Raw genomic sequence first — 72,089 nt, 5'->3', positions numbered from 1 at the left:
TATGCACATCGCAATATATGATAAGCATTAACTTCCACAAACATAAATACACGCACACACCACTTTCTCCCCCTCTCCTTTTTGACACTCCTTCAATGTGGCAATGTTAACTACTTTAGTGTAACGGAGGAAGTCATCATCATGGGCTTGTGTTTCCTTCTCCTGCTGCATCTCAACTCATCATAGAAGACGAAAAAGAGAGACAACGAAAGGAAGGAAGAAATAGAGAAGAGGGGATCGAAATGAAAAGAAGGGAAGGAAGAGAGAGAAGACTGAGGAGACAGATGGGGAAAATAAACAGAAAGGAAGGAAGGAATGAATGAGAGAGAGAGAGAGAGAGAGAGAGTAAAAAATGAGAGGTGTGTAGTGTAGAAGTCCCAGCTGACATTATAAAGCTGGTGAGTTTATGAGTCGTGGTGATTAGCCAGATCTTACCAATCAATGACACATTCACATGGCTGCCTGCTCTGTTGCTAACCCCAATACACACTAATTGGTCTATTCCTGGCTTAACATGGAGACGCTGCCTTCCACTTCAGAGCAAGCTCTCTTTCTCTCTCTCTCACACACACACACACACACACACACACACACACACACACACACACACACACACACACACACACACACACACACACACACACACACACACACACACACACACACACACACACACACACACACACACACACACACACACACACACACACACACACTCTCTCTCTCTGCATGCATACACTCATACATATCTGGTGAAGAGCATGCTGCGTATATTTTCTTAAAAGGTCAAATTGATTCTGATTCAATTTGTGAGTGGCTGAGGACCAATGGATACCGCCACATCTGCACTAACAATAAGGAGAGAATGGGATCCCACTATGGACCAATCACACGACAGAATCTGGACGGGGGAAAAACTCACAAATTTAATTTAAGTTTGTTGAATGTTTAGATAATGCAGCCTAATGTAATGCTGTGCTGTCTGGGTCCAACAGGCTCCACCACATAGCAACAGCGCCACCAACATCTCAGACCAGAAACTGCATGTTTTAACACACTTGTGGTTCAAATCTGCATGACATTAGACCTACAGTATTATTATTAGATTATAAATATTATACATTTGAAATATGATTTAAACATACAGATGTGTCAATATTTGCAGAATTAAAAATATATTTAGGCATTTTGGGGATATAAATAAAAACAAATCAAATGGTCACACTTTATTTGGATTTTCCATCTGTAGAGGCTTTACAGACGGTCGTACTATCAACAAACTATCTGTTGATAAGCAACTTCTTGTTAAAGGTTACGGTTAGGGTTAAGTTTAGAATAAGGTTTAGGATAAGAGTTAGGGTAAGTAGTTAGTTGAAATGTTACTGGTAGTCTGTAGCATCTCCAGATGAACTATCCAAATAGTGTTACCACTACTACTACTACAATACAACAGTTGGAACAAGGATGTGAAATATTACATGAGTATGAGAGTTGCTCATTGGAGAGGACATTTTAGTCATCACACACATACACTTGGCTAGGGTCACCCATAGGGTACATTTCTCTCTCAGTGAGCGCTGGGAGCGAGCAGCACTTCTAGCTGAGAGGAGGACAAGAGGAGAGCTCACTTATACACATGACCAGTACTACCCAAATATTGTGTGTGTAGGGGTGTGTGTGTGTATGCACACGTGTTGTTTACTGTGAAGCCATTTGTAGTAAACAACAATATAATTACTCTTTTAACCAGAGAGAGTGAGTGAGCGAGCGAGGCTAGCCTTCGTTCCTGCTGTGACTGTTAGTGAGTCGTCCTCACCAGCTGGAGCTTCCAACACTTTTGACATTAGCAGGCAGATTGCCTTAGTACCTTTGTTCAGAGAGTGAGAGGGTTGACTCCTATTTTTTGAGTTTTTGAATGTATAGCCGTAGCATTGAAATGGCCTGAAGAGATATGGTGCCTATTACTTCAGTGTAAATTAACTGGTAAAGCCCAAGAGGTTTTGTCAGCGCTACCTCTGGAGGACAGTTTGAATTATGAAGTGGTCAAAGCTACTGTTCTTTGCGCCTATGAGCTTGTGCCTGAGGCATACCGACAGAGATGTAGGTCTCATAGAATGTCTTCTAGTAAGACTTATGTGGAATTTGCTAGAGACAAGGGAAATCTGTTTGATAAATGGCATGCTGCTAGTAAGGTAACTGATTTCAACTCTCTCCGGGAGTTAATCTTGTTGGAAGAGTTAAAAAATTGCTTACCTGAACGCATTGTAATTTACCAAACGAACAGAAAGTATCCTCCCTGTCAGAAGTGTCTGTGTTGGCAGACGAGTTTGTGTTGACGCACAAGAGTGTGTTTTCGGCTCATACTGAGGGTAGAGCCACTGAGTTGTCAACTTTTAGTCCTAGTCGGCCAGCAATGTATCAAGCACAGCAGAAAAATGAGCCACTGCTCATGTTTCTATTGTCATAAGGTGGGACATATGATTGGGCTAATTCGTACGGTTGTGAGGTCTGAAACGAAACAGGTACCTCAGGGTAACTGCAGTTTGAAAGTCTCAGTCCCCGACCTCAGTTATGAACCGTTCATTTTCGAGGGGTTAGTGTCCCTAACGAATGACGGTTAAAATCCTTAGAGATACTGGTGCGGTGCAGTCGTTTATATTATCTGATGTGTTGCCCTTATCCGACGATACAAGCTGTGGTTCCAGTGTGTTAGTTCAGGGTATTGACATGGGTTTTGTCTCAGTGTCATTGCACTTTGTGAGTGTACTCTCTGAGTTAATCAGTGGAATATTCAGAGTGGGGGTACGTCCTATGTTGCCAGTAAAAGGTGTGACCTTTATAATGGGTAACGATATTGCCGGAGGAAAGGTTGTACTCATATTGGAAGTATTGGATACAAGTGACAACTCTCTCTCCAAAGAGCTGGCACAGAGTTAACCACATGTGTTCGCTTGTGCTGTCAGTGCTGTCAGTCGTGCTCGGGCACGACAAGTGGGTGACGTGATAGATTTGTCAAACACTGTTCTGTTCAAAGAGGTTGATCAAGAGGATGGTTTGTGTCCTACCTCTGGGAAGCTGATCACCTCTGACAAACAGCCCAGGGAAGAATCGAAGAATGTTGAATTTACTGCTGATGCAATACAGTTACCAGTCACTCGTGAGCAGCTGATTGCTAACCAAAAGGTTGACAACAAGCTTGCTAAATGTTTTTCTAATGTTGTCTCATTGGAAGATGTAAAGAAGAACATGGCTTACTTCATTGATGGTAATCTCCTCCTGCATAAATGGACATCCCATGTAGACGTGGACGAAGATTGGAATGCGAAAGGCTGTGATTCCTACAACCTTTCGACAATGTGTTATCCCTTGCTCATGATCACCAGTGGTCCGGTCATTTAGGAATCACCAAGACTTATGATCGGATCCTTTAACATTTATTTTGGCCAGGTTTAAAACAAGATGTGGCTCAGTTCTGTCGGACATGCCACACATGTCAGATAACAGGAAAACCAAATCAGGTTATTCCTCCCGCTCCTCCTTGTCCAATACCTGTCATAGGTGAACCGTTCGAACATGTGGTGGTTGATTGCGTTGGACCGTTACCGAAGACAAAAGCGGGTAACCAGTTTCTGTTAACGGTTATGTGTATGGCAACAAGATACTCAGAGGCCATTCCTCTGAAGAATTACAGCCCCGGTAGTGAGTAAGGCCTTATTAAATTCTTCACGACATCTGGGTTACCTAAGGTGGTACAAAGTGATCAAGGTACTAATTTCCTATCAAATCTCTTCAAGCAGGTGTTAAAATCCTTATCAATTACGCACCGTGTGGCAAGCGCCTATCACCATAGTCTCAGGGTGCACTTGAAAGATGGTATCAGCCACTGAAGTCTATGCTACGTAAATATTGTTTGGAATCTGAGAAATATTGGGATGACGGAGTTCCTCTAGTTTTGTTTGCTGCTCGTGAAACTGTACAGGGGTCCCTTGGGTTCAGCCCGGCCTGGTCACACAGTGAGAGGACCAATGAATCAAGTTTGCGGACGACACAACAGTGGTAGGCTTGATTTACCAACAACGACGAGACGGCCTACAGGGAGGAGGTGAGGGCCCTCGGAGTGTGGTGTCAGGAAAATAACCTCACACTCAACGTCAACAAAACTAAGGAGATGATTGTGGACTTCAGGAAACAGCAGAGGGAACACCCCCCTATCCACATCGATGGAACAGTAGTGGAGAGGGTAGCTAGTTTTAAGTTCCTTGGCATACACATCACAGACAAACTGAATTGGTCCACTCACACTAACAGCGTCGTGAAGAAGGCGCAGCAGCGCCTATTCAACCTCAGGAGGCTGAAGAAGTTCGGCTTGTCACCAAAAGCACTCACAAACTTCTACAGATGCACAATCGAGAGCATCCTGGCGGGCTGTATCACCGCCTGGTACGGCAACTGCTCCGCCCTCAACCGTAAGGCTCTCCAGAGGGTAGTGAGGACTGCACAACGCATCACCGGGGGCAAACTACCTGCCCTCCAGGACACCTACACCACCCGTTGTTACAGGAAGGCCATAAAGATCATCAAGGACATCAACCACCCGAACCACTGCCTGTTCACCCCGCTATCATCCAGAAGGCGAGGTCAGTACAGGTGGATCAAAGCTGGGACCGAGAGACTGAAAAACAGCTTCTATCTCAAGGCCATCAGACTGTTAAACAGCCACCACTAACACTGAGTGGCTGCTGCCAACACACTGTCATTGACACTGACCCAACTCCAGCCATTTTAATAATGGGAAATGATGTAAATATATCACTAGCCACTTTAAACAATGCTACCTTATATAATGTTACTCACCCTACATTATTCATCTCATATGCATATGTATATACTGTACTCTACATCATCGACTGCATCCTTATGTAACACATGTATCACTAGCCACTTTAACTATGCCACTTTGTTTACTTTGTCTACACACTCATCTCATATGTATATACTGTACTCGATACCATCTACTGTATGCTGCTCTGTACCATCACTCATTCATATATCCTTATGTACATGTTCCTTATCCCCTTACACTGTGTATAAGACAGTAGTTTTGGAATTGTTAGTTAGATTACTTGTCGGTTATCACTGCATTGTCGGAACTAGAAGCACAAGCATTTCGCTACACTCGCATTAACATCTGCTAACCATGTGTATGTGACAAATAAAATTTGATTTGATTTGATTTGAATGAAAGTCCTTAAAACTAGTTAGTGATAGGTGGGACGCAAATGTCTCAACTGGTCAATTGCCATAAAATGCAGAGCCCCAGATTCAAATAAAATTCAAACTTTCATTAAATTACACATGTAAGATTTAAAAAATGCTTTTCGGCAAAAGCATAAGAAGCTATTATCTGATAGCCTGCACCATCTGCACCAGCAGTAAACAAAGGAGTTAGCATATTTCAACCCTGCAGGCGCTACACAAAACGCTGAAATAAAATATAAAACATGCATTACCTTTGACGAGCTTCTTTTGTTGGCACTCCAATATGTCCCATAAACATCACAATTGGTCCTTTTTGTTCGATTAATTCCGTCCATATATATCTAAAATGTCCATTTATAAAGCGCGTTTGATCCAGAAAAAAACAGCTTACAAAAAACGCAGCGTCACTACAAAATATTTCAAAAGTTGCCTATAAACTTTGCCAAAATATTTCAAACTACTTTTGTAATACAATTTTAGATATTTTTAAACATTAATAATCAATCAAATTGTAGACGGGGCAATCTGTGTTCAATACAGGAATGAAAACAAACCAGCGCCACTTTTCACGTCTTGCGCAACTCACAAAAGTGTACCCAGTTCCTAGTTGGCCTACTTCTTCATTGCACAAAGGAATAACCTCAACCAAATTCCAAAGACTGGTGACGTCCAGTGGAAGCGGTAGGAACTGCAAACAAGTTCCTAAGAAATATCCCTTGGCAATAACAAGTCAGGGAACAGAGAGAGGCACAAAAAAGAAAAATCTGAACAGTTAGTCCTATGGGTTTTGCCTGCTACATAAGTTCTGTTATATTCACAGACATGATTCAAACAGTTTTAGAAACTTCAGTGTTTTCTATCCAAATCTATGAATAATATGCATATCTTATATTCTTGGCTTGAGTAGCAGGAAGTTGAAATTGGCCACGCTATTTATCCAAAAGTATCAATTCTGCCCCCTAGCCCCAAGAGGTTTTAACATGTTGAAAGCATACCACACCCGACTCATCACACAGGTAGATATTTCAAAAACAGCGGATGGCACTGCTGTCTCCTCTGCTTCTGCTGCTATGATAGTGGGCTGTCCTATTGATGATGTTGATGGAGATGGATTAGAGTTGCGCAATACTCAGCAGCAGTGTGTTAGATCGCCCAACTCAGAAATGCTGCTGTCTCTCCTCTGGTTAATTTAACGGACGGACAGGCCGACGATATTGTGAGGCTACTACACCGTTTTCCACGCCTCTTTAATGACGTTGCTACTCGCACAAACGTGTTGGAACATGACATTCATGTTGGAAATGATGCCCCTATCAAGCAACACCCGTATCGTGTCAATGCTTCTAAGAGGAAGATAATGAGGGAGGAGTTGAGATATTTATTGGAGAATGCCCTGGCTACGCCAAGTTCAGGCCCTTGGATCTCTCCTTGCATTCTGGTTCCTAAACCTGATGGTACGAATTATCGAAAGGTACATTCTGTCACAATGCCAGATTCGTTCCCGTTACCCAGACTGGACGACTGTATCGACACTATTGGTGCTGCCAAGTATGTAACTAAGTTGGACCTCCTAAAAGGTTCCTGGCAGGTTCCCTCAACCTCACGTGCTTCTGAGATTTCTGCCTTTGTGCACCAGCCACTTTCCTGTTTCCTGTTGTAGTGCAGACCTTGATGATCTAGTGATTTATTGGTCTGAGTGGTCAGATCATGTTGACTCTCTAAGGGTAGTATGTGAACGGTTGGCAGCTGCTTCTCTAACCCTGAACTTGGCAAAGTGCGAGTTTGGGGAGGCTACTGTTACCTATCTCGGTAAAGAGGTTGGTCATGGACAGGTGCACCCTGTTGATGCCAAGGTCATGGCTATAACTACAATCCCCGCACCTACCACCAGACGAGAGCTACGCTGCTTTTTAAGGATGAGCAATTTGCTCAGTCCGGCTAGATCGTTTGAGTGGTCCCCTGATTGCAAAGTGGCTTTTGATACTGCTAAAGCACTCTTATGTAACACCCCTGTACTTGCTGCTCCGGATTTTGAACAACTGTTTAAACTTGAGGTAGATGCTAGTGCCAGAGGTGCTGGTGCTGTTCTACTGCAGCAGGACAAGAGTGGAGTGGATCATCCTGTTTCTTATTTTTATGGGAAGTTTAACAAATGTCAGACAAACTATGCGACCATCGAACAAGAAGCTCTAGCTTTGTTGTTGGCTCTGCAATACTTTGAGGTGTATATTGGTTCCAGTGCCCTACCAGTGGCCGTATATACTGACCATAAACCCTTAGTGTTTCTCCACCGGATGTACAACCAGAACCAGTGCCTTATGCGTTGGGCGCTGATTGTACAAAATTATAATTTGGATTTCAGCCAAAAAGAGTTGTGAAAATGTGTTAGCAGATGCTTTGACTCGTGTGTAAATATGATGATTTTTGGTATGTTTTGTAAATACTGTGGTCGCAACCCCCCCCCCCCTAGGGTTGCTCTTTTAAGGGTGGGAGTGTTACGGATACAGGTATCCTGTGTCTGTGTATCCTGTGTGTTTCTTTTCTCTCCTTCTCCCCTCACAGGTGGCAATCATCAGTCACCAATCAGTCATCAATCAGAAGACACCTGCTCCTTTTCCCTTACCCTATCACATTCCCTTTCCCTTGGTTTAAAAACCCAGTCAGTTGTTTTCTGTGTAGCTCGATCGCTCTGTGTCTCTCTCTCTGTGTCTCTCTCTCTGTGTCTCTCTCTCTGTGTCTCTCTCTCTGTGTCTTTCTCTCTCTGTGTCTCTCTCTCTCTGTGTCTCTCTCTCTGTGTCTCTCTCTCTGTGTCTCTCTCTCTGTGTCTCTCTCTCTCTGTGTCTCTCTCTCTGTGTCTCTCTCTCTCTGTGTCTCTCTCTCTCTGTGTGTCTCTCTCTCTCTGTGTCTCTCTCTCTGTCTCTCTCTCTGTGTCTCTCTCTCTGTGTCTCTCTCTCTCTGTGTCTCTCTCTCTGTGTCTCTCTCTCTGTGTCTCTCTCTGTGTCTCTCTCTCTGTGTCTCTCTCTCTCTGTGTCTCTCTCTCTATAGCTATCTTTGGATTGAGCTCTCTTTTGGTTGTTGTTCATTCATGTCACATTTGTCTGGAATTCTGTGAGTATTGTTTTGTTACGGTGATTGACTGTTTGTTTGATGGTGGGAAAAGGGGGTAGGAAGACAAGTTGCCCATGGGCCTACATTACCCGTAGGAATAATTTGTCTAAATACCCTTAGTTAGAAGTGGGCGGACCACCCGCTGTATTTTTGATTAGTTAGTTAGTTAGCTGTATTGAAGTAAGCTAGTCTAGTTTAGGGGTGTTTTTGGATATGTTTCTTTCCTTGGGTCCAGCTCAGCCCCTTTACCTGCCCCCCTTTACCGTGTGTTTACCAAATAAACCCTGAGTGTTTGACAGTAATTTAGTTGTCTGTGGTTTTTTGTTCTCTCTGTTACTTTTTCACTATTATACTTTGCATGAGTTATGTTACGGGTCTCGTCCCCCCCCCCCCCCCCCCGTAGACTGCCGGGCCAAAGGGATTCATAACAGTATGCACATGTGTTGTTTACTGTGAAGCCGTTTGTAGTAAACAACAATGCAATTACTCTTTTGCGAGAGAAATAAGAGGTGTGTAGTGTAGAAGGGCCAGCTGACATTATAAAGCTGGTGAGTTTGTGTCGTGGTGATTAGCCAGATCTTACTAATCAATGACACATTCACAGTACTTGACATGTTGGAAATAACTAACCAAAAAATGGAATACTATTTGGTCCTAAACAGAGTACACAGTGGAAGAATACCTACCACTGTGACTGACCCTAAATGAAGGAACACTTCGACTATGTACAGACTGTGAGAATAGCTTTGCTATTGAGAGAGGCCGCCGTAGGCAGAACTGTCTCTCATGAGAAGACGGGCTATGATGCACACTTCCCACAAAATGAGATGGAAACTGAGCTGCACTTCCTAACCTCCTGCCAAATTCACGACACATTTCAGATTATACAGACCCAAAGAATTTGATAAACTATCTATTAGGTGAAATACCACAGTGTGCCATCACAGCAGCAAGATTTGTGACCTGTCGCCACGAGAAAAGGTCAACCAGTGAAGCACAAACACCATTGTGAATACAAACTCTTATCTGCATTTATTTCCCCTTTCGTGTTGCAATACTGCACATAGCCATAATATAACATTTGAAATGTCTCTATTTTGAATCCTTTGTGAGCGTAATGTTTCCTATTCACTGTTGATTTATTTAGTTTATCTACTTCACGTGCTTTGGCAATGCAAACATGTTTCCCATGCCAATAAGGCCCTTTGAGTTGAATTGAGAGGCAGAGAGTGAGATCCACACCCACCGTCTCTCCAGTCACTCCTAACACATATTTGCTACATCCACAGAGAATACAAACAACCCTGACAAACAACAACCTGACTATCATTCAAATGTCAACGCAAATTGCAGGGTCCGTTTCTTCTGAATGGCTGGCGTTAGCTGGCCGTAATGATGGCAAGGAGAGGGTGTTCAAGAGGAGCCATTTATGTACAGTAAATGTCAATGTCATACTTATTGTAAATAACGTTCTCTTACGAAAAATATCTACATACAAAATCTTGGGGGGAAAAAAAGAGGAGTTAGCACTTTAGTAAACCGTGCACGCACACAGGCTAACAATATTATCACCCCGGATCACTAACTCAGCAGATCTCACTCACGTCACCCCTGATAACACACACACCTCTGTGTGTCCTGTCAATAGGACATGGAGGGGTTTGGCACTAATGGAGATAAGAGAGAAGGGTGAGGATGGTAAAAGAGAATGGGGGTGTGGGGGGGGGACACAAAGGAACACAAACAAAAAGGCTGGTCTTTTGTGCCACTGCCAATACCTCGCAAGATTAATACTGTCCATCCAGGTACAGTAAGGTACTGGGTCAACTCTAGTTGGAATTGGAACGTAGGGCTAAATTAAATTCTATTCTGCTGCCCTTCCCTACTCTATTGGTCTAATTCATACAAAATGGAATGTTCCTGTGTGTAGGTGCAAGGGTCTCCACTATGTTGAATTACTATAATTATAGTACTGTAATGTAACGTCACTGCCTCACTCCATGCAGCAAAATGGTTCACAATAAGGTAGGAGCCTTTTAAACATGCACACACACACACCTAGTAAGTGTATGTGTAGAATATATTGGCTGAACCCCGGTCTGTCTGTGTGTCTGACATTTGGACACCTGTCAATCAAGTCTTTCAATGAGCCAGCGGCGGGAAACGAGGTGCTGGGGGTCAGCGACTCACGGCATCTCCATGGCAACGGCTTCAGGGAAGTTCATAGCCCGCTGGGACGTTGCCATAACCCTGCCGCAGTGTGTGTGTATCTGTGTGTGTGTGTGGTGTCTTGCCTCCATTGTGCTCAGTAAGCCAGGGGTTTTAGGTGAACTATCCTCGTCTCCTCTCTCACTTTGACCCAGGCAGTTTAGCCTCTCCTTCCCTACATCCCTCTCTCCAGCCGTCCCTCCCTCCCAACCTCACTCCCCTTACGAAGAGCAGGCCAGGAAAGAGGAAGGACCTGCAGGAAGTCACAGCACCCAGAAAGGTCCACTTAACCCTCTGCACCCTCCCTCCCTCTGTCTCCATCCATCACTACCCCACTCTCTCTAGACAATCTTTTTCTGTCTCTAATTATAATACACTTCTCACAGGTTTGTCATTCTTCCCCTCCACTGTTTTCTCCTATCTCCCTCTACTACACCCCCCCCCCCCCCCACTCTAATTGTGCCTCAAACATAGTTGTTAGGAGGATTTTGCAGGCATGAAAATGGGACCTTGTGTACTAAAAGGTGGGGTGTGTGTGAAAGGGGGTGGGGGTGGTAGAACCATAGGGGTACAAGTGCCCAAATTATCCCACACTGGGGTTCACATGGACAGCATGCACTCAACTGCACACAGAAGAGATGAATACACACATACACACACCGTAACCCGGTAACTACAGCTTACACTGTTGGAGATACGTTTATGACATGAATAGAGAACACATTTAGTATTCTCAGCTAGGGGGTGTGTGTGTGTGGATGTGTCACAGGAGGTTGGTGGCACCTTAATTGGGGAGGACAGGCTTGTGGTAATGGCTGGAGCGGAATAGGTGGAATGGTATCAAAATGACCAAATAGATGCTTTCCAGGTGTTTGATGCCATTCTATTTGTGCCGTTCCAGATATTATTATGAGCCGTCCTCCCCTCACCAGCCTCCTGTGGTGTGTGTGTTGGAGGCCTTCTTGGAGGGATAAGTGGAATATAACAACTCCATGATAAGTGTTCTGTAAGTGTTCAGTAAACAGGTCAGTGTTTGTGGCACATATTATATTCAACACACACAAAACAGGCACAACCAAACACACACACACAGGTAGCTTCGGTGCTCTGTCCCTTTATGAGAGTCTAACTGTATCTCCAGTGTTAGTCAAATCTGCTGCTAATTGCTGTTTGGTTTGGATTAACATGGTTCATTACTCCAATGTACCAACACTGCCAGACTCATTACACACACACACACACACACAAACGCACCCCTCCATCTGACTTTCCCTCTCCCCCCTCTTCCCTCCATCCCCATCCATGGACAAGGCCTCTCTCTCCGGCTGTTATTCTGGGGATAATTCTAGGGATCATTTTGGGATAATCTCCCACAAACGTCTCGGACTGCTGCCACCCTGTTTGCCCAGTACCTGATTACCAGCCTCCCTGTGCCAACCACTTCTACTGACCGCTGTCACGCACACATGCTTCTAGGCACAAACACACATTTTCAAACCTGCCAACCATTCCTACTGACTGCTACTAAGCAGTCAGCTGCGTTCAAATAAACACACACGCTATGTAGCAAGGAGTCACCAACAGGACGTTTGTGTGGTTTGATTGCCACCTAGTGGTTGAATTTACAACACTCAATCTACACTCGGGGAATGGTTTATATTGAATCCTATGGATTTAATTTCTTGACCAACACTGCCATCTAGTGCCAAGATCAGTGTTACTACATGAATGGCTTCAGATACAAATCGAGGATCAGTGCACCCTCCTCAAGTCCTAATCATAACCATCATGACGTGACATGTACAAATGCAGATAAGAGAGTTTGATCTAACTTCATCACACACACACTAGCTGTTTAAATACATACTCCGATGTCACATGTCACTTACAGGTAGAACCCTTAGAGACTCTTTATTCTGGACCGCAATATGTTCCTCTCCTCTCCTCCAGTAATGAAAGGTAAAGTCACAGGTGGCGCTCCATTTCTTTCAGCTGCACAACACTTTCAAAAAGCCTTCTCCTCTCTGCATCCAGGGAGAAAAGGTAGAGTGATCATTCTCTGTAACTAAAGTACGCAGATCTAATAAACTGAAAGCACATCCACAGGTGCAGGGAGCACTAAATACCATGGGGGAAATAGAGACATACCTGGAGAATTTGGATGCTCCCATTGCTTCACTCCCATTTCAATCAAAGAGTCTTTGTCAGATTTAATTCCACCTGATGTTCTTAGTAAGTATCCCATCAGTGATTGAGTCATTGAAGCTTCTTGAATTGAGAGAGTCACATTCCAAAGCAAGGAGAAACAGGTCCAGTTACAAGCACCTCACCAGCTCTACTGCCTCTCCCTTTTGCCCTCTCAGTTTGCTCTGACAGACTACACTCAGTCACAGAGCTTACTCTGCCCTAAAGTTGAGCTGGAGAGAGAGAAATGGCATAGAGAAGCAGACAGAGAATGTAACTGCCAGCAAGTAGTGACAAACCACCAGCTCACAAATCTGTAATCCATTGAGCTTTCTGAGTCAAATCTGTCCTTCTGTTATGCCGACTCCTCCACCCTCCTCCTCTAATCCAGCCGCACACCGTCTTCCCTATTTCCCCTCTCTGCTCCACACTTTATATCATCTAGTACTGCACCATTATCCTACTGCATTCCCCACAAATCTTTCAGTCCTCTCTCCTCTCAACTCCTGACTGAGCCAATGTCTGCCCAGAAGCACTCACTCACTGCCCATCCCTCTCTCTGTCCCCATCTTCACCTGTCACTCCTTTCCCCATATTTCATGTCACTCTTAGAATTTCTCTGCCATCTCTTTCCCATTGCTCTTCTTCTCTTCCTATCCTTATATACTCTCCACCAGCGTTCTGCTGCCTTCGCTGCGTCTCCAGCAGACTGCATGTATTATTATCCCCACAATGGCCTCCCAGCTTATTGTTTATGAATTACCAGCGCTGCAGGCCAAACAAAGGCTATTTTCATAAAGAAACCTCCATTTCATTTCAGCTCCAATTAGATAGGAGGCTAAAGAATAGAAGTGGACTGGCCGCGGCCTCTAAGGATGGCAGGCCCCATTCAGAGCCATTCAATGGGGCCTTATTGCTTTCCTTGACAAAGGGAGCTCGTGGATGGGCTTTCAGACTAAAAAACAGAGTAGAAATGACTGGGAAGAGAAGACAGTCTCCTGTACAATAACAAACCTTTAAAGGGAAGGATAGTGTCTTTCGCTTATCCTTCCATCCATCAATTTATCCTTCCGTTTCTTTGCTTTCTTCTTTTTGGTGTGTGTATATTGGCCTGGACATGAATGACAGACAGTTGAAAGAGAAAGGAGGAGAGAATAAGAAAGAGCAGCTCAGTTCTTCACAATACATGTCAACTCTAAATGATCGCTGGCCGTTGAATAGACAGAGAGGAGAGGAAAGTGTGTGTGTTCCCACAGCTGATTGATTTACAGCTTTGAAAATAGAGAAAAAGAAAGAAAGAAGACGAAAGCGAGAGACATCTTGATGCTTTAACAGAACTCTACAATAGTCAAGGGCACATTGTGGCCCTGTCAGTGACAAGATGTCACTTTCTCGCTAAGAAAGCAGAGGGAGACAGAGAGAAAGAAAGAACGGAGAAAAAGAAAGAAAGTGAGAAAGAAAGGAGAGAGAGAGAGAGAGGACTGTGCCAGGTCAAAGATGAACAATGGGACTAAGACAATTACTTCTTCACAGTTTCTTCCAATGTGTAAACTGTAAATACACTTAACAAAAATAGAAATTGAACATGTAAAGTGAGCTAAAATAAAAGATCCCCGAAATTCTTCATATGCACACAAAGCTTATTTCTCTCAAATTGTGTACACAAATTTGTTTACATCCCTGCTTGTGAGCATTTCTCCTTTGCCAAAATAATCCATCCACCTGACAGGTGTGGCATCTCAAGAAGCTGATTAAACAGCATCATCATTACACAGGTGCACCTTGTGCTGGAACAATAAAAGGCCACTTTAAAATGTGCAAATTTTGTCACAGAATACAATGCCACAGATGTATCAAGTTTTGAGGGAGCGTGCTATTGGCAGGCTGACTGCAGGAACGTCCACCAGAGTTGTTGCCAGATAATTTAATGTTAATTTCTCTACCATAAACTGCCTCCAATGTCGTTTTAGAGAATTTGGCAGTACATCCAACCAGTCTCACAAACAAAGACCACCAGCCCAGGACCTCCACATCCGGGTTCTTCACCTGTGGGATTGTCTGAGACCAGCCACCCGAACAGCTGATAGAACTATGGGTTTGCACAACCAAAGAATTTCTGCACAAACTGTCAGAAATCGTCTCAGGGAAGCTTATCTGCGTGCTGGTCGTCCTCACCAGAGTCTTGACCTGACTGCAGTTAGACATCGTAATCGACGTCAGTGGGCAAATGCTCACCATCGATGGAACACTAGAGAAGCGTGCTCTTCACGGATGAATCCCGGTTACAACGGTACCGGGCAGATGGCAGACAGTGTGTATGGCGGCGTGTGGGCGAGCGGGTTGTTTATGTCAATGTTGTGAACAGAGTGCCCCATGGTGGCAGGTGGGTTATGGTATGGGCAGGCAGGCAGGCAGGTATAAGCTACGTACAACGAACACAATTGCATTTTATTGACAACAATCTGAATGCACAGAGATACCTTGACGAGATCCTGAGGCCCATTTTCGTGCCATTCATCCACCGCCATCACCTCATGTTTCAGAATGATAATCCACGGCCCCATGTCGCAAGGATCTTTACAGAATTCCTGGAAGCTGAAAATGTCTTAGTTCTTCCATGACCTGCATACTTATCAGACATGTCACCTATTGAGCATGTTTGGGATGCTATGGATCGACGTGTACAACAGCTTGTTCCAGTTCCCGCCAATATCCAGCAACTTCACACAGCCATTGAAGAGGAGACGGAGAGTATTCCGAAGGCCACAATCAACAGCCCGATCAACTCTATGCGAAGGAGATGTGTTGTGCTGCTGTAGGCAAATGGTGGTCACACCAGATACCGATCGGTTTTCTGATCTACGCCCTTACCTTTTTTTATGGTATCTGTCATCAACAGATGCATATCTGTATTCCTAATCATGTGAAATCCATAGATTAGGGCCTAATTCATTTATTTCAATTGACTGATTTCCTTATATGAACTGTAACTCTTTTAAATGTTTTCCGTTTGCGTTTATATTTTTGCTCAGTGTAAAATAGAAAGTAAACCTGTCCTGGCAAGCATCAATCTGAGTGTTAGATCTGGGTGTTACAGAGGAAAAATCTAGGTTTTATGTTCCCTTGTATTTATGCAGGTATAGTTCAACAGAAGACAAAGTGTGACTTTAGCCAATACCAATCAGGGAACAAGGTGATGGCGGTACGTTGATAAAGGATGACATTTGAGCCTTTGAGGAGACACCAGCAGAATTAGAGCCTTTTCCTTTAGAAACCAAAGCAGGAGAGTCAGAAAGGTCAAAGGTCTTTGATAGGCTTGTCACATCGATAAGGTGGGATATAATCACACGCACACAACTTACTTGCCAAAGGAGTGAGAGAAAGAAGAAGATATCTTCATCACCCCATGCTTCCCTGCTTAAATTGTTGCTTGTGTGTGTGTGTGTGTGTGTGTGTGTGTGTGTGTGTGTGTGTGTGTGTGTGTGTGTGTGTGTGTGTGTGTGTGTGTGTGTGTGTGTGTGTGTGTGTGTGTGTGTGTGTGTGTGTGTGTGTGTGTGTGTGTGTGTGTGTGTGTGTGTGTGTGTGTGTGTGTGTGTGAACCAACCTCCCTTCCTTTGGATCACCATCATGGTTGTTGTTATCATGCTCCCAAGCCTTCATATCACGTTGCCTCATAAATACCTGTAGAATGTCATGTCCTGATCTCCCCTTTCAAATGTCATTCTTACCTTTCAACCAGGCAGACTACAGCCCCCCTACACAACATGATCAGATCTCCTAGAGGCCCCTAGCACCCAGCCTGTACTCAGACATGTTAGTTTGTGTTTATCAGAGAAGATTACATCTCTAATGGCACCCTATTCCTTTTATAGTGCACTACTTTTGACTAGAGCCCAGAGTGCCACTTGGGATGCATGTATACTACATGTGGTCCTGAAGCATCACCCTGGTTCATTACCTGCTTGGGGACTCCTGATAAGCTGGGTGACAGAGAGGCTATGAGACACTGACACTAGTTAGAGATACAGTACACAGACGGATAGCAGCGGATGTACGGTGAGCTTTCTGCCGCAGAGCGGCTAGCGTGGCGTCACCTAGGTGGGTGTTGCAAAATGGTGGTAGATGTGGTGTGAATGTAAAGTGCTTTGAGCACCTGGAAAAGCGCTACGTAAATTCAATTCATCATTATCGTCATCTTCAGTCTTTCTGCAGTACAAGGATGAGGTTTGGAGTCGCTGAAAACACATTTTATTTCATACCTTAGCAATGTTCATATTTACATCAAAGCGTACCAGTACCAGGCAGTACCAATACCAGCCAGTATTAATACCAATATCAATACCAGTCAGTACCAATATCAATACCAGTCAGTACCAATATCAATACCAGACCGTACCAATATCAATACCAGTCAGTACCAATATCAATACCAGACAGTATAAATACCAATATCAATACCAGTCAGTACCAATATCAATACCAGACAGTATAAATACCAATATCAATACCAGACAGTATAAATACCAATATCAATACCAGACAGTATAAATACCAATATCAATACCAGTCAGTACCAATATCAATACCAGTCAGTATAAATACCAATATCAATACCAGTCAGTACCAATATCAATACCAGACAGTACCAATATCAATACCAGACAGTATAAATACCAATATCAATACCAGTCAGTACCAATATCAATACCAGACAGTATAAATATCAATATCAATAACGGACAGTATAAATACCAATATCAATATCAGTCAGTATAAATACCAATATCAATACCAGCCAGTATAAATATCAATATCAATACCAGACAGTATAAATACCAATATCAATACCAGACAAGTATAAATACCAATATCAATACCAGACAGTATAAATACCAATATCAATATCAATACCAGTCAGTACCAATATCAATACCAGTCAGTACCATTACCAGTCAGTACCAATATCAATACCAGCCGGTATAAATATCAATATCAGCCAGTATAAATACCAATATCAATATCAGCCAGTATAAATACCAATATCAATACCAGCCAGTATAAATATCAATATCAATACCAGTCAGTACCAATATCAATATGAGTCAGTACCAATATCAATACCAGACATTTTAAATACCAATATCAATACCAATACCAGTCAGTACCAATATCGATACCAGACAGTATAAATACCAATATCAATATCAGTCAGTATAAATACCAATATCAATACCAGCCAGTATCAATATCAATACCAGTCAGTACCAATATCAATACCAGTCAGTACCAATACCAGTCGGTACCAATATCAATACCAGCCAGTATCAATATCAATACCAGTCAGTACCAATATCAATACCAGTCTGTACCAATATCAATAACTGCCAGTACCAATATCAATACCAGTCAGTACCAATACAAATACAAATATCAATATCAATACAAGTCAGTACCAATACCAATATCAATACAAGTCAGTACCAATACCAATATCAATACCAGTCAGTACAAATATCAATATCAATACCAGTCAGTACCAATACCAATATCAATACCAGCCAGTACCAATATCAATACCAGTCAGTACCAATATCAATACCAGTCAGTACCAATATCAATACCAGTCAGTACCAATATCAATACCAGTCAGTACCAATATCAATACCAGTCAGTACCAATATCAATACGAGACAGTACAAATATCAATACCAATACCAGTCAGTACCAATATCAATACCAGTCAGTACCAATATCAATACCAATACCAGTCAGTAACAATATCAATACCAGTCAGTAACAATATCAATACCAGTCAGTACCAATATCAATACCAGTCAGTACAAATATCAATATCAATACCAGTCAGTACCAATACCAATATCAATACCAGCCAGTACCAATATCAATACCAGTCAGTACCAATATCAATACCAGTCAGTACCAATATCAATACCAGTCAGTACCAATATCAATACCAGTCAGTACCAATATCAATACCAGTCAGTACCAATATCAATACTAGTCAGTACCAATATCAATACCAGTCAGTACCAATATCAATACCAGTCAGTACCAATACCAGTCAGTACAAATATCAATATCAATACCAGTCAGTACCAATATCAATACCAGTCAGTACCAATATCAATACCAGTCAGTACCAATATCAATATCAGTCAGTACCAATATCAATACCAGTCAGTACCAATACCAATACCATTCAGTACCAATGCTTGAAGGTACCAATACCAGTCAATACCAATACCAGTCAGTACCAACACCAGCCAGTCCATTTCTTTACAAATCCCCACTGACCCACCGATCAATGACAACACAAGGCCCAACCACAAGGCAGGCCGCTACAAGTCCTTACACAGAATACCACAAGACAATGGAAATATAAGACATTAAAACGGATAGATTTCATAGTAATTAAATAACAGTAGAGAAGAGGTGAATGAGGAGTTGTTTTGTACAGTACCATTGGAGCTGTAATGCTTTGCTGAGTATCATTTGTAAACAGAGACGGAGGGAGGGAGAGAGGGAAGACTCCAGGTCCATGTTGGTTTAGGGAGAGATCCACAGACGTTCCTCATTGTAATTGGTGGAGCCACAACTTTTTCCTAGCCATGTGACCTGACCAGGGAAAACTCAGGGTCCTAGTTACACACACACACACACACACACACACACACACACACACACACACACACACACACACACACACACACACACACACACACACACACACACACACACACACACACACACACACACAACCACGTTTCCGCAAGCAAACACTCATTCACACTCACACATGTTTCTCCATCACACACTAGCACACCACACACACACACACACACACACAATTCACTCTCACACCCTCTCAAAAGCACACACACACCTCATAAGTTAGTCTCGTCCCAGGTGGGGTCGTTCATAGTCTTTAAGACCCTCCTGACCACTTTCTCCAGATCTTTCCGTGCCCTCTGCTCCTCCTCCAGTGACCTCTTCATCTTCTTATTGTCCTGTTGAGGGGTCAAAGGTCAGTTTGAATATGCCACAAGCATTCAGTTGTAGTTTTACTACTTCAGCCGTCATAAAAGTGTAATGCCAGGTGTCGTAAGCGGTCATGAGCTGTCATAGAGCCGTTATAAGCCAGTGGGGTGGTGACACAGAGCGGACATTCACCTGTTTGAGCTCCTGTACCTCGTCCCTCAGGGCGTACACTACATCGTCAAGGCTCCTTCAACACAACACACAGGGTTAATACCATCCTAGAGGCAAATACATTACTATATACAGGGTCTTCAGAAAGTATTTAGACCCCTTGACTTTTACACATTTTGTTACATTTTAGAATAAGGCTGTAACGTATCAAATATGTACTTTTTTTATAGCAATTTACACACAATACCCCATAATGGCAAAGCGAAAACAGTCAAATGAATTAAAAATTCAAAGAGAAATACCGTATTTCAATAAGTATTCAGAACTTTTGCTATGAGACTCGAAACTGAGCTCAGGTGCATCCTGTTTCCGTTGATCATCCTTGAGATGTTTCTACAACATGATTGGAGTCCACCTGTGGTAAATTCAATTGATTGGACATGTCTATATAAGGTCCCACAGTTCACAGTGCATGTCAGAGCAAAAACCAAGCCATGAGGTCAAAGGAATTGTTCATAGAGCTCCGAGACAAGATTGTGCCAAGGCACAGATCTGGGGAAGACTCCCACAAAATGTCTGCAGCATTGAAGGTTCAAGAACACAGTGGCCTCCATCATTCTTAAATGGAAGAAGTTTGGAACCACCAAGACTCTTCCTAGAGCTGGCCGCCCGGCCAAACTGAGCAATCGAGGGAGAACGGCCTTGGTCAGGGAGGTGACCAAGAACCTGATGGTCACGCTGACAGAGCTCTAGAGTTCCTCTGTGAAATGGGAGAACCTTCCAGAAGGACAACCATCTCTGCAGCTCTCCACCAATCAGGCCTTTATGGTAGAGTGGCCAGACAGAAGCCACTCCTCACTAAAAGGCACCTAAAGACTCTCAGACCATGAGAAACAAGATTCACTGGCCTGATGTAACCAAGATTAACTCTTTGGCCTGAAAGCCAAGCATCACGTCTGGAGGAAACCTGGCACCATCCCTAAGGTGAAGCATGGTGGTGGCAGCATCATGCTGTAGGGATGTTTTTCAGCAGCAGGGACTGGGATACAAGGATCAAGGCAAAGATGAACGGAGCAAAGTACAGAGAAATCCTTGATGAAAACCTGCTCCAGAGCACTCAGGACCTCAGACTGTGGCGAAGGTTCACCTTCCAACAGGACAATGACCCTAAGCACACAGCCAAGACAACGCAGGAGTTGTCATGTTTTGTCTTAGATTGTCTTGTCATTTTGCTTTTCCCTCTGTTCATTTTCCCCCTGCTGGTCTTTTTAGGTTCGTTCCCCTTTTTCTCTCTCCCTTCCTCTCTCTCTTCTCTCTATCGTTCCGTTCCTGCTCCCAGCTGTTCCTATTCCCCTAATCAATCATTTAGTCTTCCCACACCTGTTCCTTATCTTTTCCCCTGATTAGAGTCCCTATTTCTTCCCTTGTTTTCCGTTCCTGTCCTGTCGGATCCTTGTCTATTGTTCACCGTGCTGTGTCTATGTATCGCCCTGTCGTGTCGTGTTTCCCTCAGATGCTGCGTGGTGAGCAGGTGTCTGAGTCTGCTACGTTCAAGTGCCTTCCCGAGGCAACCTGCAGTTCTTGATCAAGTCTCCAGTCTGTTCTCGTCATTACGAGTAGAATTATGCCTTTTGATTGTAAAGTTACTTTACTGGATTAAAGACTCTGTTTTCGCCAAGTCGCTTTTGGGTCCTCATTCACCTGCATAACAGAAGGATCCGACCAAAGAATGGACCCAGCGACTACAGATGCTCGTAACACTGCCGTCGAGATCCAAGGAGCCATGCTCGGCAGACATGAGCAGGAATTGTCTGCTGCTCGCCATGCCGTGGAGAACCTGGCCGCTCAGGTTTCCGACCTCTCTGGACAGTTCCAGAGTCTTCGTCTCGTGCCACCTGTTACTTCCTGGCCTGCCGAGCCTCCGGAACCTAGGGTTAATAACCCACCTTGCTACTCCGGGCAGCCCACGGAGTGCCGCTCCTTTCTCACCCAGTGTGATATTGTGTTCTCTCTCCAACCCAACACATACTCTAGCGAGAGAGCTCGGGTTGCTTACGTCATTTCACTCCTTACTGGCCAGGCTCGAGAGTGGGGCACAGCTGTCTGGGAGGCAAGGGCTGATTGTTCAAACAATTACCAGAACTTTAAAGAGGAGATGATTCGGGTTTTTGACCGTTCAGTTTTTGGTAGGGAGGCTTCTAGGGCCCTGGCTTCCCTATGCCAAGGTGATCGATCCATAACGGATTACTCTATAGAGTTTCGCACTCTTGCTGCCTCTAGTGACTGGAACGAGCCGGCGCTGCTCGCTCGTTTTCTGGAGGGACTCCACGCAGTGGTCAAAGATGAGATTCTCTCTCGGGAGGTTCCTTCCAGTGTGGACTCTTTGATTGCTCTCGCCATCCGCATAGAACGACGGGTAGATCTTCGTCACCAAGCTCGTGGAAGAGAGCTCGCGTCAACGGTGTTTCCCTGCTCCGCATCGCAACCATCTCCCTCCTCTGGCTCAGAGACTGAGCCCATGCAGCTGGGAGGTATTCGCATCTCGACCAAGGAGAGGGAACGGAGGATCACCAACCGCCTGTGCCTCTATTGCGGATTTGATGGACATTTTGTCAATTCATGTCCAGTAAAGGCCAGAGCTCATCAGTAAGCGGAGGGCTACTGGTGAGCGCTACTACTCAGGTCTCTTCATCTAGATCCTGTACTACTATGTCGGTCCATCTACGCTGGACCGGTTCGGGTGCTACATGCAGTGCCTTGATTGACTCTGGGGCTGAGGGTTGTTTCATGGACGAAGCATGGGCTCGGAAACATGACATTCCTTTCAGACAGTTAGACAAGCCTACGCCCATGTTTGCCTTAGATGGTAGTCATCTTCCCAGTATCAGATTTGAGACACTACCTTTAACTCTCACAGTATCTGGTAACCACAGTGAGACTATTTCTTTTTGATTTTTCGTTCACCTTTTACACCTGTTGTTTTGGGTCATCCCTGGCTAGTATGTCATAATCCTTCTATTAATTGGTCTAGTAATTCTATCCTATCCTGGAACGTTTCTTGTCATGTGAAGTGTTTAATGTCTGCCATCCCTCCCATTTCTTCTGTCCCCACTTCTCAGGAGGAACCTGGGCGATTTGACAGGAGTGCCGGAGGAATATCATGATCTGCGCACGGTCTTCAGTCGGTCCCGAGCCAACTCCCTTCCTCCTCACCGGTCGTATGATTGTAGTATTGATCTCCTTCCGGGGACCACTCCTCCTCGGGGTAGACTATACTCTCTGTCGGCTCCCGAACGTAAGACTCTCGAGGATTATTTATCTGTGTCTCTTGACGCCGGTACCATAGTGCCTTCTTCCTCTCCGGCCGGGGCGGGGTTCTTTTTTGTTAAGAAGAAGGACGGTACTCTGCGCCCCTGCGTGGATTATCGAGGGCTGAATGACATAACGGTTAAGAATCGTTATCCGCTTCCCCTTATGTCATCAGCCTTCGAGATTCTGCAGGGAGCCAGGTGCTTTACTAAGTTGGACCTTCGTAACGCTTACCATCTCGTGCGCATCAGAGAGGGGGACGAGTGGAAAACGGCGTTTAACACTCCGTTAGGGCATTTTGAGTACCGGGTTCTGCCGTTTGGTCTCGCCAATGCGCCAGCTGTTTTTCAGGCATTAGTTAATGATGTTCTGAGAGACATGCTGAACATCTTTGTTTTTGTCTATCTTGACGATATCCTGATTTTTTCACCGTCACTCGAGATTCATGTTCAGCACGTTCGACGTGTTCTACAGCGCCTTTTAGAGAATTGTCTCTACGTGAAGGCTGAGAAGTGCTCTTTTCATGTCTCCTCCGTTACTTTTCTCGGTTCCGTTATTTCCGCTGAAGGCATTCAGATGGATTCCGCTAAGGTCCAAGCTGTCAGTGATTGGCCCGTTCCAAGGTCACGTGTCGAGTTGCAGCGCTTTTTAGGTTTCGCTAATTTCTATCGGCGTTTCATTCGTAATTTCGGTCAAGTTGCTGCCCCTCTCACAGCTCTTACTTCTGTCAAGACGTGTTTTAAGTGGTCCGGTTCCGCCCAGGGAGCTTTTGATCTTCTAAAAGAACGTTTTACGTCCGCTCCTATCCTCGTTACTCCTGACGTCACTAGACAATTCATTGTCGAGGTTGACGCTTCAGAGGTAGGCGTGGGAGCCATTCTATCCCAGCGCTTCCAGTCTGACGATAAGGTTCATCCTTGCGCTTATTTTTCTCATCGCCTGTCGCCATCTGAACGCAACTATGATGTGGGTAACCGCGAACTGCTCGCCATCCGCTTAGCCCTAGGCGAATGGCGACAGTGGTTGGAGGGGGCGACCGTTCCTTTTGTCGTTTGGACAGACCATAAGAACCTTGAGTACATCCGTTCTGCCAAACGACTTAATGCCCGTCAAGCTCGTTGGGCGTTGTTTTTCGCTCGTTTCGAGTTTGTGATTTCTTACCGTCCGGGTAGCAAAAACACCAAGCCTGATGCCTTATCCCGTCTGTTTAGTTCTTCTGTGGCTTCTACTGATCCCGAGGGGATTCTTCCTTATGGGCGTGTTGTCGGGTTGACAGTCTGGGGAATTGAAAGACGGGTTAAGCAAGCACTCACGCACACTGCGTCGCCGCGCGCTTGTCCTAGTAACCTCCTTTTCGTTCCTGTTTCCACTCGTCTGGCTGTTCTTCAGTGGGCTCACTCTGCCAAGTTAGCTGGTCATCCCGGTGTTCGAGGCACTCTTGCGTCTATTCGCCAGCGCTTTTGGTGGCCGACTCAGGAGCGTGACACGCGCCGTTTCGTGGCTGCCTGTTAGGACTAACAGGTAACGGGTAACTCTCCTCCTGCCGGTCGTCTCAGACCGCTCCCCATTCCTTCTCGACCATGGTCTCACATCGCCCTAGACTTCATTACCGGTCTGCCTTTGTCTGCGGGGAAGACTGTGATTCTTACGGTTGTCGATAGGTTCTCTAAGGCGGCACATTTCATTCCCCTCGCTAAACTTCCTTCCGCTAAGGAGACGGCACAAATCATCATCGAGAATGTGTTCAGAATTCATGGCCTCCCGTTAGACGCCGTTTCAGACAGAGGCCCGCAATTCACGTCACAGTTTTGGAGGGAGTTCTGTCGTTTGATTGGTGCGTCCGTCAGTCTCTCTTCCGGGTTTCATCCCCAGTCTAACGGTCAAGCAGAGAGGGCCAATCAGACGATTGGTCGCATACTACGCAGCCTTTCTTTCAGAAACCCTGCGTCTTGGGCAGAACAGCTCCCCTGGGCAGAATACGCTCACAACTCGCTTCCTTCGTCTGCTACCGGGTTATCTCCGTTTCAGAGTAGTCTGGGTTACCAGCCTCCTCTGTTCTCATCCCAGCTTGCCGAGTCCAGCGTTCCCTCCGCTCAAGCGTTTGTCCAACGTTGTGAGCGCACCTGGAGGAGGGTGAGGTCTGCACTTTGCCGTTACAGGGCATAGACTGTGAGAGCCGCCAATAAACGCAGGATTAAGAGTCCAAGGTATTGTTGCGGCCAGAGAGTGTGGCTTTCCACTCGCAACCTTCCTCTTACGACAGCTTCTCGTAAGTTGACTCCGCGGTTCATTGGTCCGTTCCGTGTCTCCCAGGTCGTCAATCCTGTCGCTGTGCGACTGCTTCTTCCGCGACATCTTCGTCGCGTCCATCCTGTCTTCCATGTCTCCTGTGTCAAGCCCTTTCTTCGCACCCCGTTCGTCTTCCCTCCCCCCTCCCGTCCTTGTCGAGAGCGCACCTATTTACAAGGTACGTAGGATCATGGACATGCGTTCTCGGGGACGGGGTCACCAATACTTAGTGGATTGGGAGGGTTACGGACCTGAGGAGAGGAGTTGGGTTCCGTCTCGGGACGTGCTGGACCGTTCACTTATTGATGATTTCCTCCGTTGCCGCCAGGATTCCTCCTCGAGTGCGCCAGGAGGCGCTCGGTGAGTGGGGGGTACTGTCATGTTTTGTCTTAGATTGTCTTGTCGTTTTGCTTTTCCCTCTGTTCATTTTCCCCTGCTGGTCTTTTTAGGTTCGTTCCCTTTTTCTCTCTCCCTTCCTCTCTCTCTTCTCTCTATCGTTCCGTTCCTGCTCCCAGCTGTTCCTATTCCCCTAATCAATCATTTAGTCTTCCCACACCTGTTCCTTATCTTTTCCCCTGATTAGAGTCCCTATTTCTTCCCTTGTTTTCCGTTCCTGTCCTGTCGGATCCTTGTCTATTGTTCACCGTGCTGTGTCTATGTATCGCCCTGTCGTGTCGTGTTTCCCTCAGATGCTGCGTGGTGAGCAGGTGTCTGAGTCTGCTACGTTCAAGTGCCTTCCCGAGGCAACCTGCAGTTCTTGATCAAGTCTCCAGTCTGTTCTCGTCATTACGAGTAGAATTATGCCTTTTGATTGTAAAGTTACTTTACTGGATTAAAGACTCTGTTTTCGCCAAGTCGCTTTTGGGTCCTCATTCACCTGCATAACAGGAGTGGCTTCGGGAAAGTCTCTGAATGTCCTTGAATGGCCCAGCCAGAGCCCGGACTTGAACCTGATCGAACATCTCTGGAGAGACCTGAAAATAGCTGTGCAGAGAAGCTACGTATCCAACCTAGCAGAGCTTGATAGGATCTACAGAGAAGAATGGGTGAAACTCCCCAAATACAGGTGTGCCAAGCTTGTAGGGTCATACCCAAGAAGACTCAAGGTTGTAATTGCTGCCAAAGGTGCTTCTAGGGTCTGAATACTTATGTAAGTGAGATTTCAGTTTTTTGATATTTAATACATTAGCAAAAATGTCTAAAAACCTGTTTTTGCTTTGTCGTTATGGGTAAAGAATAAAAAAATAAGAATTTAGAATAAGGCTGTAACGTAACAAAATTTGGAAAAAGTCAAGGGGTCTGAATATTTTCTGAAGACACTATGTATGCACACAGTACTGCACTAGTCTACATACTAACTAGTACTTAATCGTTCAGAAACAGAAGCATTCTTATGAAAACACCATCCCACTTTCATTTGGGAATTTCCTCCAGCACATGACAACAGAAACTCTCAGAGGTGACCAAGATACTCATCCCTGACCACAGTTAAGAGGAGGAGGGGAGGAAGTGTGGGAGAGGAAGTAGGGATTAGGAGGAGGAGGAAGAACAAGAGGGAGAAGAGAAGGAGGACGGAAGGTGGAGGTCTTACTTCTCTCCGACTACAGTCTGTCCGTTGCTCGTGGTCTCCTCCACAATGATCTTCTCCTCTCCAGGGATGATGACTTGCAGCCCTGTGTCCCTCCGCATTGTCCCTGTTCCAAACACAACACAACATGCCTGATACGCTGATCCAAGGTAAGTTTGGACTTCCAACCCCTAATGGCTGAGGTTAGAATTGTGGAATCCTAGCTCTGTAACCTGATCCTAGATCTGTGCTTAAGCCAAGCGCAACGTCTACCCACAGTTTATCTCACATAAGTGATTGAGTTCCTGATTGGTGCTGATTTGTGATCGCCTACATGGTATCGGAAGCAAGATAGACACGACAGGACACAAACACAGGAGACGGTGGAGAAGCTGTGGGTTAGTTAGGCATACACAGAACCACGAGACACAACGACCGAGGAGGCAGAGGAGGCAGAGGAGCCAAGTTGGAGAGGAAGAGCAGAAGGAAGAAAAGAGAGAGAGAGGCACACTACATCCAGATCATCCTGATCCGTTCACCCCTCATTGGTTTTACCCCACCACACCGCTCTCTGTTGCAGACCAAAAACAACACGGTAACATCAAGCGTATATTCATGAGAGAAAAGACACCATTTTGTTCTCACATTTCCTGTTCCGATGGTTCAGCCTGGAGCCTTGTTGACAGTGACATCCAACACAGTGAAATAATGTGTGCTTCTGACAAAACACCCAAAATACCAACAGCTAACAAATGACAGATTTATTCAAAACTCAATGATACAGCGTTTGGGAACTCTTGTCATATACATCAATCTGTATATATATAACAAATACTCTGTAGGTGCCGTTTGTAGGTAGGTCAATAGGTAAGACATTTTGATCACAGGTGTGGGACAGGTCATATACAGCATTGGAAAGCACAGAGGACACAGTTGGACATCGCAGTCCCCCTGCCTCTCTGTTTTCATTATTTTCTTTTTTAAAACCGCAGTCACAAAGCAGAACACAAAACATGAGGACAGTCCTATTCTTAGCTCAAATACTCATATAACAACTGTTTGGCTTCTTATTTTCTTCCATTTGCATCCACTATGTACAAAAGAGACACGTGTCCATTCTTTTTTTGTTCATGTCCACCTGTCTTGATGAATAAGTACCGCACACGGCTGCTCCCGCAAGACTAGGTTTCTCTTTCCGTTGACACTATCTGAACACGGAAATGGTAGATTTACACAATGGATGAGTTGTACTGTACTGGCACATCTATGGCAAGCATGATAACTAGGCCACACCATACAGTATGATGTCATACACACACACACACACTGGGGGTAGTAGGCCGGTAAGCGGGGGGTACAGAAACAGAACTGGTCATATTGAACACATTTCAATGCTCTGCCACAGAGATTGTGCAAAAATGTATCCCAACAAACCCAAGCTCAATATCCAGTGTAAATTCAACTTTAGTGATGCCAGTTCAACAGAGAGAGAGCGAGAGAGAGAGAGAGAGAGAGAGAGAGAGAGAGAGAGAGAGAGAGAGAGAGAGAGAGAGAGAGAGACACAGAGAGAGACACAGAGAGAGACACAGAGAGACAGAGAGAGAGAGAGAGACTAAGTTCACCCAAATCAGTTGTAAACATTTACATTACACAGTGAAATAAAATAATTTAAAAATCACATACGTTATACAAAATAATTTACGGACCATAAACAAATCATTTTTATAAATATATAAATAACACAAACCAGTATATTCCATATATTGTAACAATAACAGCGGGGAGAGAGGAATCACAAAAATAGCTATTAGCGCACGGAAGACCAAGGCAGGATATGTGGTAAAGGATATTGGTGTTGTTTGAAACAAATGTTTCCTACTTGGGACACAAGAGACTGGACCTGCCAGGTTTGATGACACTGGCATTGAAGACTGTGAGCCTCTGCTTAGGGCCTGGAGTTTTTACTGGTCCTACAAGACGCTACAGTTGAGTTTTGAACACAGATTTGTGTCCTAGAACACAGAGGCTTGACTGTTTCATTTAATCCACAGAACTCTAATTTCGTCATCCTTTGAGTAGTATGACCAATGGTTACCTTGACTAATTCATTGGGGTTTCTAAAAACAGACTTCCATGTTGGCTTGTAGGCAGTAGATTTTGTTGATACAAACTCTAAACTCTAAACACTCAAGTCTGACGCCCGGGTCTCAGTGAGGTCCGGAACGCATGCTAAAGACAACCCCCTAAAAAAATGTTTTTTTTGGCTGTTGAAGGAATATTGTAGTGCATCTCGTAATGGGGAAAAATCTGAGGCTAAGAGTTGAAATCGTCACCCTGGGAATGAACCATACATGCTGTTTAGAAAGAGTAGAACAGGCATCTCATATCCTATACAATATCCTATTAATACCTATATACTAGAAATACTACTGATGATGCTGTATTTGCTTGGCATGCTGTGTCCTGTGTGTAAAATACAGCAGGGGGTACTGAAACAGTGGTAAGAGCCATAAGACAGTCATAGTAATACCAAAAAGATATAATGAATTAATTGGATGTCATATGGAAATGTCAAAGGTCACCAAGACATTTGCATGCTACTGTTATATATGTGGGAACAGGAGTTAAGATAGAGAATATGTTCGATAGAATACACTCCTTCCTGAATCACATCTGAATATCAGACACAGAGTCCCCATCGCTCCCTACCTGCACCCCCCCAGTCTCGTCCCCCCCCACCCCCAACAACCTCCACAAACTACCTCTGTCATAACCCCACACCCCCCTTCACAGGGTTCCCAACACGTCAGGGCTAAACATAGGAAGGAGGTACATTCAAGGACAAATGAACAGACACTACCTGACACAAGCTACCTCATAACTACGGAAAGAGAGGAGGCACAACTAAAACAGGGGAGAGTGGTCAAGGCAACAGGGAGATTTTCACACAAAGAGAAGGACAATCCAAAAAACGGAACAACAACAAATAAAAAATTTATATAAATAAAAAGACAATACAATTAAATAATTTAAATAAATAAAATAAATAAATAAAACCCTTAAAAATCCTTTTGTTTTGTTGTAGACCACAGGTTAAAAGCGCGCTGTACTGTGCTGTATAGCGCGGTAAGGTACGGCGACGGTAGTTTTGGGGGTTTAGTTCTGGTGAGAGATGCAGCTCTTACGCGACACTGAGCCCATCCTGTAACTGTGGGTCGTCCACACAGAGTCGTAGTCAGAGTCCTCCGACAGGTCTGAGCCAGTCACGTCAGGCCGTGACACGCTGCTACGGTGGCCTGGAGAGTCCACACAGGACCGGTCCAAGTCCCCCAGCACGTGGTTGTGCATCAGGTCAGTGCCCTGCCAGGCTGATGGGGGGGGGGCGCAATGTTGATGACGAGGGTAAACCATAATCAATGAGGAGTGGATGGAGAGGGATGAACGATGGAGAATTCATAATAAAATGTAACAGAATGATAGTGAGGGGAACAAACATCCCCAGCAAACAAATGGTGAAAGATAAAGAAAACGGGGAACGAACGTCAACGGAAGATTGAAGGAGTGAAGAGAGAGAGACAGACAGAAAAGAGAGAGAAACTGTTAGAAAGAGAAGTACTAACGGCAGGGTTAAGGAGAGCATTGGACAACTGTGATCAAAGAATGACAAGAGGCAACATGACCTGATGAGTGTGTGAAGGTGTGTGTGTTCTTACTGGAGTTGAGGGTCTGTCTGGTCTTGGCGCTGGTACAGTAAGCTTCTATCACCTTTAAGATCTGAGCATCTTCCTCTAGAGCTGCTGTACCTGGGGACGAGAGGAGAGCAGGGGGTTAGATCACACACACACACACACACACACACACACACACACACACACACACACACACACACACACACACACACACACACACACACACACACACACACACACACACACACACACACACACACACACACACACACAGAGTAAACTTACTCTTCCTCAGGGCAAACTCCTCGTCTGACTGTTTTCGCTCTGGTTTACGTTTAGGAAGAAGCTTCTTCACACTCTTAGGGCTTTTACTGAGGTCCTGGAGACAGAGAGAGAGAGACACAGAGAGAGAGAGACACAGAGAGAGAGACACACAGAGAGAGAGACACAGAGACAGAGAGAGAGACACAGAGAGAGAGGGAGAGAGACAGAGAGAGAGACACAGAGAGAGAGAGAGAGAGAGAGAGAGAGAGAGAGAGAGAGAGAGAGAGAGAGAGACACAGAGAGAGAGACACAGAGAGAGAGACACAGAGAGAGAGACACAGAGAGAGACACAGACAGAGACACAGAGAGACAGAGAGACAGAGAGACAGAGAGAGAGGGAGAGAGGGAGAGAGAGAGAGAGAGAGAGAGAGAGAGAGAGAGAGAGAGAGAGAGAGAGAGAGTGGGTGGGTGGGGAGAAAAGGTAAGAGAGAGTGATGGACAGGAATGAATAACACAAATTAGCAATGACACCGAACCTCACCATACACATAACACAATTTCTATCACACACACACACACACACACACACACACACACACACACACACACACACACACACACACACACACACACACACACACACACACACACACACACACACACACACACACACACACACACAACCTCCCTCCATATCCACACACACATCCTCCCTCCCCATCCGCACACACTCTTCCTCACCTCCTTGTAGGAGAGAGCTGCAGAGGGCCTGAGAGGGGGTGAGGGACGCAGGCAGCTGAGGCTCCAGGGCTTGGGGGTGTTGGGGGGCTCAAGGGGCCCCCACATCATGGTGCTGTGTGGAGCCCCGTGGGAGGAGGGGTGTGGCAGGGTGTGGTAGGCAGGAGCCACCGTCATCGCCCGGCACTCCCCGTGACGGGACGGAGTCAGAGGATGGGAGGGCAACTGATGGAGGGAAGGAAGGAAGGAGAGGGGGACAGAGAGGGAGAAGAAGGAGAGAGGAAAGGAGTGGGGAAGAGCAAGCGAGAGGTGAGGTGGAGAGGGAGCAAGCGAGAGGTGAGGTGGAGAGAGGGGAAGCGAGAGACAGAGATTAGTTTTAATTGTTACATTTATATACAGTGCCGGACCTGCCTGGAATAATTTTGCATGCCCAATTTTTCAGTTTTTGATTTGTTAAAAAAGTTTGAAATATCCAATAAATGTCGTTCCACTTCATGATTGTGTCCCACTTGTTGTTGATTCTTCACAAAATACAGTTTTATATCTTTATGTTTGAAGCCTGAAATGTGGCAAAAGGTCGCAAAGTTCAAGGGGGCCGAATACTTTCGCAAGGCACTGTACAGTGTATTTCCCACAAAGCTTATTTAGTCTATATGTGTGTACATGTGTACGCATGCGTGCTTATGTACACTGCATTTGTGTTACTGACCGTGTGGCAGGGGACAGTGAGGGGTTTGTGGCTGGGGACAGTGGTGTGTTTGGTATGACGGGTCAGGTGGTCTACCCAGTCCTGCTGATCCTGCTGATTGTTACACACAACCTGGAGACGCTCAAATAGACTGCCTGTAGGACACAATACACACACTTCACATTATACACACACAACCTGGAGACACTCAAATAGTCTGGCTGGAGGACAGAATTAGAGGTCAAAAGATTTCAAGTTTTCATAACAATCGGTAATCTGCATTTTTGGACACAGATTATGGCCGATTACATTGCACTCCACGAGGAGACTGCGTGGCAGGCTGACTGCCTGCCTGTTATGCGAGGTCAGCAAGGAGCCAAGGTAAGGTGCAAGCTAGCATTAAACTTATCTTATAAAAACAATCAATCTTAACATAATCACTAGATAACTACACATGGTTGATGATATTACTAGGTTAACTATCTTATTTATGCTGCAGTAGTTTGTGTCGGGGGGCTAGGGTCAGTTTGTTATATCTGGAGTACTTCTCCTGTCCTATTCGGTGTCCTGTGTGAATCTAAGTGTGCCTTCTCTAATTCTCTCCTTCTTTCTTTCTCTCTCTCGGAGGACCTGAGCCCTAGGACCATGCCCCAGGACTACCTGACATGATGACTCCTTGCTGTCCCCAGTCCACCTGGCCATGCTGCTGCTCCAGTTTCAACTGACCTGAGCTCTAGGACCATGCCCCAGGACTACCTGACATGATGACTCCTTGCTGTCCCCAGTCCACCTGGCCATGCTGCTGCTCCAGTTTCAACTGTTCTGCCTTACTATTATTCGACCATGCTGGTCATTTATGAACATTTGAACATCTTGGCCATGTTCTGTTATAATCTCCACCCGGCACAGCCAGAAGAGGACTGGCCACCCCACATAGCCTGGTTCCTCTCTAGGTTTCTTCCTAGGTTTTGGCCTTTCTAGGGAGTTTTTCCTAGCCACCGTGCTTCTACACCTGCATTGCTTGCTGTTTGGAGTTTTAGGCTGGGTTTCTGTACAGCAATTTGAGATATCAGCTGATGTACGAAGGGCTATATAAATACATTTGATTTGATTTGATTCTGTAGTGCAAATAATCAATGCGATGCCTGTTAATTTATTATCGAATCACAGCCTACTTCGCCAAATGGGTGATGATTTAACAATCAAAAAAATCAATACAGAATTATATATTTTTTAACCCTGCATATTTAGTTCAAATAAATTCATGTTAGCAGGCAATATTAACTAGGGAAATTATGTCACTTCTCTTGTGTTCTGTGCAAGCAGAGTCCGGGTATATGCAGCAGTTTAGGCCGTCTGGCTCGTTGCGAACTGTGTGAAGAACATTTCTTCCTAACAAAGACCGTAATTAATTTTCCAGAACTTTACATAATTATGACATAACATTGAAGGTTGTGCAATCTAACAGAAACATTTAGACTTAGGGATGCCACCCGTTAGATAAAATATGGAACGGTTCCATATTTCACTGAAAGAATAAATGGTTTGTTTTCGAAATGATAGTTTCCGGATTTGACCATATTAATGACCTAAGGTTTGTATTTCTGTGTGTTTATTATATTATAATTAAGTCTATAATTTGATATTTGATAGAGCAGTCTGACTGAGCGGTGGTAGGAAGCAGCAGGCTCGTGAGCATTCATTCAAACAGCACTTTCCTGCATTTGCCAGCAGCTCTTCGCAATGCTTGAAGCACAGTGCTGTTTATTACTTCAAGCCTATCAACTCCCAAGATTAGAATGGCAATACTATAGTGCCTATATGAATATCCAATAGTCAAAGGTATATGAAATACAAATGGTATAGAGGGAAATAGTCCTATAATAACTACAACCTAAAACTTCTTAACTGGGAATATTGAAGACTCATGTTAAAAGGAACCTAAAGCTTTCATATGTTCTCATGTTCTAAGCAAGGAACTTAAACGTTAGATTTTTTACATGGTAAATATTGCACTTTTACTTTCTTCTCCAACACTTTGTTTTTGCATTATTTAAACCAAATTGAACATGTTTCATTATTTATTTGAGACTAAATAGATTTTTATTTATGTATTATATTAAGTGTTCATTCAGTATCGTTGTAATTGTCATTATTACAAATATATATATAAAAATCGTCCGATAAATCGGTATCGGCTTTTTTTTGGTCCTCCAATAATCGGTATCGGCGTTGAAAAATCATATTCGCACGACCTCTAGACACAATACACACATTATATACACATCACATTATACACACACACAACCTGGAGACACTCAAATAGACTGCCTGAAGGACACAATACACACATTATACACACACACACACAACCTGGAGACACCCAAATAGAGTGTCTACAGGAGATAATACACACACACTAATGTACGTTGTGAATACACCACAGTAGTCTTACCAGAAAGCTCAAAGGAGTTTTTGTGGCCCTCACTGTCCTCTAGCATGGTCACAGTCATACCAGTCAATGGTAGCTTCCCCTGTAGACAAGAAACCATCATCAACATCTGAACCCACACTAAACACGGTAGTTAATCACAACTGGGTCCTATTGATTAGTGAGCACTGTAGCAAAACATTTTGAAACTGAAATGAACAAGTTCATGTAGTCCCTCCCTCTTTCAGTCCATTTTCTTCCATTTGGCACCAAATCAATAAGACCCTGGTATAGTAGACTAAGGGGTTATACCTGGAATATGAAGCCACTCATCCTTGGACTGGCAGACAGCATGAGGAGGACATGAGGGAAAAGCATGAGGTAGCGCTCACACTTCTCCTAGAGAGAGAGAGAGAGAGAGAGAGAGAGAGAGAGAGAGAGAGAGAGAGAGAGAGAGAGAGAGAGAGAGAGAGAGAGAGAGAGAGAGAGAGAGAGAGAGAGAGAGAGAGAGAGAGAGAGAGAGAGAGAGAGAGAGAGAGAGAGAGAGAGAGAGAGTACAAGAGTGAGAGAGAGTTAATAGTATTGGACTCATGTACATTAGTTATTATAATGTTATTGTTCTATGGTTTTCCTCTGACCTCTGCTCCAGGGCTGTTAACCAGAGCCTGACTCATGTAGAGAACAGAGCCCAGTGTCCTGATGTCGTCTCCCTCCCACAGTCTGATGGACTCAGTCACTATCTGCAGCTCCAGCTCCTTCCTCTTCCTCACCTCCTGGCACTGGGCCTGTCACCGCGGAAACACCATCAGCACCACATTACAGGTTGTCATGGGAACAGAATCAGTACCACAGACATTTATGACCGCAGAAACAATGTGAAAGTGTGTGTCCATAGATACACATCTATATACAAAAGTATGGGGATACCTCTTCAAATTAGTGCATCGGCTATTTCAGACACAGTGTATACAATTGAGTACACTGCCATGGAATCTCCATAGACAAACATTGGCAGTAGAATGGCCTTACTGAAGAGCTCAGTGACTTTCAATGTGGCAAAGTCAACAGGATGCCACCTTTACAAGTAAGTTCATCAAATGTCTGATCTGCTAGAGCTGCCCCGGTCAACTGTAAGTGCTGTTATTGTGAAGTAGAACCATCTAGGAGCAACAACGGCTCAGCCGCAAAGTTATTGGCCACACAAGCTCACAGAACGGGACCACCAAGTGCTGAAGCGGGGATTGAGTACAAATCGTCTGTCCTCTTATGCTCACTACAAACTTCCAAACTGCTCCTGGAAGCAACATCAGCACAATAACTGTTCATCAGGAGCTTTATTAAATGGGTTTCCATGGCCAAGCAGCTGCACACAAGCCTAAGATCACCATGCGCAATGCCACGCATTGGCTGGAGTGGTGTAAAGCTCACCACGATTGGACTCTGAAGCAATGGAAACACATTCTCTGGAGGGATGAATTACACTTCACCATCTGGCAGTCTGACAGACAAATATGTGTTTAGCGGATGCCAGGAGAACGCTACCTGCCCGAATGCATAGTGCCAACTGTAAAGTTTGATGGAGGAGGAATAATGTTCTGGGGTTGTTTTTCATGGTTCAGGCTTGGCTCCTTAGCTCCAATGAAGGGAAATGTTAACACTACAGCATACGACATTCTAGACGATTCTGTGCTTCCAACTTTGTGTCAACAGTTTGGAGAAGGCCCGTTCCTGTTTCAGCATGACAATGCCCCCGTGCACAAAGCGAGGTCCATACGTTTTGTCAAGATCGGTGTGGAAGAACTTGGAACATTATTGTCACGCCTTGGTCATTGTATTTTGTGTTTTTGTTATATGTTTGGGTAGGCCAGGGTGTGACATGGGTTTATATGTTGTTTTTCGTATTGGGGTTTGTAGTATTTGGGATCGCGGCTAATTAGGGGTGTTGTATAGGCTTGGCTGCCTGAGGCGATTCTCAATTGGAGTCAGGTGCTTATCGTTGTCTCTGATTGGGAATCGTATTTAGGTAGCCTGAGTTCGCTTTGTATTTGGTGGGTGTTTGTACCTGTCTCTGTGTAGTAGTCACCAGATAGGCTGTAATTAGTTTCACGTCTCGTTTGTTGTTTTCGTAATTCAGTTATTTCATGTACCTTTTCATTCATTAAAGTCATGAGTAACCTACACGCTGCATTTCGGTCTGACTCTCTTCTTACAACAGACGAATGTCGTTACAATTATTGAACATTTATGATAAAAACATCCTAAAGATTGATTCTATACTTAGTTTGACAAGTTTCTACGACCTGTAATATTACTTTTTGAACTTTTCGTCCGACGTTCGGCTGGACCTGAACGCGCGTTTGGATTTGTTTACCAAACACCCTAACAAAAGAAGCTATTTGGACATAAATGATGGACATTATCAAACAAATCAAACATTTTTTTTGTGGAACTGGGATTCCTGGGAATGCATTCTGATGAAGATCATCAAAGGTAAGTGAATATTTATAATGCTATTTCTGACTAATGCTGACTGCGCAACACAGCGGATATTTATTTTGGTTGGTTTGGGCTATGAGCGTCGTACTCAGATTATGCTTTTTCCGTAAAGTTTTTTAAAAATCTAACACAGGGGTTGCATTAACCTGTTAAGACTCTAGGGGCAGTATTTCATTTTTGGATAAAAAGACATGCCCGTTTTAAGCGCAATATTTTGTCACGAAAAGACTATGCTTGGAATTGATAGTTTTGGAAAGAAGACACTCTGACGTTTCCAGAACTGTAAAGATTTTCACTGTGAGTGCCATAGAACAGAATCTACAGGCAAAACCAAGATGTTTGAGTGACCAGGAAATCAACAGGATTTCTGGAGGCACGTTTTCCATGATCTCCTTATATGGCTGTGAATGCGACAGGAATGAACGGACACTTCCTATCGTTTCCCCCAGGTGTCTGCAGCATTGTGACGTATTTGTAGGCATATCATTGGAAGATTGACCATAAGAGCCTACAATTACCAAGTGTCCCGCACGGTGTCTGCGTGGAAATTGGTGCGCAAAAGTCAGGTACCAGTATTTTTCCATCCGAATCAGAGAAGAATGCACGCTTCCAGGGAAGGGATTTCAATGAAGAGATATATGACAAAACACCTTGAGGATTGATTCAAACAACGTTTTCCATGTTTCAGTCGATATTATGGAGTTAATTCGGAAAAAAGTTTGACGTTTAGGTGACTGAATTTTCGGTTAGTTTCGGTAGCCAAATGCATAGTAACAAAATGGAACGTTGTGTCCTACACAAGCATCTTTCAGGAAAAACTGGACATCTGCTATGTAACTGAGAGTCTCCTCATTGAAACATCTGAAGTTCTTCAAAGGTAAATTATTTTATTTGATCCCTTTGCTGGTTTTTGTGAATGTTGCGTGCTAAATGCTAACGCTAAATGCTAAGCTAGCTATCACCACTCTTACACAAATTATTGATTTTCTCTGGTTCTAAAGCATATTTTGAAAATCTGAGACGACAGGATTGTTAAGAAAAGGATAAGCCTGAGGATAGGCATATTTATTTCATTTAATTTGCAATTTTCAGAAATCGCTAATTTTGCGTTATGGTAATGAGCTTGAGGTTGTAGTCACGATCCCGGATCCGGGATGGGGCGGACTAAGAAGTTAAGGAGAAATGTATCTAAAGTTCCATGCATAACACTTGCATTTTCATCTACATTTATAATGAGTATTTCTGTGAATTGATGTGGCTCTCTGCAAAATCACAGCATGTTTTTGAACTACTGAACATAACACACCAATGTAAAATGAGATTTTGGGATATAAATATGCACTTTATCGAACAAAACATACATGTATTGTGTAACATGAAGTCCTATGAGTGTCATCTGATGAAGATCATCAAAGGTTAGTGATTCATTTTTATCTCTATTTGTGCTTTTTGTGACTTCTCTCTTTGGCTGGAAAAATGGCTGGGTTTTTCTGTGACTTGGTGGTGACCTAACATAATCGTTTGTGGAGCTTTCACTGTAAAGCCTTTTTGAAATCAGACACTGTGGCTGGATTAACGAGAATTGTATCTTTAAATGGTGCCTAATACTTGTATGTTTGAGAAATGTGATTTATGAGATTTCTGTTGATTTGTATTTGGCGCCCTGCAATTTCATTGGCTGTTGGCGAGGGGTTCCGCTGGTTAAAAGTGTCCTATACAATAAGGGGATCTGCTGTACCTATGTTATGTCTGAAAAAGTCAGCTATACATTTTTCTGTCCTAGTTCTAAATAATTTATTATCTAGTAGGCTTTGATTAAATTTCCAATATCCTCGCCCACATGGAAATTCTGTAAGAGTAATATATATGCCAATTATGTGATTATCCGACCGCATTCTGTCCCCTATCAATACTTTTTCAACTTTTGGTGCCAGAGAAAATGACATAAGAAAGTAGTCAAGACGACTAGCTTGATTAAGCCTCCGCCATGTATATCTCACTAGGTCAGAGTATTTAAGTCTCCATATATCCACTAATTCCAATATATCCATGACATTCATGATTTCCTTAAGTGCCCGAGGGTGATTTCCTGTATGTAGATGTAGTGTGACTTCCTTTCCGGTCCATAGAGGTATTTAAGACCGTATTAAAATCACCCACCATAATAATAGAGTCTAGAGTCTAGTGATAAATTATTATATATATTTTCAAAGAAGCTTGGATCATCATTATTCGGACCGTATAGGTTAATAAGGCATATCTGTTTATTGTCCAATAACATATTTAAAATAATCCATCTACCTTGAGGATCTGTTTGGACAATTTGCACATTTGGATTAAAATTACTGTTAATTTAAAAAAATCACCTTATGAATTTCTTTGCCCATGGGAGAAATATATTTCACCCCCAGTCCTTTTTCCACAAAACTTCATCTAAAATTGTTGAATGTGTTTCCTGTAAACAATAGATATTATATTCCTTCTATTTTAGCCAGGTAAACGTCTTTTCTTATTATCTGCTAGGCCATTACAATTGTAAATGGCTGTACTTATTTCACCACTTACCATAATGAGACACAACTTTCAACTCTATTTATCAAAATATATGTTTGTAAACGTACCATTAAAAAGTAACATGATGATTGAGTGTCTATATAACTGTTGTCGTGGAAGGATCAGAATTTGTTGATAACATTTGTAAGATGTTTAATATTCATTAAATGTGTGTAAATTACTTCTCATCAGAATGGTATTTTTGTATAATACTGTGGCGAGGTTGCAGTTATCTGTTCTATGTCAAAACTATGTTGCATGGGCCACAGAGAGGGGAGAGGTCAAAGTGTCATCATGTGTAAACATATATTTTACTCCCTACCTTTCCCAGTGGGGAAAGGAGGGTTGCAGTGTCTGGAATCATTCTATGCTCCCTCTAATGTGGTTTCTATCTTAACCTATAGCCTCATTCTCCTCTCCGTGAGTTTGTCCAGGAGGTTGTATTTTGAGTTGGTTGTATCTAAATGACAATTTGATATATGCCTGTTGATTTGGAGGATTGGTTTATGGTTCTGGGGTTTGGGAAAGGAGACAAAGCTGAACGATGAATTATGTCTATGCTGTCTGACTATGTGTGTCTTTGCTATTAAAGGAACTCAGTTGCATTGTAAGGGGGCTCTCAGAGAATTCACTGGGAGACACTGAATTTATCTGAGAGTCACAGGATTGTGATAAGACCTCATATAATTAAAGATGGACTTTTATAACTAACTCTGACGTGTGTGTGTGGTTTGCTCCCATGATTTGGTAAATAGAGAAAATTTCCACGACACTGTACCATGACATTCACATTGCTACTAAGTTAACCTCCAATTCGTCCCCACTATTCCACCCACTAAAAGCCCTCCCAATCCCAATGCCCGGCAGACCACCCCTGACACCCCGTATCCCATTGCCCTGAACAAACTGGAGCACACAGTGCCATTTACCGTGCCATTTACCGAATTGAAGTAGATCAACTGCCAAATGCCTTTCCATCACCCTCACCTCGATTTGTACTATATATAGCTGGGGATCATCCTCTATGGCAACACCCACCCGTAACACACGCTCCAGCAGGTGCATCTCACTGATCATCCCTAAAGCCAACACCTCATTTGGCCGCCTTTCGTTCCAGTTCTCTGCTGCCTGTGACTGGAATGAATTGCAAAAATCGCTGAAGTTGGAGACTTTTATCTCTCTCTCCAACTTCAAACATCTGCTATCTGAGCAGCTAACCGATCGCTGCCGCTGTACATAGTCTATCGGTAAATAGCCCACCCCTTTTTACCTACCTCATCCCCATACTGTTTTTATTTATTTTATTTTCTGCTCTTTTGCACACCAATATCTCTACCTGTACATGACCATCTTATCATTTATCACTCCAGTGTTAATCTGCAAAATTGTAATTATTCGCCTACCTCCTCATGCCTTTTGCACACAATGTATATACTCTCCTTTTTTCTTCTGTATTATTGACTTGTTAATTGTTTACTCCATGTGTAACTCTGTGTTGTCTGTTCACACTGCTATGCTTTATCTTGGCCAGGTCGCAGTTGCAAATGAGAACTTGTTCTCAACTAGCCTACCTGGTTAAATAAAGGTGAAATAAAATGAAATAAATAAAATATTGTCCCTAACATATTTTACTCCTTTGCAATAGTTGTGGGATACACACAATCACCCACACACACTCAACCCTTTCCCCCCACACAACCATAAACTCACATTCAACAGTTGCACCATCCCAGAGCCCAACTCAAGAAAGGTCTTGATTTACAAATGCACTTACAGTTGCAGCTGCATGAGAAGGCCTGCAAGACCGCAACAAAAAAATGGGCAGAAATTGAGAGATTTTATTATTGTCACATCCTAGATGGTGGAGGTCAAATGTACACCTCTACCCTGAAACACCCACAATACGGTCACCCATATTGACCATATTCCCAAGCATCTCCATGCAGTCAGACTTTTGATTTTGTGGCACCAGGGTCACAATAATATACCCCCTCTCTGAATGTCCGAGTGTGACCCCTACCCATGGGTTACTGCAGCTAGTGTTGCCAGCACTGCCACTGCCTGGGTGGGGGAACCCACCGGAACATGTGTAAATATTTGTATGAACATAGCAAGATTCAACAACTGAGACATAAACAGAACAAGTTCCACAGACATGTGACTAACAGAAATTGAATAATGTGTCCCTGAACAAAGAGGGGGTCAAAATCCAAAGTAACAGTGTGGTGTGGCCACCAGCTGCATTAAGTTTTTTATTTATTCATTTCATTTATTTTATTTCACCTTTATTTAACCAGGTAGGCTAGTTGAGAACAAGTTCTCATTTGCAACTGCGACCTGGCCAAGATAAAGCATAGCAGTGTGAGCAGACAACACAGAGTTACACATGGAGTAAACAATTAACAAGTCAATAACACAGTAGAAAAAAAGGGGGAGTCTATATACAATGTGTGCAAAAGGCATGAGGAGGTAGACGAATAATTACAATTTTGCAGATTAACACTGGAGTGATAAATGATCAGATGGTCATGTACAGGTAGAGATATTGGTGTGCAAAAGTGCAGAAAAGTAAATAAATAAAAACAGTATGGGGATGAGGTAGGTGAAAATGGGTGGGCTATTTACCAATAGACTATGTACAGCTGCAGCTATCGGTTAGCTGCTCAGATAGCTGATGTTTGAAGTTGGTGAGGGAGATAAAAGTCTCCAGCTTCAGCGATTTTTGCAGTTCGTTCCAGTCACAGGCAGCAGAGTACTGGAACGAAAGGTGGCCAAATGAGGTGTTGGCTTTAGGGATGATCAGTGTGATACACCTGCTGGAGCGCGTGCTACGGATGGGTGTTGCCATCGTGACCAGTGAACTGAGATAAGGCGGAGCTTTACCTAGCATGGACTTGTAGATGACCTGGAGCCAGTGGGTCTGGCGACGAATATGTAGCGAGGGCCAGCCGACTAGAGCATACAAGTCCCAGTGGTGGGTGGTATAAGGTGCTTTAGTGACAAAACGGATGGCACTGTGATAGACTGCATCCAGTTTGCTGAGTAGAGTGTTGGAAGCCATTTTGTAGATGACATCGCCGAAGTCGAGGATCGGTAGGATAGTCAGTTTTACTAGGGTAAGCTTGGCGGCGTGTGTGAAGGAGGCTTTGTTGCGGAATAGAAAGCCGACTCTTGAATTGATTTTCGATTGGAGATGTTTGATATGAGTCTGGAAGGAGAGTTTGCAGTCTAGCCAGACACCTAGGTACTTATAGATATCCACATATTCAAGGTCGGAACCATCCAGGGTGGTGATGCTAGTCGGGCATGCGGGTGCAGGCAGCGATCGTTTGAAAAGCATGCGTTTGGTTTTACTAGCGTTTAAGAGCAGTTGGAGGCCACGGAAGGAGTGTTGTATGGCATTGAAGCTCGTTTGGAGGTTAGATAGCATCTCCTCCTCATGGACTGCACCAGATTTGCCAGTTCTTGCTGTGAGATGTTACCCCACTCTTCCACCAAGGCACCTGCAAGTTCCTGGACATTTCTGGGGGTAATGTACATAGCCCTCATGCTCTGATCCAACAGGTCCCAGACATGGTCATTGGGATTGAGATCCCATTGGAATTGAGATCCCAAGACATTCATGCCTTGCAGGAAATAACGCACAGAACGAGCAGTATGGCTGGTGGCATTGTCATGCTGGAGGGTCAAGTCAGGATGAGCCTGCAGGAAGAGGAGGATGTCTTCCCTGTAACGCACAACGTTGAGATTGCCTGCAATGACAACAAGCTCAGTCCGATGATGCTGTGACACACCGCCCCAGACCATGACAGACCCTCCACCTCCAAATCGATCCCGCTCCAGTGTACAGGCCTTGGTGTAATCCTCTACCTGTCCCACAGGTGTGATGTTCGGATGTACCTGTGCAGGTGTGGTTACACGTGGTCTGCCACTGCGAGGACAATCAGCTGCCCGTCCTGTTTCCCTTTAGCACCGTCTTAGGCGTCTCACACTACGGACATTGCAATTTATTGCCCTGTCCACATATGCAGTCCTCATGCCTCTTTGCAGCATGCCTAAGGCATGTTCACGCAGATGAGCAGGGACCCTGGGCATATTTCTTTTGGTGTTTTTCAGAGTCAGTAGAAAGGCCTCTTTAGTGTCTTAAGTTTTTATAGCTGTGACCTTAATTGTCTCCCGTCTGTAAGCTGTTAGTGTCTTAACGACCGTTCCACAGGTGCATGTTCATTCATTGTTTATGGTTCATTGAACAAGCATGGGAAACAGAGTTTCAACCCTTTACAATGAGGATCTGTGAAGTTATTTGGATTTTTACGAATTATCTTTGAAAGACAGAGTCCTGGAAAAGGGACGTTTATTTTTTTCTGAGTTTATTTTATCTTTATTGAACCTTTATTTAACTAGGCAAGTCAGTTAAGAACAAATTCTTATTTACAATAACGGTCTACCCCGGCCAAACCCTTACCCGGACAACGCTGGGCTAATTGTGTTCCGCCCTATGGGACTCCCATTCACGGCCGGATTGTGATACAGCCTGGAATCAAACCAGGGTCTGTAGTGAGGCCTCCAGCACTGAGATGCAGTGACTTAGACCGCTGCGCCACTCAGGAGCAGCAAAGGGGGGGACCAACTCCATATTAATGCCCATGACTTTGGAATGAGATGTCCGACGAGCAGGTGTCCACATACCTTTGGCCATGCAGTGTTTATAATTACTAAATGATACTGTGTGCGCAAGTGATGCATGCTCATATATTCAAGTGTACCATAACACGTCGACTCATGACTCACACACACACACACGTCACAGCTTGACGCACAGCATGCACTGCTAATGAGGTAACCATGGAAACAAGGGGTGATATGTGTGTAGGTGTGACTCACCGAGAGGCTCTTGAACGTTGTCATACACTTCTGGATGTCTGGCCAGTCGGGGTGACTCTCCTACAGGGAGCACAGCAGAGAGAATTTATACAGCTGTACACACACACACACCACTATCAGTGATTGACAACATCCTCTTACACATAAGACATGCACACATACATCATCAGTAAATGAGTACACTCTTACACACGTGCCTGCATGTGACAGACACACACACAAACACACTCATACACACCCATCATCTTACAAACACACACCTCTACGTGGCACACACACACAGCCCTACCTCCATGTGTCTCTCCAGTTCCTTCGTTAGTGTAGGGTATTTGTCCAGCCTCATGAAGGGTTTACTGAGACCTGTGGTCAGGGTCAGGATACCTGGACTACTGGCTCCCTTCCCCTCCATAAACTCCCCCAGCTCCTCACTGAGAGAGAGAGCAAGAGAGAGAGCGAGAGAGAGAGCAAGAAAGAGACAGAGAGAGAGAGAGAGAGAGAGAGAGAGAGAGAGAGAGAGAGAGAGAGAGAGAGAGAGAGAGAGAGAGAGAGAGAGAGAGAGAGAGAGAGAGAGAGAGAGAGAGAGAGAGAGAGAGAGAGAGAGAGAGAGAGAGAGAGAGAGAGAGAGAGAGAGAGAGAGAGACAGCAAGAGAGAGAGAGGAGTATTAAATTGTCAAGTCTAAATATATAGTATTTACACTACCTGCCTGTGTAAAATTATAAATCAGTGAGAATGCTAGTAAGAATGCTAGAACATCAGGTTCATGCTGTATTGGGTCTATGTTTACCTGTGCTGGGTGAGCACGTTGACTGCCGAGGGGTGGTTGGAGCAGTAACCCACATAGAGAGCCTTCATCTGGGGCATCAGGTTCATGAAGAATCCCCCTACCCTCTGCTGGCTCTCTGGAAGTCTGCACATGTTGGGGGAAAAAACACACAGGCTGAGTGAAATCAAGGATCGCTGTATTACCAAAGCCAACACATAGATGTTCCTATACCCTTTATTTACCTCGATGTAAAACTGTTGTGAAATAACCTAAGTAGCAGCAGGACATATCTAATTTGATTAGAACAATAGTGACAAGCATTTTCTCTGATCCCTGTGTGCTGATTGGTGGAAAGTATGTGAGGGGCGGGACTTACTTGGTGCACTCCTCCAGTGATTGGACGAGCATCTGCTGGAAGGTGTTGATATCCTCCAGGTTCCCCAGGATCAGGTACACATCTGTACTGCTCAGTCTGGAGAGAGGGAGGAGAAGAGGAGGAGGGAGGAGAAGAGGAGAGGAGGGAGGAAAGAGGGAGAGGGAAAGAAAAGAGAAGGAGAGGTGGAGGAGGAGGGAGAGGAGAAGAGAAGAAAGAGGGTGGGAGAGAGAAAGAGAGAGGAGAGAGAGAGCATGAGTTTTGGAATGCGTCTAGTAGATCCAATCCAATCAGTGGCCATACAGTGTGTCATCATACAAACGGTACGACAGACAGACAGACAGACAGACAGACAGACAGACAGACAGACAGACAGACAGACAGACAGACAGACAGACAGACAGACAGACAGACAGACAGACAGACAGACAGACAGACAGACAGACAGACAGACAGACAGACAGACAGACAGACAGACAGACAGTACGATCGACAGACAGACAGACAGACAGACAGACACAGACAGTCAGTACGACCGACAGACGGAGGGTTTACAACAGTACAATGAGTGGAGCTTACTTCTCTGTGCTCTGGAGTGATCGCAGGTAGTTGGTCAGAAGGCTCTGGAGGTCCTTGGAATATTCTGTCTCTGTTTCTAGAATGTTCTGCAGCACCTGGGGAAAGAGAGAGATGGTGAGAGAGTGTGTGAGGGAGAGTTTTTTAACTTTCTTGTTGGTTATGGAGGGGTATCACTATGGTTCAAGTTGTAATTTCATATCTTTGTTACTCTGAACACTTTCACTCCTTCTGACTCCTGGATGGTGGTGTAGATGAGGCTGGGTCTAGTCAGGTTATGAATGGTGGTGTAGATGAGGCTGGGTCTAGTCAGGTTATGAATGGTGGTATAGATGAGGCTGGGTCTAGTCATGTTATGAATGGTGGTATAGATGAGGCTGGGTCTAGTCAGGTTATGAATGGTGGTATAGATGAGGCTGGGTCTAGTCAGGTTATGAATGGTTATAGATGGTGGGTCTAGTCAGGTTAGATGAGGCTGGGTCTAGTCAGGTTATGAATGGTGGTGTAGATGAGGCTGGGTCTAGTCAGGTTATGAATGGTGGTATAGATGAGGCTGGGTCTAGTCATGTTATGGATGGTGGTGTAGATGAGACTGGGTCTAGTCAGGTTATGAATGGTGGTGTAGATGAGGCTGGGTCTAGTCATGTTATGAATGGTGGTGTAGATGAGGCTGGGTCTAGTCATGCTATAGATGATGGTGTAGATCTAGTCATATTATAGATGGGGTGTAGATGATGCTGGGTCTTGTCATGCTATAGATAGATGAGGCTGGGTCTAGTCATGTTATATATGGTGCTAACAATTAGCCTTTTAAAATGCTGTAGATGAGGCTGGGTCTAGTCAGGTTATGGATGGTGGTGTAGATGAGGCTGGGTCTAGTCAGGTTATGTATGGTGGTGTAGATGAGGCTGGGTCTAGTCAGGTTATGTATGGTAGTATAGATGAGGCTAGGTCTAGTCAGGTTATGTATGGTGGTGTAGATGAGGCTGGGTCTAGTCAGGTTATGTATGGTAGTGTAGATGAGGCTGGGTCTAGTCAGGTTATGTATGGTAGTGTAGATGAGGCTGGGTCTAGTCAGGTTATGTATGGTAGTGTAGATGAGGCTGGGTCTAGTCAGGTTATGTATGGTAGTGTAGATGAGGCTGGGTCTAGTCAGGTTATGTATGGTAGTGTAGATGAGGCTGGGTCTAGTCAGGTTATGTATGGTAGTGTAGATGAGGCTGGGTCTAGTCAGGTTATGTATGGTAGTGTAGATGAGGCTAGGTCTAGTCAGGTTATGTATGGTAGTGTAGATGAGGCTGGGTCTAGTCAGGTTATGGATGGTGGTGTAGGTGAGGCTGGGTCTAGTCAGGTTATGTATGGTAGTGTAGATGATGCTGGGTCTAGTCAGGTTATGTATGGTAGTGTAGATGAGGCTGGGTCTAGTCAGGTTATGTATGGTAGTGTAGATGAGGCTGGGTCTAGTCAGGTTATGCTAGTGGATGAGGAGAGTATAGTAGGGAAGGGCAAGCGACTAGGGGGAGGAGGAGGGTGTCAAGAGGAAGAGGAAAAGGGGGAGAAGGGAGAGAAGAAAGGAGGTGGGAGGGGAAAAGGCACTAAGGAACCTTTGCCTCGTGCTGGGGGCAGGCCCTGACTAGAGAGAAAGGGCAGGTGGTCAGGATGGGAGATGAGGAGGAGGAATGTGAGTCTGTGGAAGAGGACGATGAGGAGGCTTTATTTTCATTCTCCTCCTCAATCGGTCCAGAGCTGACAGCCAGTCTGACAGAGTGGTCAAAGTACACAGTGAGGGAACTGTCAAGGTTCCTGAATGAGCCTAAATGGAAAAACGTTAATCTTGAAGCTTTTTATTGCGATCCTGGAAAGTTTGTTAAACCAGTAAAACAAGCTATGAAAAACGAGAGGCATGATGTCCTCTCACCCAGGAAATGTTTTAGGTTGAGGAAGTGGGTCAACAGTTTTCAGCTGTGCTAACATAATTGCAAAAGGGTTTTCTAATGATCAATTAGCCTTTTAAAATGATGAACTTGGATTAGCTAACACATCGTGCCATTGGAACACAGGAGTGATGGTTGCTGATAATGGGCCTCTGTACGCCTATGTAGATATTCAATCAAAAAAAATCAGCCGTTTCCAACAATAGTCATTTACAACATTAACAATGTCTACACTGTATTTCTGATCAATTTGATATTATTTTAAATGTGCAAAAAAATTGCTTTTCTTTCAAAAACAAGGACATTTCTAAGTGACCCCAAACTTTTGAAAGGTAGTGTATGTAAAACCAAAAAAGGTACATGTGTTGTTTCTGCAGGAGACGCATTGTGATGTGGTGAATGAAGTCGTTTGGGGGCTCCGGTGGAAAGGGGAAAGTGTGCTGAGCCATGGAACAAATGTTAGTGCAGGGGTGGCAGTCCTTTTTGCACCGGGTCTGGCCGTAACAATGTGCTCCTCAAAGGAGGTGTATAGGAGTAGACTGCTTGTAGTAAAAGCAGACAAATTTTTAAAAGCAGACAAATGCTTGTAGTAAAAGCAGACAAATTTTGTCCTCATAAATTTGTATGCGCCTAACACAGGGAGCATCAGTTTAGGTATCTCAGACAGGAACTCTCACAGGTTCGCTACCTGAGGAGACGCCGGTGGTCAGCGGGGACTGGAACTGTACGATGTATTTTACGAAAGATAGAAATGGGGAGGAGCTTGATTCAAGCTCAGTGGGGGGTGTTAAAGGACATAATTAAACAGTTTGACCGAGTGGATGTTTGGAGAACTAGACATCCCAACACAAGACAGTATGCATAGGTGAAAGTCTTTGGGGCTAGGGTGAGTGCAGCCAGACTAGATCTCTTTTACATCCAAGAATCAGAGCAATAGACTGTTTGGCGCTACCGTTCTCCCGGTGGGTTTTTCGGATCACCACATAACCATGGCTCGGCAGGCATTCTATTGGAAGTTTAATGTAAAGCTCTTACAAAATGCTACTTTTTGCTCAGGTTTCCAGATTTTTGGGGAAAGGTGGGGGCAGTAAAGAAAGGAGTATGGGTCTCTGAGTCAATGGTGGAATGTGGTGAAAGTCCAAATTTGGCTTTTCTGTCAACAGTATACAGCTCTCTCATCCTTAGAAGCTAGGAGAGTACTGGGGGAACTAGAGTGCAGTATCAGTGAAGTGGAGGTAGAGCTGGTGGGGCAAGGCAATGTAGGCCTCCAGGCTAATTCAGCTGAATTACGTAGGGACCTGGGCAGTTTTTCTCAGGTTAAAGCAAAGGGAGCACTTGTAAGAGCTAGGTTATCCATGCTCAAGGAGATGGATGCCCCAGCTCCTCCTTCTTTGTTTTGGAAAGTCCGAGCGGTGAAGCCAAGGGTATGCATTGTCTGCGGCTGTCTGATGAGCGGGTGACCTCTGTGGTGGGGGAGATGTGTGATCAGACTGTAGAGTTGTATAGGGCAGAACTGTGTGATCCTGTGTGTTCTCAGGTTTTGTTTGCAGAACTCCCTAAGCTCTTGCTGACACAGAGGGATGAAATGGACATTCCCCTGTTACACCATGAACTAGCAGAGGCCATAAAACAGATGTCCCCCGGCCGTGCACCTGGGGAATAATTGGACTGGACTTATTTTGCGTGTTGCGTGAGGGGTAGGAGAGTTGCCGATGAGCTGCCGTCAGGCGGCTCTGACTCTCCTGCCCAAAAAAGGGGACTTGTGTGAACTTAAGAACTGGAGGCCTGTGGCATTGCTCTGTGCAGACTACAATATATTTTCCAAGGTCCTCGCTGACTGAAGTCCCATCTGGACTTTATAGTATACAAGGACCAGACAAATTGTGTACCAGGACGCTCAATCATGGACAACTTGTTTGTAATCAGGGACATGTTGGACTTGTCGAGAGGTTCTAATGTGAACTTTGAACTGGTCTCCTAAGATCAAGAGAAGGCTTCTGTTTAATGTGATGTCTGTGTTTGGATTTGGTGAAAGGTTTTTGGCTTGTGTGAAGATGTTGTATGCTGGGGCGTCATGTATGGTCAAGGTGGGAGGGGGGCTCAGTAGGCCAGTCTGGGTGAGACGGGGCATTAGACAAGGATGCCCTCTATCGGGGCAGTTATATACAATAGCCATTTAGACTTTTTGGGGGCTGCTACGCAGGAGACTGCAGGGAGTGTGCTGGACAGGCATGGGTGTGGTGACAGGCATTGCAGTGTCGGCGTATGCAGATGGCATTTCTGTGATGATCAGGGATGGGCAGGATATACAGGCACTAGAGACTATTCTGAAGGTGTACAAGGGAGCTTCGTCAGCTAAGGTGAACTGGGGCAAGAGCAATGCTCTCATGTGGGGCATGGAGGGATAGCCCCCCCCCTCTGCTTCCAGGGGGTTTGCAGTGGGGTTGTGAAGGGCTTAACATTTTGGGGGTGTACCTGGGCTCGGAGAGGAGGGTCAGGAAGAACTGGGAGGCACTGTCACAGGCAGTGGTGTCAAGACTGGCCAGGTGGAGGTGGCTCCTGTCCCAAGTGTCATATAGAGGGAGGGTGCTGATAATCAACAACCTGGCGGCATCCTCCCTGTGGCATAAACTGTCTGTCCTCAACCCCCTGCCGGTCTGGTCACAGACCTGCCACGCAAGCTGGTGGATTTTTTTCTCACAGGGCTATAACTAGCTGAGAACGGCCGTGTTGAAAACAATTCAGATGACGTACATTTCCGTCCACGAAGGAGGCCAGGACCTGGTGGAACTGGAGAGCAGGGTGGCTGCATTCCTACTAAAGGTGGTGCAGAGACTGCTGTACCATACTGATGCCGGCTGGTGAGAACCAGCACCCGCGCTGCTGAGGAGAGCTGAGTACAGCAGGTCTCTGAGTTTTACTGTGCGTTGCTGAAGGCCTGGCATCTGCTGAGGCCCACACAAGAAGGGGGTGCGGAACCTGGGCTGTGGGAGAAGCCTATCTTCCACAATCCAGCCCTCCTTTTGAGATCGGTTCAATCAGCCTCCCTGCAGAAGTAACTGATGGCAGCGGGTTTACTAAGGCTGGGTGACCTGCGGCTCCTGGCACAACAAACACAACTAACATCTCTTAGGCTACTTGAGAGATTCCTGGGGAGGTCCAGGAGGCCCTGTCTGAGCCGGGAATGGGGGTGTGTCTCTCTCTCTGTCTTTTTCTTTCTCTCTCCCTCTGGTATAGCAAGTATTTACTTGTTCTCTCTTCTCAGTAAACCAGAGCACTGAGATACATTCACATGTCAGGAACACAGCACAACACACACACATAACTAGGTCAAGCTATCTGGAGCGGCCAGGGCACCTCAGGCCTACAGCGTTAAGAGTAATGTCAAGCTTTAAAAAGCCGGGTTTTCTTTTATTGAGGATAGTTACAGCAGTATTGAGAGACACACGCAAACAGAAAGAGAGAGAGAGAGAAAGAGACAGAGAAAGGGAGAGAAAGAGACAGACAGACAGACAGACAGTGAGAGAAGTAAGTTGGATGACCAGGTCTTACCAGGTTGTAGTAGGTCTTGCTAATGGCCGTAGTGTCAACGCCTTTTGGGGGGCTCTTGAGGGTCCCAGATTTGGGGGACACTTGTTTGTCTCAGAGGGAGAGGGAGAAATTAGTTATTTCTCTCCATCAGACACTATCCTTTTCCTTCACGTCCTTTCTGATATTCCTGAGTTATGTGATGTCCAGTAGCAAGAATAATAAGGGATACCTACCACAGCCTTTGATCTCACGGACATAGTTGCTAGGGAACCAGCCGGTCTTGCCGTTGAAGTTCCCCTCCCACCAGCCGCCCTCCTCCTGGCGTGTCACATTGATGACATCCCCCTTGTTGAAGGACAGCTCGTCCTCATTGGTTTGTTCAAAGTTGAAGCGAGCCTTGACCAATAGCTGCGTCCCGCTGCCCTCAGACATGTCCTATATGAGAGGTAGAGAGGTGAGGAGGGAGGTAGAGAGGGGGAGGTAGGGCAGTAGAGAGGGGAAGGTAGGTAGGTAGAGAGATAGGGAGGTAGGGGTGGTAGAGAGGGGAGGTAGAGAGAGGGAGGTAGGGAGGCAGAGAGAGAGGTAGGGAGGCAGAGAGGGAGGTAGGGAGGCAGAGAGAGGGAGGCAGGTAGAGGTAGGGAGGTAGGGGAGGTAGAGAGGGGAGGTAGAGAAGGGAGGTAGAGAGGTGAGGAGGGCGGTAGAGAAGGGGGAGAAGGGCGATACAGAGGGGGAGGTAGGGAGGTAGAGAGGGGGGAGGTAGGTATGGAGGTAGGTAGAGAAGGGGAGGTAGAGAGGTAGAGAAGGGAGGTAGAGAAGGGGAGGTAAGGAGGTAGAGAAGGGACGTAGAGAAGAGAGGTAGAGAATGGGAGGAAGGGAGGTAGGGACGTAGAGAAGGGGAGGATGAGAGGTGAGGAGGGTGGTAGAGAAGGGGGAGGTAGGGCGGTAGAGAGAGGGAGGTAGAGAGGGGGGTAGGGGGTAGAGAGGGGGAGGTAGAGAGGGGGAGGTAGGGCGGTAGAGAGGGGGAGGTAGAGATGTGAGGAGGGTGGTAGAGAAGGGGGAGAAGGGAGAGGGTGAGGTAGGGCGGTAGAGAGGGGGAGGTAGGGCGGTAGAGAGGGGAGGTAGGGTGGTAGAGAGGGGAAGGTAGGGCGGTAGAGAGGGGGTAGAGAGGGGGAGGTAGGGCGGTAGAGCGGGGGAGGTAGGGCGGTAGAGAGGGGGAGGTAGGGTGGTAGAGAGGGGAAGGTAGAGAGGGGGAGGTAGGGCGGTAGAGAGGGGGAGGTAGGAAGGCAGAGGGGGGGGTAGGGCGGTAGAGAGTGAGAGGTAGAGAGGGGGAGGTAGGGCGGTAGAGAGGGGGAGGTAGGGAGGGGGAGGTAGGGCGGTAGAGAGGGGGAGGTAGGGCGGTAGAGAGGGGGAGGTAGGGAGGGGAGGTAGGGCGGTAGAGAGGGGGGGTAGGGAGGGGGAGGTAGGGCGGTAGAGAGGGGGAGGTAGGGAGGCAGGTAGAAGGGGGGGGGTAGACATAGATGCACTTGGAGATACAGACATTTCAGAAGTTGTGTTTCAGCACTGAGACTGCTTTGTGTGTATCTACGTGTTTCTCACCAGGCTGCGGAACTGGTTCTGAAGCAGCTTGGAGGATCGACCCAGTGATGACTGGGAGGCCAGAGACTCAAACGACTTGATCCGATAGGCTGACGAGTGACGGGCACAGACACTGTCACTGCCCACTCCAATGTCTACAGGTAAAGAATAGAGCAGTTACATAGCATTTGGAAAGTATTCAGACCCTTTGACTTTTTCCAAAATGTTGTTATGTTCTAGCCTTATTCCAAAATGTATTAAATAAAAGGTTTTCCTAATCAATCTACACACAATACCCCATAACGATAAAGCAAAAACAGGTTTTTGGACATTTTTGCTAATTTATTACAAATAAAAACAAAAAGACCTTATTTACATAAGTATTCAGACCCTTTGCTATGAGACTCTCATTTGAGTTCAGGTGCATCCTGTTTCCATTGATCATCCTTGAGATGTTTCTACAACTTGATTGGAGTACACCTGTGGTAAATTCAATTGATTGGACACGATTTGTAAAGACACACCTGTCTATATGAGGTCCCACAATTGACAGTGCATGTCAGAGCAAAAACCAAGTCATACGGTCGAAGGAATTGTTCATAGAGCTCAGAGACAGGATTGTGTCAAGGCACAGAAAGAATTATGCAGCATTGAAGGTCACCAAGAACACACTGGCCTCCATCATTCTTAAATGGAAGAAATTTGGAACCACCAAGACTCTTCCAAGAGCTGGCCGCCCGGCCAAACTGAGCAATCGGTGGAGAAGGGCCTTGATCACTCTGACAGAACTTCAGAGTTCCTCTGTGGAGATGAGAGAACCTTCCAGAAGGGCAACCATCTCTGCAGCACTCCACCAATCAAGCCTTTATGGTAGAGTGGCCAGACGGAAGCCCCTCCTCAGTAAAAGGCAAATAACAGCCTGCTTTGAGTTTGCCAAAAGGCACCTAAAGGACTCAGACAATGAGAAACAAGATTTTCTGGTCTGATGAAACCAATAATGGCCTGAATGCCAAGCATCATGTCTGGAGGAAACCTGGCACCATCACTACGGTGAAGCATGGTGTTGGCAGCATCATGCTGTGGGGATGTTTTTCAGTGACAGGAACTTAGGAGACTAGTCAGGATCGAGGGAAAGATGAACGGAAGCAAAGTACAGAGAGATACTTGATGAAAACCTGCTCCAGAGCTGGTGAGACCTAAAAATAGCTGTGCAGCAACACTACATATCCAACCTGACAGAGCTTGAGAGGATCTGCAGAGAAGAATGGGAGAAACACCCCAAATACAGGTGTTCCAAGCTTGTAGCATCATACCCAAGATGACTTGAGGCTGTAATCGCTGCCAAAGGTGCTTCAACAAAGTACTGAGTAAAGGGTCTGAATACTTATGTAAATACGATTTCATTATTATTTTTTTATTTTTTAACAAAAAAATCTAACAAACTGTTTTTGCTTTGTCATTATGGGGTATTGTGTGTAGATTGATGGGGGGGGGGATAATGTAATCCATTTTAGAATAAGGCTGAAATGTAACAAAATGTGGAAAAGTCAAGGGGTCTGAATACTTTCTGAAAGCACTGTATATACACACACACAGAATACACTGTATTTATACACACACAATACACTGTATATATACACACACACACAATACACAGTATATATATACACACACACAATACACTGTATATACACAAACACAATACATTGTATTTATACACACACAATACACTGTATTTATACACACACACACACAATACACTGTGTTTATACACACACAATACACTGTATTTATACACACACACACACACAATACACTGTATTTATACGCACACAATACACTGTATATACACACACACAATACACTGTATTTATACACACACAATACACTGTATTTATACACACACACAATACACTGTATTTATACACACACACAATACACTGTATGTACACACACACAATACACTGTATATACACACACAATACACTGTATATACACATACACACACAATACACTGTATTTATATACACAATAGAATAGTTATACTGAACACACATACTCACATGGGCTGCGCACATGCACACAAACACACACTTTCTACTAACCTGCAGTCACTTTGTTGAGAGCCACCAGACTGCTGAGTATCTTGGAGAAGTTCAGTCCTAGGAGCAGATCATTGGGCTCAAACAGCTGTGGGAGACGAGAAAAAGACGGGTCAGTGTGTGTGTATCAGTGGAGGCTGGTGAGAGGATCTATAGGAGGACGGGCCCATTATAATGCTGGAATGGAATTCATGGAACGGAGTCAAACATGTGGTTTGCATGTGTTTGATACCATTCCATTCCAGCTATTACATTGAGCCTGTCCTCCTATAGCTCCTCCCACCAGCCGCCACTGGTGTGTGTTTGTGTGCAAGTGTGTGTGCTTGCATGTATGCACATCATTCCTGTGTGTGACACTGTGTTAGTGCCAAAACTAGAATACGTGGAGACATGCCAAAAAGTCATGGGGGAAAAAAATCACTAGTCAATTGGACAGCACTGGAGCTGGGTCATCACAATGCCAGCCACTGACAATCAATACAACTCATTTTCACTAGCACAGTAGCATACAGACAGCTTCACAAACTACTGTAAACCAAGTGGCTTGTGGAAAACATCAGATGAGCAAAAATGTCCTGTGCAGCACAAGAAGAGGTAGTTGACTGGAGTAGAGTAGATCGTTTGGAGTTAATGTGCTTGTGGGGTGAATTAATGTAGTTTCATTCTCTCCCTGTAAAATGTCTGTTAATGTACGTCACTCTCTCCATCTCTCCCTCCCCTTCTATCTCTTCCTCCATCTCTCCCTCCCCCCTCTCTCATCAATCTCTCCCTCCCTCCCCATCCATCTCTCAATCTCCATCTCCCCCTCCTCCCTCCTCCATCTCTCCCTCCCCCTCTCTCATCCACCCCCCCATCCATCTCCCTCCCTCCCCCCATCCATCCCTCCCTCCCCCCCTCCTCCCCCTCCATCCATCTCTCCCTCCCCCCATCCATCTCCCCTCCCCATCCATCTCTCCCTCGCTGTGCAGTGGTCCGACAATAACCACCAGTCTATGGCCTGAGAGAATGTGTGTGTGTGTGTGTGTGTGTGTGTGTGTGTGTGTGTGTGTGTGTGTGTGTGTGTGTGTGTGTGTGTGTGTGTGTGTGTGTGTGTGTGTGTGTGTGTGTGTGTGTGTGTGTGTGTGTGTGTGTGTGTGTGTGTGTGTGTGTCCCCTGCACTGTACTATTTCCAGAGTTCCAGTCCCATAGAGGTACATATTACATACATACATTTAATGATTGTCTGAAGGTTTTGGATGTCAAATAATATGTGCAGAAAAACATGAAAGTGACACACCTCACAATTTGCTCCAATATGGTTTATTGACACGATGTTTCAATCATTAGGGCTTAACCAGAGCTGAGCGTACAAGGACTGGTTTCCCTGTGGCCCTTCCACCCCAGCCCTGACATTATAGATGCAGTAGGTGAAATAAGGAGTGCCGCTATATGGCTTTAACTTATCCAGAATATCAGATCAGTGGCCACTCCAATGGATGGAGGAAGGGTGCATTTCAAAAGTTATCTAAACTGGATCGATGACTACAAGGAGTGTGGAAACTCTTAGGGTCACTTCCTGTTGTCAACAGGTCAGGGGTGAAGGGTCAGCTAACTGCTGCACAGAGTGTGTGACATGGCTCCAAACAGTCTGAAGACAACAAAAAAAACATTTATTTGAAGAAGAGTGAAGATGCAAAGTTTGGTAACAGAATGACAGTTTGTGCTGATAGTCACTCTGTTAACAAATATTGCCTCAGCACTGTTCGTCATGTAAATGTGTTTTTGAAAGGGTTTCTGTGGAAAATGTTAAAAGTAGTCATTGTGCATAGTTGTGTGGTTTGTTTAGCAATCAGTGTTTGTTGTTTGGCATACATTTTAAAGTGACAAATCTGAGTCTCAGCATCACTGTTACTGTGGAATTGCCCATAGAATAATCCCAAGAAAACAACATAAACACGCACACATACCAAACAGTATACAATCATCTGCCAAACACACACCCATCAGAAGCAGGTCGGGGCTTAAAAAGTGCTGGCAGACCAACGTGTGGGTACGTACACACGCACACACCCCTAATCTCCTGCCCAATGCAGCTAGCTGTTCTGTGAGCCAGCAGTAATTTGGGGTCTGGAGAGGGTCTATGATGTCTGGCCATGACCTACACTGTTATAATCCAGTGTATTGGAATCAGTCCAAACTCAAACATTAATTTACTACACCAGTGTTTTCCAAGCCTGGTCCTGGGGATCCAAACGGGTACACATTTGAGTTTTTGCTCCAGCTCTCAGACACCTGATTCAACTAAGCAACTCATCAAGACTTTGATGAATAGCATCATGGTGCTAGGGCAAAAACTAAACGGTGCACCACTTTGGGTCCCCCGGACCAGGCTGGTCGAGATGTTTAGCATCTCTATTACAATGTTATTCTGTCTCAACATAAGTGTTGTCATAATGCGTCGGTGATATGCCTATTCAAATAAAGGCTTTTTCAAATCAATAACACCTACTCAGCACTAGTAGGTACTGGTACCCTGTCTATATAGCCAAGTGATGGTTAATCATTGTGTATTTATTCCTTGTGTTATTAGTTTTCTATTTTTTTCTCTCTGCATTGTTGGGAAGGGCCCAAAAGAAAGAATTTAACTTTTAGTCTACACTTGTTGTTTACTAAGCATGTGACAAACAACATTTGATTTGATTTATGAAATTCTTATCCAAGAAGAGAAGGCTGTGTGTTCAACATTCAACACCAAGCACAAGTAAGCCATTAACAAAATCATATTCAGATCCCTTTATTCTACAGTTTTCTCTCTCTCTCTCTCTCGGTCTCTATTTCTCTCCCATCCCCTTCTCTCCTGCAGACTCTGTGAGGAAAATCAATAGTGAAGATCGAACAGTGAGCTGTATTGTCCAGACTGGGTGGGTTCAATGACTCCTCTATGCACTGACACAGTACCAAACTCTCTCTCTCACTCTGTGTGTCTGTGTGTGATAGCCATTGCCCTCTAACCACAGATCTAGAATCTGACTGTTCACCCTAATCATTATTCGTATTCATTATTATTATTAATCGTAGCACGCGCTCCAGCAGGTATATCTCACAGGTCACCCCCAAAGCCAATTCCTCCTTTGGTCGTCTTTCCTTCCAGTTCTCTGCTGCCCATGACTGGAACGAATTGCAAAAATCTCTGAAGCTGGAGACTCACATCTCCTTCACTAGCTTTAAGCACCAGCTGTCAGAGCATTTTGCAGAGCACTGCACCTGTACATAGCCCATCTGTAAACAGCCCATCTATCTACCTACCTCATCCCCATACTGGTATTTATTTATTTATCTTGCTCCTTTGCACCCCAGTATCTCTACCTGCACATTCATCTTCTGCCGATCTACCATTCCAGTGTTTTAATTGCTATATTGTAATTACTTTGCCACCATGGCCTATTTATTTCCTTGCCTCATTTGCACTCACTGTATATAGACTTTTTGTTTTATTTTGTTCTACTTTATTATTGACTGTATGCTTTGTTTATTCCATGTGTAACTCTGTGTTGTTGTATGTGTCGAATTGCTACGCTTTATCTTGACCAGGTCGCAGCTGCTAATGAGAACTTGTTCTCAACTAGACTACCTGGTTAAAGAAAGGTGAAATAAATAACAAACAAAAAAAATGATTGTCAAAGTCTTTGATATAACAGTTGACACAAACAGCATTGGCTGCTGCTGTATGAGAAAATACCAAAACATCCCAATAAAAAGAAGACTACACCTTCTGACAACTCTGGGTGGATCCATTGACCAAGTGTAGCCTAATTCTCGCTTGCGGGTATCTGGATGACTAGCTGGTGTTTCCAAATCTGGAATGGGGGACACAAGCGCAACGTCATGCACGTAGGCTATGGGGGCTAGCGAAGAAAGACGACGACTTACATAACGGAAAAGCATCCGTCTGATAACCTGGGTTTAACAAAGTGTATACATGAACTATCTATCTGCACTTGGAGCCTACAAGATAATGTTACATTGTTACAGTTTTAAACGACTGCACAAATAATTGCAGCGTGACTGTTACAATGTTGCGATTGTGGATGTGCCATTTCAGTGCAGGCGACACACAAGGCAGCCTCACACCCGGCGATGGGTGATTGTTCTCGGCTCAGAGTCCAGCCTCCTCCCACTGCCAGTAGGCCTATCCCTCCGTCCACTTCGTGGCCCCATTGTTTATTGTGTGATTTTACGTAGGTTCTTTATCTTTCTTATTAAATGTTGGATGCATGTTTGGAGTGTTTGTGGGGTTATTTTATGGAGAACTTACCTCTACGCGAAACGAAGTGCAGCCTTTGAGAAACTCCTTTATGTTGCTCAAGCACTCGCCGTCGTTCTTCGGTTCTTGGTAGATCTGGGATAACAAAAATGCCTATGAGAAACACGAATTTCGATCAAAATGATTATTTTCCCCCATAGCCTAGCTACTTGGAAGTCTTATGTGCGTTTTGATTCCGAGTAGAAGCCAGCATTCCCTCTCCTTGGCTTGCTTCTACAATACAGCCACAGATTCTCTAGCAGGGAAGTAGGCATTGGATTGAGGGAAATGACGTTGGCGAATGGGAGCTGTGAGAAACAACACAGCAGCATTGAGGGGAGGACACTAGCAACTCCTCTGAACAGAGAGGCGGGATGGATCAAATTTATCAAAACAGAAACGATATCAAAGAACGGGTGGGAAATAAATAAATAAGTGACACTGAGCACAATGCCAATGTGAATGGGTGTAACACGGCCTCTGAAGCTAGAAGGAGAGATCTGACGACACACCTTTTATTACCAGTCTATAACCATAGGCTACATGAACTGCCCGTGAGATATAAAACAATAGATACACATTGGACGCTGGTTGAGGCTGGACATATAGATACTATACCAGAGTAATTACCAGTTAAATGGCCTGTAGCCTATCAGTCTAGCCCATGCAGTTAGAATATAATAGGATATAGAACATAATAAAATAATAACTTCATTTTTTCCTAGAGGGAAGACGTGCTACTGTTCGGTATTTTCTTAGACTACAGGACACTGAGATATCACGCTTCCTCCTCCTTTCTACTTGTGGCCAGTAGCTCATCATCAGGTGGTCACCATGGGCAGATTTCAATAGCCTACTCTATCAGACCATAAGAACAGAATCAACGGTTGGTCAGAACCCTGGTTAGATTAGGCTATAGGTGATGTTCTCCTGTAAGGTGATGGAAGTGTATCTCTCTTCCAGCACTAGGCTCGTTTGTTGTCAGAGAGGCATTTAAGATGAAGAACGCCAGGGAACGCCCAAGCTGTCTGAAACCACACATGATTTGGGGTAGACAATATATAACAGCAATAAAGTCACTGGGGGGTTTGGTGTTGACAGACATACATGACAAATACCGCACTGTTGCTTTAAATGTGGAGAGGGTCTCTCTCTCTCTCCTTTCTGTGAGCTTTTGCGGTCAATGGCGGCCCATTCTTGTGGTGTACCCTCATACATCCCCACTAGCTGGTGATCCGGATTATGTGTCAAACATAGCCTACATATAAACCATAGGCTATAGGCCTATAGATCATGTACATTCACGTACTACCGCGTAATGCGCTTTGGATTCCAATCTCACAACGCATCTGCATCTGCTATATGTGGCCTTTTCTGTTGCCTGTCTCCAGGAAAAACGAAAATCCATAGGCTACACAATTCCCAATCCATAGAGCTCATACATTTAAGAGTTTGTTTGACAACAACACAAAATGCGTCTCGTCGTTTTGTCTTGGTTTAAGAATATACAAAGGCTGCTAATAATTGCGCACAGAATAGATCGTCGTGACTCGCATCTGCCACAGCGAACGGTCTGGTCTGTCTGTCTGTTTAAACCTATCACACGCTTGAGTGTAGGCCTACTGACATATGTGCAATAATTTGTAGCTGTTTTTAGGAACAATAACCTACGCTCTCGTGACCTACAAATGAATCTTAATTGGGCCAGCGGGCCACGAGAAGCGAGATGAACCGCGTTCTGTCACGGTTCTTGCCGCATAGACGGGCCGATGAAGCTGGCGGCAAGAGGGGAAGACAAGCGGCAGTTCTGTCCTTACTTTGTCCATGGAGCCCGGGCTCAGCCGCTCCAGCAGTCTGCACAAGACCACCCCATCCTTGAGGGAGGTCTGTAAAAATGCCTCTGGATCCGATATAGTCTTTTTCGGAGACTCCAGCACCCCGAGTGTGATCAGCCAAGTGACCGTCTGCTCCGCGGAATTCATGGCCTCAGTCTCGGAGGAAAATCCAACGAAGCGGCAGGTTTTTGCGTATTTCAATAGCTACCCCTGGTACGCAATCATCTGGGGCGTTAAAACAAAAACATTATCCTTCCATACATGCGAGCTTTGTGGGAGGACTGTAACCGCGAAAGATCCCTCCTTTCTTTTCTTTATTGTCTCTACGGGGTGGATTTAGATGCTGCTCGGTTTGTGAAAATTACAGCGGGTCTGTTCCACCGGTCGTTTACTCTCTTGTGTGTGGTGTTTTTTCTCCTGCTCCAACCTGGCAAGCTGTCAGATGCAGTTCACTGTGATGCGCTCGAGCAGCAGACTGCATATGCGCATCGCTGCCGCCAGCCCAGCCACTCATCCGACAGCAGATGACATCACAGCAACAAGGACAGAAGCTAGTCCAACCAGTTGTTGGCGGGGACATTTTTGTCTGAATAGCTCGGCATGGCTTTGCATAGCAGCAGCATTATCCCTTTATCACACTGTATGTGTGTTTTGGAGAGGGAAGGAGAAAGCAAAGTCGATGGCTTACAATGTATGTCGCCTGCTACTTGACTGATGCGTTTAGACGGGTCTTATCGTCGGTGTCTGATGTAGTAGGACTAGTTAGGCTGGATTCATATCCCAATGGAACTAACCGGCAGTATCAAAGTTGTGACCCTGTACACGGGACCATTTGGACTATTTACTAAATAATTCCCCATGAAAGATTATTAATATCGGTGAATTAAGAATGGATAAATGTATTCTGAATTTTCCATTGTACCTGTCTACTAAGCTAAAACCATTGTCAGAATCTCCTATCCCACTAGCCTATTTGGAGAGCAGTGGTTGGACTCTCCTTCAGTTCACATATTGTCCACACGGTGGTGCTCCTTAGCCTCTCTGCGCAATTTTGTAAAAAAAAAAAATTATTTAACCTTTATTTAACTGTCTGTCCCTCTTTCTCTCTCTGTCTATCTCTCTCTAACGCTCATGACCGATCACCTACCTGGAGGAATCTGGAATCCCTGAGGGTCTCCATGGATACCACTGGAAGCTGTCCTAGTCTGTCGATCTCTCTGGAGCACTGTGTGTGGTTAGAAGGTTGGACTCCTGAGGCCCAGGTGTTTATCATGGTGTCTAAACAGGCATTGTTGAGGGACACACCAGAGTCTCTAAGGTCCTGTCACCACCAGCCTGTTACTGTGGAGACTGCCCCAGGTCTCTCTCTCTATTGACATCTCTCTAACATCCTCTCTTTCTTTCCCTCCATGTCTTCTCACTCCCTATCCTTTACTTCTGTCATTTCCTCTTTGCCTATTACATTTTCCACACTGTTTTTGCATGAGCTCTCTCTAAAAAAAACTTTTATAATATTTTATTGACTTTATTTACAACATTTTTTAGTTGAATTTGAACATTGTAAGTATTCCAGTGGTATAACATGTTATTAAAGCTCCTGTATGTGGACGGGAGGGAAGGGAAACAGTCAGGGCTCATGACTGTGTGTGTGTGTGTGTGTGTGTGTGTGTGTGTGTGTGTGTGTGTGTGTGTGTGTGTGTGTGTGTGTGTGTGTGTGTGTGTGTGTGTGTGTGTGTGTGTGTGTGTGTGTGTGTGTGTGTGTGTGTGTGTGTGTGTGTGTGTGTGTGTGCGCGTGCGCGCGTGTGTGTGTGTGAGAGAGAGAGAGAGAGTGACAGTAATAAGAGTGTGTTCATGGCCAGTTCATAAAGGACCAGCAGAATTCACATCAGGGGAGGTCTCATTAGTACTAGGGGAAACAGAAGAGAACAGAGAGAGAGAGACGAAATGAGAGCTGAGAGAAGAGCTTCAGTAACATCTGGAACACCTGCTGTGGGCAGACCAGGAGGAAAGAACAGACACTCAGCAACATAAATATGAGCTACTAACATGTCACACACTGAAACACCATACGGCCTGTTACTAATGATCCTGTCACAGCTCAAGTATGTGTGTGTGTGTGTGTGTGTGTGTGTGTGTGTGTGTGTGTGTGTGTGTGTGTGTGTGTGTGTGTGTGTGTGTGTGTGTGTGTGTGTGTGTGTGTGTGTGTGTGTGTGTGTGTGTGTGTGTGTGTGTGTGTGTGTGTGTGTGTGTGTGTGTGTGAGAGAGAGTAAATGAGAGAGAGAGAGAGCAATAATAGTGTGTGTTCTTTATCTCCCCCTCTCTTTATCTCCACCTCCCTTTATCTCCCCCTCTCTTTATCTCGCCCTCTCTTTGTAACGGCGTTCGTCTGTTGAAGGAAGAGAGTCCGAAATGCAGCGTGTTTGTTACTCATGATCTTTAATGAAGAAAACGAAACGATACATGAAATAACTAATTACAAAAACAACAAACGGAACGTGAACCTATTACAGCCTATCTGGTGAAACTACACAAAGACAGGAACAATCACCCACGAAATACAAAGCGAAACTATGGCTCCCTAAATACTGTTCCCAATCAGAGACAACGAGGATCACCTGACTCTGATTGAGAATCGCCTCAGGCAGCCAAGCCTATACAACACCCCTAATTAGCCGCGATCCCAAATACTACAAACCCCAATACGAAAAACAACATATAAACCCAATGTCACACCCTGGCCTACCCAAACATATAACAAAAGCACAAAATACAATGACCAAGGCATGACAGAACCCCCCCCCCCTAAGGTGCGGACTCCCGGACGCACCTCAAACCCATAGGGAGGGTCCGGTTGGGCGTCTGTCCATGGTGGCGGCTCCGGCTCGGGACGTGGACCCCACTCCATTAATGTACTTGTTTCTCCCCTTCGCGTCCTGGGATAATCCACCCTCTCCGCCGACCATGGCCTAATAGTCCTCACCCAGATCTCCACATAACTGAGGAGCAGCTCGGGACAGAGGGGCAGCTCGGGACAGAGGGGCAGCTCGGGACGGAGGGGCAGCTCGGGACAGAGGGGCAGCTCGGGACAGAGGGGCAGCCTGGGACTGAGAGGAAGCCCAGTACTGAGAGGAAGCCCAATTCTGAGAGGAAGCCCAGTACTGAGATGAAGCTCAGGCAGGTAGTAGGCTCCGGTAAATCCTGGCTGGCTGGCGGAACTGGAAGATTCAGGTTGACAAGCAGATCTGGAAGATTCTGGTTGTCTGGCAGATCTGGAAGAGACTGGTTGTCTGGCAGATCTGGAAGAGACTGGTTGTCTGGCAGATCTGGAAAAGACTGGTTGTCTTGCAGATCTGGAAAAGACTGGTTGTCTGGCAGATCTGGAAGAGACTGGTTGTCTGGCAGATCTGGAAGAGACTGGTTGTCTGGCAGATCTAGAAGATCATGGCTGGCTGGCACTGGCGGCGCTGGGCAGACTGGGAGCACTGGCGGCGCTGGGCAGACTGGCGGCGCTGGGCAGACTGGGAGCACTGGCGGCGCTGGGCAGACTGGGAGCACTGGCGGCGCTGGGCAGACTGGCGGCGCTGGGCAGACTGTGAGCACTGGCGGCGCTGGGCAGACTGGGAGCACTGGCGGCGCTGGGCAGACTGGGAGCACTGGCGGCGCTGGGCAGACTGGGAGCACTGGCGGCGCTGGGCAGACTGGCCGCGCTGGGCAGACTGGGGGCACTGGCGGCGCTGGGCAGACTGGGAGCACTGGCGGCGCTGGGCAGACTGGGAGCACTGGCGGCGCTGGGCAGACTGGGAGCACTGGCGGCGCTGGGCAGACTGGAGACTCCGGCAGCGCAGCAGAGGAGAAAGGCTCTGGCTGCGCTAAACAGGCGGGAGACTCCGACAGTGCAGGAGAGGAGAAAAGCGCTGGCTGCGCTGAACAGGTGAGGCGCACTGGAGGCCTGGTGCGTGGTGCTGGAACTGGTGGTACTGGATCGAGGACACGCACAGGAAGCCTGGTGCGGGGAGCTGCTACCAGAGGACTAGAGTGTGGAGGTGGCACAGGATGGGCTAGACCGTGAAGGCGTACAGGAGATCTTGAGACCAGTGTGGGCACAGGACGTGCAAGGCTAGGGATGTGCACAGGAGGCCTGGTGCGTGAGGCTTGCACCAACTTCACCAGCCGACTAACCAGCCGACTACCTCAGGTTGAGTATAGAGCGCTAACTCAGGTGCTATCAAATCCCCGACACGATCCGTCAGACGAATATTGTATCTATAGCACCAAGCTAGCAACTCCCTCATTACTCTCCACTCCACTTTCCCCATTAACTCCTTCACAGTCTCTGCTTCGCTCACCTCTAACACTGGCTCTGGTTCTGGTCTCCTCCTTGGCTCCTCACGATAAACAAGGAGAGTTGGCTCAGGTCTATCTCCTGACTCAGCCATACTCTCCCTGAGCCCCCCCCAATACATTTTTTGGGGTGACTTTCAGTTTTCGCTCTGCGCCGCCGTATTTTCCTTTTTGACTCCATTCGCCTGTAGCCCTCTTCGCACTGCTGAAGCGAATCCCAGGCGGGCTCCTGCACTCTCTCTGGGTCGGCCGCCCACCTGTCGATTTCTTCCCACGTCGTATACTCCATGCCTCTGTTGTCCATAACGTCCTCCTTTCGCTCCTGCAGCTGACGCTGTCGCTGCCAGTTTACACACTGCTCGGTCCGTGAGTGGTGGGTGATTCTGTAACGGCATTCGTCTGTTGAAAGAAGAGAGTCGGACCGGAATGCAGCGTGTTGGTTACTCATGACTTTAATGAAAGAATCACTGTACATGAAAATAACTGAAATACAAAAACAACAAACGGAACGTGAACCTATTACAGCCTATCTGGTGAAACTACACAAAGACAGGAACAATCACCCACGAAATACAAAGCGAAACTATGGCTCCCTAAATACTGTTCCCAATCAGAGACAACGAGGATCACCTGACTCTGATTGAGAATCGCCTCAGGCAGCCAAGCCTATACAACACCCCTAATTAGCCGCGATCCCAAATACTACAAACCCCAATACGAAAAACAACATATAAACCCAATGTCATACACTGGCCTACCCAAACATATAACAAAAACACAAAATACAATGACCAAGGCGTGACACTCTTTATCTCCCATCTCTTTATCTCCCCTCTCTTTATCTCCCCCTCTCTTTATCTCGCCCTCTCTTTATCTCCCCTCTCTTTATCTCCCCCTCTCTTTATCTCCCCTCTCTTTATCTCGCCCTCTCTTTATCTCCCCCTCTCTTTATCTCGCCCTCTCTTTATCTCACCATCTCTTTATCTCCCCTCTCATTATCTCCCCTCTCTTTATCTCATCCTCTCTTTATCTCCCCCTCTCTTTATCTCCCCTCTCTTTATCTCCCTTCTCTTTATCTCCCCCTCTCTTTATCTCCCCTCTCTTTATCTCGCCCTCTCTTTATCTCCCCTCTCTTTATCTCCCCCTCTCTTTATCTCGCCCTCTCTTTATCTCCCCTCTCTTTATCTCCCCCTCTCTTTATCTCGCCCTCTCTTTATCTCCCCTCTCTTTATCTCCCCCTCCCTTTATCTCACCTCTCTGGAAGAAGAAGAATATGTAAACAGCTCTTTATTGATTACTTTTACTATTTTATAACCAACTTCCACATGATTTAACATAATGCAGACAGTTGCCTGTGCTTCATTGCTATTGTGTTGGAGAGATACTAACTTAATAACTTACAGTACGAGCCTCTGATATACACACATAATAACACACACACATGTGCATACACGCACACACACACTGCCACCTCCTCCTCTTTCCCATAGTGCTATATCTCACCCAGTGAAAGGGTCTACTTGACCTCTCTGTCATCCTCCATGTCCACAGGGAACAGAGAAGCCACATCTGGACCACAATCAGACTTACGCACGCACGCATGCACACACAGACACACACACACATACCACACCACACACACACAAACACCAGGGCCTGCCCATGGTCTGATAAACGTAAACAGGTCACCATGGGTATATTAGCAGTGCAGTCTCTGAGGGGTTCAACCAAAACTCAACCACTTTGAACCAGGAGAGGCAAGACACATCCCGGTGAAGCTAGTGGCTTCCTCCTCATTGTAGAGCAGGAGTTTCCCTTTAACCACTGGTTATAAGCAAATGGTATATGTATTTCTATACTATGTTATACTATATTACTATGCTATACTACTATACTACTATACCATTATACTACTATACTATTATATTACACTGTACTGTACTACTATAATGTATTACTATATGACTATACTTTACTAGAAACACAAATTATATGCACATATACTATATTATACACATATGTATGTTTCGTACACATATAAACACACGTGTATTATTTCTGTCAATGTTTGACGTTTTTTACCAGACTGTTCAGTTCAATTCTGTCTTTTTCCTAGTGTCATAATTTCCCCAACAATGTCGAATCCCTTTGCAACTGCAGTTCGTGACTCCCTTTGTAATCCAGTGGAGGCTGGTGAGGGGAGGACGGCTCATAATAATGTCTGGAATGGAGCAAATGGAATGGTGTCAAACACATGGAAACCATCTATTTGAGTTATTTGATTCCATTCCACCTATTCCACTCCATCCACTACCATGAGCCCGTCCTCCCCAATTAAGGTTTCACCCACCTCCTGTGATTCTCTCGGAGTGAACATCTGAGTGAAAATACTCAAATGAATGAGAGACGAATAAGCAAATACAGTATCTGTGTCTCTGACATAGGTTAGTTGTTATTAGTTTATAGATGTGATCAGTGACACCTGTCTGTCTGTCTCAATGGTTGAGCAGGACAGTTTGCCATCAAAAACAACACTTATACTGTAGAAGGAAAATAACTCAAGGAATAATGAACCACCAATAACACAAATTGCCTTATTAATGTTGTTCATCAAATTAAATTGAATAGAAACTCTGTATAATCCCTCCTGACTCCTTTCTTATTTAGACATTTGGTCTTATCAGGGCAGGGAGGCCATATTTGTCTTCCTTCGCCCTCTCCTTTTTCTCTCGCCACTTTTCGGTTATATTCTTCAAGTAGCCTCTTATTCCAATGTGGCATGCACTGTTGCTGTGCACCTGGAAAAGGGATAGAGTGTTATAACTCTTCCACCTCTACATTCATGATTTGGCTTAGGCTATTCTTTACCAAACCAACGATGCTGCATTATCAATTTAATTATTAAAATGTCAAAAAATATGCACAGCCTGACCTACCTGTGCCTCTTTTTCCTTCAGAATCTTCTTCTGGGCTATCTCCGCTTCCATGTGTCGCATCTGTTTGGCCCATCCATCTTCTCTTAAGCTCCAAACAATCTCCATCGCCTGCATCTGGTCTGATAACCTGGCCTTGTCCTTGGCCCAGTCGCTCTGCTCATTTCCCCGGGCTTTCTCGGTCTGGACAATGTTCACTGCCAGTCTCTGAACGGTCTCCTGGGGTGCTGTTTTCTCTGTCTCTGCCATCTTGATCTCTGCCTCTGTTGTTTTCGAGGCACACTGGAGATCCTTGATTATCTTGTGAAAGTTCTCTGCTTCATGTATTAGAGCAGATTTCTCCCTCTTCCAAAGCTTCTCCAGTTTTGACCACTGGTCTGAAAACATGGCTTTGGCCTTGTTCCTGTCATGTTTTGTCTTATATTGTCTTGTCATTTTGCTTTTCCTTCTGTTCGTTTTCCCCCTGCTGGTCTTTTTAGGTTCGTTCCCCTTTTTCTCTCTCCCTCCCTCTCTCTCTTCTCTCTATCGTTCCGTTCCTGCTCCCAGCTGTTCCTATTCCCCTAATCAATCATTTAGTCTTCCCACACCTGTTCCCTATCTTTTCCCCTGATTAGAGTCCCTATTTCTCCCCTTGTTTTCCGTTTCTGCCCTGTCGGATCCTTGTATATTGTTCACCGTGCTGTGTCTTTGTATCGCCCTGTCGTGTCGTGTTTCCCTCAGATGCTGCGTGGTGAGCAGGTGTCTGAGTCTGCTACGGTCAAGTGCCTTCCCGAGGCAACCTGCAGTTTATTATCGAGTCTCCAGTCAGTTCTCGTGATTACGAGTGAAATTGTTTTTATGCTTTATTTACCGCTCCGATTTGTCTAGGAGTATTGCTATTTCCTTAAACTGGATTAAAGACTCTGTTTTCGCCAAGTCGCTTTTGGGTCCTCATTCACCTGCATAACAGAAGGATCCGACCAAAGAATGGACCCAGCGACTACAGACGCTCGTAACACTGCCGTCGAGATCCAAGGAGCCATGCTCGGCAGACACGAGCAGGAATTGTCTGCTGCTCGTCATGCCATGGAGAACCTGGCCGCTCAGGTTTCCGACCTCTCTGGACAGTTCCAGAGTCTTTGTCTCGTGCCACCTGTTACTTCCTGGTCTGCCGAGCCTCCGGAACCTAGGGTTAATAACCCACCTTGCTACTCCGGGCAGCCCAAGGAGTGCCGCTCCTTTCTCACCCAGTGTGATATTGTGTTCTCTCTCCAACCCAACACATACTCTAGAGAGAGAGCTCGGGTTGCTTACGTCATTTCACTCCTTACTGGCCGGGCTCGAGAGTGGGGCACAGCTATCTGGGAGGCAAGGGCTGATTGTTCAAACAATTACCAGAACTTTAAAGAGGAGATGATTCGGGTTTTTGACCGTTCAGTTTTTGGTAGGGAGGCTTCTAGGGCCCTGGCTTCCCTATGCCAAGGTGATCGATCCATAACGGATTACTCTATAGAGTTTCGCACTCTTGCTGCCTCTAGTGACTGGAACGAGCCGGCGCTGCTCGCTCGTTTTCTGGAGGGACTCCACGCAGTGGTCAAAGATGAGATTCTCTCCCGGGAGGTTCCTTCCAGTGTGGACTCTTTGATTGCTCTCGCCATCCGCATAGAACGACGGGTAGATCTTCGTCACCAAGCTCGTGGAAGAGAGCTCGCGTCAACGGTGTTTCCCTGCTCCGCATCGCAACCATCTCCCTCCTCTGGCTCAGAGACTGAGCCCATGCAGCTGGGAGGTATTCGCATCTCGACTAAGGAGAGGGAACGGAGGATCACCAACCGCCTGTGCCTCTATTGCGGATTTCATGGACATTTTGTCAATTCATGTCCAGTAAAAGCCAGAGCTCATCAGTAAGCGGAGGGCTACTGGTGAGCGCTACTACTCAGGTCTCTCCATCTAGATCCTGTACTACTATGTCGGTCCATCTACGCTGGACCGGTTCGGGTGCTACATGCAGTGCCTTGATAGACTCTGGGGCTGAGGGTTGTTTCATGGACGAAGCATGGGCTCGGAAACATGACATTCCTTTCAGACAGTTAGACAAGCCTACGCCCATGTTCGCCTTAGATGGTAGTCATCTTCCCAGTATCAGATTTGAGACACTACCTTTAACCCTCACAGTATCTGGTAACCACAGTGAGACTATTTCTTTTTTGATTTTTCGTTCACCTTTTGCACCTGTTGTTTTGGGTCATCCCTGGCTAGTATGTCATAATCCTTCTATTAATTGGTCTAGTAATTCTATCCTATCCTGGAACGTTTCTTGTCATGTGAAGTGTTTAATGTCTGCCATCCCTCCCATTTCTTCTGTCCCCACTTCTCAGGAGGAACCTGGCGATTTGACAGGAGTGCCGGAGGAATATCATGATCTGCGCACGGTCTTCAGTCGGTCCCGAGCCAACTCCCTTCCTCCTCACCGGTCGTATGATTGTAGTATTGATCTCCTTCCGGGGACCACTCCTCCTCGGGGTAGACTATACTCTCTGTCGGCTCCCGAACGTAAGGCTCTCGAGGATTATTTGTCTGTGTCTCTTGACGCCGGTACCATAGTGCCTTCTTCCTCTCCGGCCGGGGCAGGGTTTTTTTTTGTTAAGAAAAAGGACGGTACTCTGCGCCCCTGCGTGGATTATCGAGGGCTGAATGACATAACGGTTAAGAATCGTTATCCGCTTCCCCTTATGTCATCAGCCTTCGAGATTCTGCAGGGAGCCAGGTGCTTTACTAAGTTGGACCTTCATAACGCTTACCATCTCGTGCGCATCAGAGAGGGGGACGAGTGGAAAACGGCGTTTAACACTCCGTTAGGGCATTTTGAGTACCGGGTTCTGCCGTTTGGTCTCGCCAATGCGCCAGCTGTTTTTCAGGCATTAGTTAATGATGTTCTGAGAGACATGCTGAACATCTTTGTTTTTGTCTACCTTGACAATATATTGATTTTTTCACCGTCACTCGAGATTCATGTTCAGCACGTTC

The 72,089-nt window shown here is 45.3% G+C and overlaps 1 protein-coding gene across 3 annotated transcripts; it reads right to left on the bottom strand.

Annotated features, from left to right (window-relative positions):
• Positions 1 to 16,991: 16,991 nt before the first annotated feature.
• Positions 16,992 to 62,275, bottom strand: arhgef7a (Rho guanine nucleotide exchange factor (GEF) 7a). 3 transcript variants are annotated; one of them, XM_046364136.1, is made up of 22 exons: positions 61,792 to 62,275; positions 59,987 to 60,070; positions 55,696 to 55,780; positions 53,612 to 53,745; positions 52,249 to 52,450; positions 52,037 to 52,125; positions 46,554 to 46,648; positions 45,978 to 46,073; positions 45,623 to 45,745; positions 45,127 to 45,265; positions 44,838 to 44,897; positions 35,543 to 35,689; positions 35,217 to 35,303; positions 34,929 to 35,007; positions 32,495 to 32,628; positions 31,789 to 32,010; positions 31,069 to 31,162; positions 30,808 to 30,897; positions 30,280 to 30,462; positions 27,119 to 27,221; positions 19,951 to 20,005; positions 16,992 to 19,787 (listed from the first exon to the last, which is right to left on the bottom strand). In XM_046364136.1, the coding sequence occupies exons 1-22, from the start codon at positions 61,954 to 61,956 to the stop codon at positions 19,665 to 19,667; spliced, it is 2,589 nt and encodes an 862-aa protein (XP_046220092.1). In that variant the 5' UTR covers positions 61,957 to 62,275; the 3' UTR covers positions 16,992 to 19,664. The 3 variants fall into 3 exon arrangements, with proteins under 3 accessions (XP_046220092.1, XP_046220090.1, XP_046220091.1); XM_046364134.1 differs by lacking the exon at positions 30,280 to 30,462; XM_046364135.1 differs by lacking the exons at positions 16,992 to 19,787; positions 19,951 to 20,005; positions 27,119 to 27,221 and having other exon boundaries at positions 29,850 to 30,462.
• Positions 62,276 to 72,089: the final 9,814 nt, after the last annotated feature.

This window comes from Oncorhynchus gorbuscha, linkage group LG01 (assembly GCF_021184085.1).
Source record: "Oncorhynchus gorbuscha isolate QuinsamMale2020 ecotype Even-year linkage group LG01, OgorEven_v1.0, whole genome shotgun sequence".
NCBI lineage: Eukaryota > Metazoa > Chordata > Actinopteri > Salmoniformes > Salmonidae > Oncorhynchus > Oncorhynchus gorbuscha.
Note: the sequence above shows the minus strand (reverse complement) of the source record. Positions and strands in the feature narration are given on the sequence as shown.

Bases quoted from the DNA above. Each gene is read 5' to 3' on its own strand.
- arhgef7a (XM_046364136.1), bottom strand. From the start codon at position 61,956: ATGAATTCCGCGGAGCAGACGGTCACTTGGCTGATCACACTCGGGGTG. The intron at 45,266-45,622 runs GTAAACATAGAC...TCTCTCTCTCAG, and splicing joins AACGTGCTCACCCAGCACAG to TGAGGAGCTGGGGGAGTTTA. The intron at 30,463-30,807 runs GTAAGAACACAC...CCCCCCCATCAG, and splicing joins CAGACAGACCCTCAACTCCA to CCTGGCAGGGCACTGACCTG.